The sequence below is a fragment of the Balaenoptera ricei genome, chromosome 1 (genome assembly GCF_028023285.1).
Source record: "Balaenoptera ricei isolate mBalRic1 chromosome 1, mBalRic1.hap2, whole genome shotgun sequence".
Lineage (NCBI taxonomy): Eukaryota > Metazoa > Chordata > Mammalia > Artiodactyla > Balaenopteridae > Balaenoptera > Balaenoptera ricei.
This window is the reverse complement of record NC_082639.1, coordinates 173,418,162-173,490,250: the sequence shown is the minus strand read 5'-3', so window position 1 is coordinate 173,490,250 and position 72,089 is coordinate 173,418,162. Positions and strand designations below refer to the sequence as shown.

General features: G+C 42.9%; 1 protein-coding gene across 1 annotated transcript; it reads right to left on the bottom strand.

The window, feature by feature from the left end:
- Positions 1–15,408: 15,408 nt before the first annotated feature.
- DUSP10 (dual specificity phosphatase 10) lies at positions 15,409–54,010 on the bottom strand. The gene is made up of 4 exons (XM_059942150.1): positions 53,086–54,010; positions 50,011–50,879; positions 19,962–20,333; positions 15,409–16,607 (listed from the first exon to the last, which is right to left on the bottom strand). Exons 2-4 carry the CDS (start codon positions 50,834–50,836, stop codon positions 16,342–16,344), a joined length of 1,464 nt encoding a protein of 487 aa, XP_059798133.1. The 5' UTR covers positions 50,837–50,879; positions 53,086–54,010; the 3' UTR covers positions 15,409–16,341.
- Positions 54,011–72,089: the final 18,079 nt, after the last annotated feature.

Sequence of the window (72,089 nt, the reverse complement as noted above, 5' to 3'; positions counted from 1 at the left end):
TCATGAGATTCTAGCCACTCATGTCCAGATTAGAAAAAAGGAAATGTCTCTGATGACCATTTTGGAACTGACAGATATAAGGGGCAAGAGCTAAAAGGAAAAACACTTGTGTTCTATTCTTTTGGCCTTTGCCTTTACCTCTCTAGATTTTTCTCTTGATTTGGTAGAACATAAGCCATGCAAAATATTGCTCAGCAGATCCCACATGATTTAGTGGACCTGAAAATATTGAAATCATTCTCTCACAAAAACAGAAGATGCTGGAGAGGGTGTGGAGAAAAGGGAACCCTCTTGCACTGTTGGTAGGAATGTAAATTGATACAGCCTCTATGGAGAACAGTATGGAGGTTCCTTAAAAAACTAAAAATAGAACTACCATATGACCCAGCAATCCCACTACTGGGCATACACCCTGAGAAAACCATAATTCAAAAAGAGTCATGTACCACAATGTTCATTGCAGCTCTATTTACAATAGCCAGGACATGGAAGCAACCTAAGTGTCCACTGACAGATGACTGGATAAAGAAGATGTGGCACATATATACAATGGAATATTACTCAGCCATAAAAGGAATGAAACTGAGTTATTTGTAGTGAGGTGGGTGGAGTTAGAGTCTGTCATACAGAGTGAAGTAAGTCAGAAAGAGAAAAACAAATACTGTATACTAACACATATATATGGAATCTAAAAAAGAAAAAAAAAAAGAAAAGAAAATGGTCAGATGAACCTAGGGGCAAGACGGGAATAAAGACCCAGACCTACGAGAGAATGGACTTGAGGACACGGGGAGGGGGAAGGGTAAGCTGGGACAAAGTGAGAGAGTGGCGTGGACATATATACACTACCAAACGTAAAATAGATAGCTAGTGGGAAGCAGCCGCATAGCACAGGGAGATCAGCTCGGTGCTTTGTCACCACCTAGAGGGGTGGGATGCGAGGGTGGGAGGGAGGGAGATGCAAGAGGGAAGAGATATGGGGACATATGTATATGTATAACTGATTCACTTTGTTATAAAGCAGAAACTGACACACCATTGTAAAGCAATTATACTCTAATAAAGATGTTTAAAAAAAAAAAAGATACTTAACAGTCATAGTAAAAAAAAAAAAAAAAAAAAAACCGGAAGAAACATTTGTCAGTATCCTAGTGTTGTGTTACTCAATATGCTAGGTGCTTTGCCCACATTCACTCATTTAATCCTCTCAACCATGTGAAGTAGGAAATGAAGACTCAGAGATGTTAAATAACTTGGTCTATGTCACACGGGACTTATGACTCCTAGACCTAAGTATTTTTAATGCATTTTTTAATTGAAGTATAGCTGCTGTACAATATTATACAAGTTACAGGTGTACAATATAGTTATTCACAAATTTAAAGGTTATACTCCATTTATAGTTATTATAAAATATTGGCTATATTCCTTGTGTTGTACAGTATATCCTTGCAGCTTATTTTACACATATAGTTTGTACCTCTTGATCCTCTAACCCTATTTTTCCCCTCCCCCTTCTCTCTCCCCACTGGTAACCAGTAGTTTGTTCTCCATATCTGTGAGATTACATCTTTATTCATTCATCTGTTGATGAACACTTAGGTTGCCTCCACATCTTGTAAATTGCAAATAATGCTGCTATGAACATTGGGGTGTGTATATCTTTTTGAATTATTTATTTATTTTTTTTCAGATATATACCCAGGAGTGGAAATTCTGGGTCATATAGTTGTTCTATTGTTTGTTTTTCAAGAAAACTCCATGCTGTTTTCCACAGTGGCTGCACAAATTTATATTCCCACCAACAGCATACAAGTGTTCCCTTTTCTCCACATCCTTGCCAACATGTATTATTTGTGGTCTTTTTGATAAAAGCCATTCTAACAGGTGTGAAAATATATCTCATTGTAGTTTTGATGTGCATTTCTCTGATGATTAGTGATGTTGAGCATATTTTCATGTGCCTGTTAGACATCTGCATGTCCTTTTTGGAAAAATGTCTATTCAGGTCTTCTGTGCATTTTTTAATTGAGTTGCTGGGTTTTATTTTTATTTTTTTGATGTTGAGCTGTTTATATATTTTGGGTGTTAACCCCTTATTTCCTCCCATTCAGTAGGTTGTCTTTTTGTTTTGTTGATGGTTTCCTTTGCTGTGCAAAGGCTTTTAAGTTTAATTAGGTTCCATTTGTTTATTTTTGCTTTTATTTCCTTTGCTTTAGGAGACAGATCCAAAAAACTATTGCTACAATTTATGTCAAAGAGTGTTCTGCCTATGTTATTTTAAGGAGTTTTATGGTTTCCAGTCTTACATTTAGGTCTTAATCCATTTTGAGCTTATTTTTGTATATGGTGTTAGAGAATGCTATAATTTCATTCTTTTACATGTAGCTGTCCAGTTTTCCCAGCATGACTTATTGAAGACACTCTCTTTTCTCCATTGTATTTTCTTGCTTCTTTTGTCATAGATTAATTGACCATACATGTATGGGTTGATTTCTGGTCTCTCTATTCTGTTCCATTAATCTGTGTCTGTTTTTGTGCCAGTACCGTACTATTTTGATTACTGTAACTTTGTAGTATAGTCTAAAGTCAGAGAGCCTGATTCCTCCAGCTCTGTTCTTGTCTCTCAAGATTGTTTTTGTTATTTGGAGTATTTTGTGTTTCCATACAAATTTTTAAATTATTTGTTTTAGTTCTTTGAAAACTGCCATTGGTATTTTGATAAAGATTGTATTGAATCTGTAGATTGCCTTGGGTAGTTTTAACAATATTAAATATTCCAATGCAAGAACATGGTATATTTTTCCATCTACTTGTGTCATCTTCAATTTCTTTCATCAATGTCTTATAGTTTTCTGAGTATAGGTCTTTTACCTCCTTAGTTAGGTTTGTTCTTTGGTATCTGATTCTTTTTGATGTGATGGTAAATGGGATTGTTTCCTTAATTTCTCTTTTTGATACTTTGTTGTTAGTGTATAAAAATGCAATAGATTTCTGAATATTGATTTTGTATCGTGAAACTTTACCAAATTCATTAATGAGCTCTAGTAGTTTTCTGGTGGTGTCTTTAGAATCTTCTATGTATAGTATCATGTTATCTGCAAACAGTGACAGTTTCACTTCTTTCTTTCCAATTTGGATTCCTTTCATTTCTTTTTCTTGTCTCATTGCTGTGCCTAGTACTTTCAATACTATGTTGAATAAAAATGACAAGAGTGGGCATCCTTGTCTCGTTCCTAATATAAGAGGGAAAGTTTTCAGCTTTTCACCATTGAGTACAATGTTAGCTGTGGGTTTGTTATATATGGCTTTTATTATGTTGAGGTATGTTACTTCTATGCCCACTTTCTGGAGAGTTTTTTATTATAAATGGATGTTGAATTTGTCAAAATATTTTTCTGTATCTATTGAGAAGATCATATGATTTTTATTTGTTAATGTAGTGTGTCACACTGATAGATTTGTGGACATTGAACCATCATCCTTGTACCCCTCGGAGAACTCTCACTTGATCATGGTGTATGATACTTGCAATGTATTGTTGGATTTGGTTGGCAATATTTTGTTGAGGAGTTTTATATCTATGTTCATCAGTGATATTGGCCTGTAATTTTCTTTATTTGTGATATCTTTGTCTGTTTTTGGTATCAGGGTGATGCTGGCCTCATAGAATGAGTTCGGGAGTGTCCTTCATCTGCAAGTTTTTGGAATAGTTTGAGAAGGGTAAGTGTTAACTCTTCTCTAAATGTTTGCTAGAATCTACCTGTGAAGCCATCTGATCCTGGACTTTTGTTTTGTTGAGAGTTTTTAAATAACTGATTAAATTTCATTACTGGTAATTGGTCTGTTCATATTTTCTATTTCTTCCTGGTTCAGTCTTGGGAGATTGTACATTTCTAAGAAATTTTCCATTTCTTCTAGGTCATCCATTTTATTGGCATATAGTTGTTCCTAGTAATATTTTATGATCTTTTGTATTTCTGTGGTATCAATTGTAACTTCTCCTTTCTTATTTCTGATTTTATTGATTTGGGCCCTCTCCCTTTTTTTTCTTGATGAGTATATCTAAGTGTTTATCAATTTCGTTTATCTTTTGTTTTCTTTTTGGCCGTGTGGCTTGTGGGATTTTAGTTTCCCGACCAGGGATCAAACCCCAGCCCTCAGCAGTGAGAGCATAGAGTCCTAAACACTGGACCATCAGAGAATTCCCTTGTTTATCTTTTCAAAGAATTAGTTTTAGTTTCATTAATATTTTCTATTGCTTTTTTTTAGTCTCTATTTTATTTATGTCTGTTCTGATCTTTATCATTTCTTTCTTTTTACTAACTTTCTGTTTTGTTTGTTCTTCTTTCTCTAGTTCCTTTAGATGTAAGGTTAGGTTGTTTATTTGATATTTTTCTTGTTTCCTGAGATATGTTTGTATCACTATAAACGTCCCTCTTAGAACTGATTTTGCTGTGTCCCATAGGTTTTGGATCATCATCCTCTTTGATTTCTTCAGTGATCCACTGGTTTTTTAGTAGCATATTGTTTAGCCTCCACTTGTTTGTGTTTTTTGCAGGTTTTTTTTTTGGAGTTGATTTCTAGTCTCATGGCATTGTGGTCTGAAAATATGCTTGATATGATTTCACTTTTCTTAAATTTACTGATGCTTATTTTGTGACCTAGCATGTGATCTATTCTGAAGAATAGTCCATGTGCTCTTGAAAAGAGTGTGTATTCAGCTGTTTTCGGATGGAATGCTCTCTATATATATCAGTTAGGTTTATCTGGTCTAATGTGTTATTTAAGGCCATTCCCTTATTGATTTTCTGTCTGGTTGATTTGCCTATTGATGTAAGTGAGTTGTTTAAGTACCTTACTATTAATGTGTTACTGTTGATTTCTACCTTTATATCCATTAATATTTGCTTTATGTATTTAGATGCTCCTCTGTTGGGTGCATATATATTTACAATTGTTACATTTTCTTCTTGGATTGATCCCTTGATCCTTATGTAGTGTCCTCTTTGTCTCTTGTAATTGTCTTTATTTTAAAGTCCATTTTGTCTTATATAAGTATTGCTACCTCGGCTTTCCTTTGATTTCCATTTGCATGGAATAAGTTTTTCCATCCCCTCACTTTAGATCTAAAGTGAGTCTCTTGTAGGCAGCATAAATGCAGGTCTTAGTTTTGTACATTAAGCCAATCTATGTCTTTTGATTAGAGAATTTAGTCTATTTACATTTAAGGTGATTATTGATATGTATGTTCTTATTGCCAGTTTGTAATTGTTTTAGGGTTGCTTTTGTATGGTTTTTTTTTTCCTTTCTTCTTCTTTTGTTCTCTTCTCCTGTGATTTGATGACTGTCTTTAGTGCTATGTTTGGATTCCTTTTTCTTGTTTGTTTGTGTATTTATTATAGATTTTACATTTATGGTTACCATGAGGTTTGTATATAGCAATCTATATATATGATTGTTTTAAGTTGCTGGTCTCTTAATTTCAAGTGCATCTTAACAACCCTCCATTTGTACTCTCCTCCCTCAAGATTACTGGTTTTGACAACATATTTTACATCTAATTGTTTTGTGTATCCCTTAACTGCTTATTGTGGATACAGACTACTTTTGTCTTTTAACCTTTCTACTATCTTTGTGCATGGATGATTTCCTACATTTACTGTATGTTTGCCTTTACTGGTGAGTTTTTCATTTTGTAATTTTCATGTTTTTACTTGTGGCCTTTCTTTTTCACTTAGAGAAGTCCCTTTAACATTTCCTGTAAAGCTGATTTGGTGGTGCTGAACTCTTTTAGCTTTTGCTTGTCTGCAAAGCTTTTGATCTCTCCATCAAATCTGGATGAGAGCCTCGCTGGGTAGAGTATTCTTGGTTGTAAGTTTTTCCCTTTCTTCACTTCAAATGTATCATGCCACTACCTTCTGGCCTGCAGCTGAAAAATCAGCTGATAGTCATATGGGAGTTCTCTTGTGTGTTATTTGTTGCTTTTCCCTTGCTGCTAATATTCTTTACCTTTAATTTTTGTCATTTTAATTTCAATGTGTCTTGGTGTGTTCCTTTTTGGGTTAATTCTGTATGGGACTCTCTGTACGTTCTGGACTTGGATGTCTGTTTCTTTTCCCAGGTTAGGGAAGTTTTCAGGTATTATTATTCAGGTCTTCAGATATGTTCTCTACCCCTTTCTCTCTCTCTTCTCTTTCTGGGAACCCTATAGTGTGAATGTTAGTGTGCTTGATGTTGTCCCACAGGTCTCTTAAACTGTCCTCATTTCTTTTAATTTTTGTATTTTCTGTTCAGCGTCACTGATTTCCAGTACTCTTTCTTCTAGCTTGCTGATCCATTCCTCTATATTATTTAGTCTACTGTTGATTCCTTCTAGTACATTTTTATTTCAGTTATTATGTTCTTCAACTCTGTTTGGTTGTTCTTTTTATTTTCTAATTCTCTGTTAAAAACGTCTAACTTCTTGCTCTGTGCATGCATTCTTCTCCTGAGATTTTTGATCATCTTTACAGTCACTACCCTGAACTCCTTTCTCATATAGATTGTCTCCACTTCACTTAATTCTTCTTCTGGGGTTTTATTTTGCTCCTTTGTCTGGAACATGTTCCTCCTGGAGCTGGTGCCTGCCCACTGGTGGGTGGAGCTGGGTTCTGGGCCCTTTGGTAGGCAAGGCCATTAGACCTAAGTTTTTTTTTTACTATACAAGAGGAATCCTTAAGAATAGAATGTAGTGGGGCTTCCCTAGTGATCCAGTGGTAAAGAATCCTCCTTCCAATGCAGGGGACATGGGTTCGATCTCTGATCAGGGAACTAAGATCCCACATGCTGCAGAGCAACTAAGCCCACACGCCACAACTACTAAGCTCACGCACCTCAATGAGCGAGCCCACGTGACACAAACTACAGAGCCCACGTGCCCTGGAGCCCATGCACCACAACTAGAGTGAGAAAAAAACCCACAAGCCACAACTAGATAGAAGTCTGCTAGAGAGAAGCCCACACGTCACAACTAGAGAGAGAAAACCCACCAGAACTAGAGAAAAGCCTGCACACTGCAACGAAGAGCCCGTGCGCCGCAACTAAGACCTGACACAGCCAGAAAAATAAAGAAAAAATTAAAAAAATAAAAGAATAGTATGTAGTGTTTGATGTTCTAGGACATTTCAGTTGACATTTGTCCTGAGGAGAAAACATACTTAACCCCTAAGATGAAAAGAGTTGTAACTATGAACAAAAAGTTGACTTAAGTGCTTACTTCCTCCTTTGAACTTCAGGTTTATTCACTCAAGAAATGATTCAGAAGGAAATAATTATAATTTAAACATGCCATAAAAGGATTATATAATCATATATGTTTGTAGAAGGCTCAGTAACCTCATGATAAAGACTTCAACTTTATCCTGGCACCAAAGACAACTGGCTTTTAGGGAATTCTCTTCAAGGAAAAGGATAAGTTGTTATTCTGACCCTTCCTACTACTAAGAAGGAGGCACAATGTCTAACAGGCCTTATTGGATTTTGGAGAAAATATATACCACATTGGGTGTGTTAATCCAGTCTATTTACCAAGTAACATGAAAGGTTATTAATTTAAGTAGGGTCCTGTTATATTGTGATTTACAATAAGAAATAAATATTTGATCTTTGTTTCCACTTCTGACAGAGAGCTCCTAAAACCCTTGGAATTTCCCATGGATGAGAGTGATAAAGGTGTATTTTGTTACATTACTGAGATAACTTTTGGAAAGCACCTAAGTATGGTGGCTAGATGCCAGGGAAACCAACCATGTAACTAAATGGTTGGAACTTTCAGCCCCACCCAGGACCTCTGGGGAGGGGAAAGAGGCTGGACATTGAGTTCAATCACCAATGGCTGATGATTTCATCAATCGTGCCTACGTAATGAAACCTCTATAAAAACCCAACAGGACAGGATTTGGAGAGCTTCTGGGTTGGTGAACATGTGGAGATTTGGGGAGTGTGGTGTGCTCTGAGAAGACGTTGAAGCTCTGTGCCCTTTCCCCATATCTTTCTCTATGAATTTCTTCCATCTGGTTGTTCCTAATAAACTTTTATAATATACTGTTAAACTTGTAAGTAAAATGTTTCTCAGAGTCCTGTTAGCCACTCTAGCAAATTAATCAAATCCAAGGAAGAGTTGTTATTGGAACCCACAATCTATAGCTGGTCAGTCAGAAACACTGGTAATAACATAGAATTTGATTGGTGTCTGGAGTGGAGGGGGGTGGTTAGTCTTGTAGGACTAAGCCCTTAACCTGTGGGATCTGGTGCTATCTCCAGGTAGTGTCAGAATTGAGTTGAATTGTAGGACACCCATCTGGTGTCCAATAATAGCTTGGTATGGTGGGGAAAAAAAAACCCCACACATTGGAATTGGGTGCAGAAACTTAGCTCCAGAACAAGAGAAGTCTCTACAATATTTCAAAGCTGTCATGCAGCTGCTCTTGCATCTAAATCCAGTACATTCCATGGTGCTAGAAGGGTCTGTATTACGTAGGGATCCTGTATGAACCCATTCACCTGATAGGTGAATCATGGAGCAGACATTTAGGATTTTGGAACAAAACTATGACAGCTTCTTTAGAAGAGAAGAAGAAGAGCTCTTTTTCTGAGTAACAGTTTGAAACTGGAAGCTTATTCATAGACCATCTTGTTATAATGCAACATGAATTGTTCATGAAGAACTAAGAGTTATTGACCCAATAAGCCTCTAAGTTAGGCATGAATAATATTATTCCATTATCAAGTGGAATTGGAATATGTGAAATCAGATACAAGTAAGTTGAGTAAACAAGTGACCCAAATACCCATGGTCTCTATTCTTGAACTCACACTTATGGCTTCATGAGACGTTCTCTGTGACCAGTGGACTGAAAGAAAAATATTTGACCTTGATTGCAGGTTTTGTGTGATATCTCAGTATCATCCTAAAATGAATGGCTACATCTCTATAGCCCCACTTGGGGGTAGCTAAGGATGATAGTGGTGAAGGAAAAATTGCCCTGTGGGCAGAATTTGCAGCAGTGCACGTGGTTGTTCATTTTGTCTGAGAGATAGAGATATAGATCTACGTTGCTTCATGGTCAGTAGCTAATGGTTTACATGGATAATCAGGGACTTAGAAAAAACATGATTGGAAAATTGGTGACAGAAAAGTCTGGGAAAGAAGTCAATGGATAGAACTCCCTGAATGGGCACAGAATGTACCATGTTAATGTTCAAAAAAGCTCAACCTCAGCATAGAAGGATCTTAATAATGGTCAAGATGACACATTCTGTGAACTTCTGTCAAGTCCCTTTCTCTAGTCACACCTACCATTGACAATGGGCTCATGCACAAAATAGCCATGATGGCAGAGATGGAGGTTATGCTTGAGCTCAGCAACATGAATTTCCACTCACCATGGCTACCTTGGCTACAGAAACTGCTGAGGATCCGACTCCAACCCACCCAAAGCAGAGACTAATACCAAGCCCCTGAAATAGAACCATTCCTAGAATAATCAGCCAGCTGTCTGATAGCAGGTTCATTATATTGGACCTCTTCTATTGTGGAAGGGACAGTGTTTTGTTCTCACTCCACAGAAACCTACTCTTCATGTGGATTTGCCTTCTCTGCTTGCAATACTTTTGCCAAAATTAGTGTCTGTGGGCTTATAGAATTCTAATGTCTAATTCACTGAGATGTTATTCCACAATGCTTTGCTTCTGACCGAGGAACTTATTTTGCAGCACATAAGTGTGGCAACAGGATCACACTCATGGAATTTACTAGCCTTACTATGTTGTCCATCACTCTGAAGCAGTAAAATAGTTCTTTTAACAATTCAGTTACTGAGTTAGATGAATGGAAAACTTTTCAGGGCTAGGGTAATGTCCTGCAAGATGCAGTAAATTCTCTAATTTGTCAACCAATATATGTTGCTGTTTCTCCCTTATCCAAGATTCACAGGTCCAGAAAGAGCTGTAAATGAAAAAACACCTCTTGCTGTTACTCCAGGTGATCTACTTGCAAAATTTGTTTTACCTACTCTGCAACTTTTGGCTCTACTGGTCTAGAAGTCTTAGTTCCCAAGGGATAGATGCTTCTGCTAGGAGATCCAGCAATGGCTCCATTAAACTGGAAGTTGATACTGTCTGCTGGCTACTTTGGTCCCCTCATGCTAAAGAAACAACAAGCAAAGAAAGAGGTTACTGTATTTCTGGGATGACTTGCGACTACCAAGGGGAAATTGGATTACTACAGGATTATGGGAGTAGGAAGAACTACGTCTAGACAAAGGGCACCTCCTACACTCTCATGTCCTGTAACAAAAGGATCCAATGCAGACAGGACTGCCAAAGGCTCAGATCCTTCAAAAATGAAGATTTAGGTTACCCTAACAGGCAAGGAACCATGACCAGGTGAGAGGCTTGCTGAGGACAAAGGGTAAATGGAATGGGTAGTAAAAGAAGGAAGTTATAAACATCAGCTGTGACTACATGATCATTTGTAGAAATTAGGACAGTAAGAGTTATAAACATTTCTTACTTTGATATAAATATATTTGTTTATATATTAACCAATTCTTTCTTTCTCCTCTATCTACCATCTAATATTAAATGTGGTAAATGTAGTTATCCATTGTATTAGTCTCTTTGGGCTGCCATAACAAAGTCCCAAAAACTGGGTGACTTAAAACAATAGAAATTTATTCCCCTACAGTCTGGAGGCTAGGAGTCCAAAATCAAGGTGTCATCAGGGTTAGTTCTTTTGGAGGCTCTGAGAATCTGTCTCATGTCTCTCTCCTACTTTCTGGTGATATCCAGCAATCTTTGGTGTTCCTTGCCTCTTAGATGAATCACTCCAATTTCCACCTCCCTAGTTATATGCCATTGGTTCCTTTGTGTGTGTCCAAATTTCCCTCTTTATAAGAGGGATTGGTCCAATTACACCAGTAATTGTATTAGCCCCCATCTTAATCCAATATGACCCTTTTAAAACTTGATTACATCTGCAACTATGCTATTTCCAAATAAGATCACATTTACAAGGACTGGGATTTAAACTTCAAAAACATCTTTTTGGCAAACACAATTCAATCTGTAATATCCTTATATCTCAGTATTTAAATTTCAGAATTTCAAAGGGAGAGTAGACCTCAAGTATAAGAGGAATGAACATCACCCCCAAAATGGATAAAGTAACACATGAGACTATGCATTTTCATTTTGAGAGAGGATTGGTATCTTTTCAACTGTGGAAGAGATAGTTGCATCTTCTTAGGTAGAAACATCGTTTTCTAAAGTCTTTGTTTGGAAGTTATATGTACAGTTAAAAGAAGTGTAAATGGATGGCAAGTTGGCAAGGGATAGACTGGGGTGGCTTTGTACAATATCAACTTAGCTGAATCAGAAACTGCATTTCCCAGAATTCCTTTTCCTATTTAATGCTGGGTTAAGGTTCGCCTTGAAAGAACTCTACATGAGACTTGGAAGGCAGAAGTGAAGCAGTGGCCATTATACTATGAAGAGGGCAACAGGCACTATTGCCACCAGCGCACATTTTCACCGACCTGGAATCTCACCTTGACTTAGGGCCACAGCTGTGATCTCAGCTCCTGAAGCTCTCTCTAGATCTCCTCCTTTGCTTCACAAGTCCTGCACCAGGTACATGGTCAGCAACGTGGGAAAGGGCACTGGATCCTTCTCCAAAGTCACCTACATCATGGAAGTTGGTAAAAGGCAAATGTGCGTTCTAGTTTTTCCTCCTAATTCCAGTTCTTCCTTGTTCTCCTGTACTTAATCTTACCTTTTCTCGCTGGTAGCTCTGCTGACGCACAGAGACTTCAGCCCATCATCAGACACAGAGGCAACAGACTCCCACTGACTTCTTCACTAGATCCCACAGTTGTCTAACCCCATGTATCTGCCACCAAACACTGGCAAAGGTTGTCACACAGGAGGACATCAGGAATGATGGAAAGAACTGGCATTCATAGTCTACTGCCTTCATAAAGTCAGAAAATCTTCTACAGATAGGTTTAATTTCGGACAATTATTTCTAACTACCTTCTTGTTGCCCATCCTTCTGGAGGCCAGAACTTGCTAGTCATTTTTGACCTCTCTTCCACCCACATCCATATATTATGATTCTCTCCAATTAGAGCATAAAACCAAACATCAACCCATATTTCCTGAGATTGGACGTTACAGGCTTGGGGAATAAAACATAAATATGTGTTGTAGCTTATTTACAAGAGCCTACTCACAAACAAGGCGATGACCACATCATCTCTATTCAGTTTGGCTTGCCAGACTTCTTATCTTCCAGAAGAACTGGTTGGAGCAATTTACTAGCATTCTATCTTAATCAACTTCTGAAGTGTGATTCAGTTTTCTTAGTTCTATACTCTGATATAGTTTTTGTTTGTTTGTTTTACTATAAAAACTCCCATTTTCTCCTGTTCGCCATATTTTATCACTCTTTTGGAAAGTCATCTTTCCTCATTTACTATCAACAGGTGATTTTGGGGTTATGTACACTTCTTCTTTCATATCTCCCCTTGTACATGTCCTCCATTTGTTAGCGTCCCTGCCTCACATCCTGCCTTACCTGTCCTTTTCCAAAAGTTGTGGACACAAGCTCTTCCATGAAATGTGGACTCTACACCTTGGTTAATATCCATTGATTGGAAATGTATTAACTGTGGAAAAACATGTTTATAGAGGAGCTAAAGCTGCTATTCTGTTTAATGTGAAGTAACAATGCCTGTTGTATCTTTTTTTTTTTATTAGATGTGTTATAGATTCATTCTATTAAATTGTTAAGTTCATCCAGCATGCAACAACACTTGTTGGACTCTGAGAATGATACACGCCATCAGTCAGTCAGAGACTGCTTCTCAAGAAGATAACAATGGATTTCCCAGCTCAGCGCCAAGGCTCCCAGGTATCAAGTGAGGCCCAGATGCTGTAATGGAGCAGGAGCAGGACCCTGTGGGGCCTTCCCAGGGCAGACCACTCCCTCATGTCCTCAGCTCTAAGCCTTCTTTGAAGTACCTAGATAATAATATCTAAAGCACATTTCCTGAGTTGTTTTACAGATGCTAAAACACCCAGGGCTTCCTTGGTGGTGCAGTGGTCGAGAATCCACGTGTCAATGCAGGGGACATGGGTTCTAGCCCTGGTCCGAGAAGATCCCACATGCCGCAGAGCAACTAAGCCCGTGTGCCACAACTACTGAGCCTGCGCTCTAGAGCCCGTGAGCCACAATTACTGAGCCCGCGTGCTGCAACTACTGAAGCCCTCGCGCCTAGAGCCTATGCTCCGCAGCAAGAGAAGCCACCGCCATGAGAAGCCCACACACTGTGACAAAGTGTAGCCCCCACTCTCCACAACTAGAGAAAGCCTGCACACAGCAATGAAGACCCAACACAGCCAAAAATAGATAAATAAATTAAATAAATTAATAAAAAAATAAATAAATAAAATAAAATAAAACCCCCATCAAGTGGAAGAAATTAACTACTTGATGACCATGAGCACATAGCCCCCAGACCTACTGGCACCTAAGCACTGATAACGTTAAGCTCTGTGACACTGCCCTGTTACCTCACCATCAACCAATCAGAGAATCGTGCACAAGCTGATCACACACCCTGGAACAAACCTCCCTCACCTTACCTTTAAAAATGCTTTGCTGAAACCCATCAGGGAGTTGGGGTGTTTTGAGCAACAGCTGCCCTGGACTCCTTGCTTGGCACCCTGCAATAAATGCTGCACTTTCCTTCACCGCAACCTGGTGTCAATAGATTGACTTCACTGCTTGAGGGTGAGCAGATGCAAGTTTGGTTCAGTAACAAAACCTGGGGAGTCTGGTTTCTAGAGCAATGGCTTGGTTAATCCATGTAGTTTTCATGAAGTGGTTAACATTCCTCATGAAGAAATAGAGGCTAAATGACTCAAAACAGATTAGCAAAAAGACCTGAGTCTCTCTCAGAATTCTTGGTATGCTGGTTGGCAGGGTTTCTATCTGCCCCAGGACAGTCTTGTTCTCAAAATCATGAAGTTCAAAAAACATAAATTATTTCCATGTAGCTAAAGAAGGGAAACTATGTTCACTGTTCATCTTGTTTGTTTGTTTGTTTGTTAAAAAAAAATGAAAAAAAAGAAAGAAAAGAAACGGAATAAAACTTACACTATTAGAACTTTAACATTTGGATTTAGAATAAAGAAAAAGAAATATCTAGTAAATCATTATGTATTTTAAATCACTAATTATATATCAACCCCTCTCCTTAAATATGTTCTAGCACCAAGAAAATTGTTAGTTTGCAGAGTAGAAATCACCATAAGAGAAATTTACTTTTCATCCTAACACTTTGTAGTAAACCGAAATCATTCAAGACAGCTCTCAGTTAATTCCCGCTAACGTCAGTCTCTACTTTTCTAATAAAAGAAAAAGTTAAATCCCTTCTAATAGAAAAGCTATTTTTAAAATGTCAAAAATATTTCATTTTAACACTTGTCAGCAAATATTCACAGGAATAGTATGTCCAAATGTAGTCATATAGAATTGAAAATGCCAGAATTCTCCTACTTTCTCACCCCAGGCAAATCTTAATTTGCTGTGAATCTTCCCTATGGCCAAATCCCTGGAGGCATCTATTTTAATAAAGCATAGAAAACATTTGAATCATGTTCTTCCCCTACCCCACTCTTACTCTGCTGTGGACTGGGAACCCATGGAACGCTAGCTGTGTATTAGCCAAGTGTGATGGGGAAGCTGAACTTAGGAATCTGAGTTCAGTTTGCTAGCAAAAAAGTAGGAAGTAGCAACGTGTTGCAGTGTACACTATGTGGTTAATGTTACCAAAGATGTCGAGTGAGCAAATGACAGTGGGGGAGGGAGGCGTCAAGACCCCTACCTGTCAGATTGTCATACATATTTATCAGAGAGCCACTGGGGAGATCACAGAATCGTAACCAATCTATCTGGCAGTGACCTGATCACCAAGGCTCAAAGGCTGATATAGAACCTTCTCACGCCTTGAAGGAGGTTACCTGAGGCTTCCGCTTTGTAAGAGGAATTACATTGGCAGAAGTGGATGGCAGGGCTGTGGCAATAGAGGACATCATGACTAGGCAGACTGGAGCCTTTTTTACTCCCTTGTTAATTCTCTCTGCTTCGCACTAAGAGACTATTTTCTCTCCCTCATCTCTCTTTCCCTTTATAAAAATGTGTGTTTATTTCCAATTATGTTACACGTACAAGTTACTGGAGCTATGAGATGCTTGAACCTGAACTGAGGAAAAGGGGAGGAAAAAAGACACATCTCCAAATGAGTTTCATTTATATAATGAAAATAAATTTTTACACAATCAACAGAAACACACCAAGTTTTTTTTTGAGAAAAATATTTTTAAATAAATTTTTGTCTTTTTTTTTTTTACATTCTGATATACATATGTAACAAGGTTTATGACACTGTAACCAGAATCAAATCAAAAAAAACGTTACACAAAGGAAAAAGGTGGGAAAGAAAGTAATTGGTTTTGTTGAATTCCTTTCTAGCTCCAAGCTGGCAACTTTGCACTATTTGTCTATCATTCAGCTGCCAGCTCTAACTCACTTGCACACTCAAAACACCATATTATTGCACAAGAAGCCAGTGAAGGCATATGGTATAATGGTCAGTTCCTTGCTATTTCAAAATATCTCTTAAACCCAGAGAGGGGGAAAAAAGTAATCCAGAGTACGAAACACACAAAATCAACAGTATCCTTTGTCTCTTTAAAGAATGGGAAGGGTTCTTAGACCACTTAAGCTGCCCTGATCTTCTCTTTGCACCAGTGAGCACAGCAGGGCTTGGTTTGGTTGGGTTTTTTGTTTTCGTAAGGACAGCCCAGGCAGATCCTAGGTCTTCATGATTCAATGTCTTTTCTACGTACTTTGGGTTCTTTTTAATTGGTTTAAAGTGTAGTATCTTCGGTCTATGAACCTGCACAGACTAGTTAATCGTAAACTCTACAAATAGCTTAAAAGGAAAAGGGGAAGAAACAAAGTTTGTTATATTTTTATTGTTGACTTAAAAAAATTACGTCTTTAGCCTCCCTGCTTTGTCAGTTGGCGGGAAGTAAATCTCAACGGCATCAAAAGTTAAATTCTTCTCACACTTGTTAAAAATAAAAAGTTTTAAACAAGTTTGTTTCCATTCACAAACTTTACCCCATCTAAAAAAAAAAAAAAGAAAGAAAAAAAGAAAAGAAAGAATCCATCCTCCTTCCTCTTCGTCTCCTAATGGAGAACAGTCATCATTTCCAGCCAGACTATTGTCACACAACCGTCTCCACACCCATCAGCTTTGGTGTAAGGATTCGTGGTGTCACACCATTGTTTAGGTCTTCCTCAAACTCCAGCAACTGCCCCATGAAGTTAAGGTTTGGGGAAATAATTGGTCGTTTGCCTTTGACAAATTTATAAGCATCAGTCATGGTCATCCGCGTGTGCTTCATCAGGTAAGCGATGACGATGGTGGCAGAGCGGGACACCCCAGCCTGGCAGTGGATGAGCAGCCCCTTCCCACACTGGTGAGCTTCCTCTGGAACAAGGGAGAAAGGCAAGAGGTGCAGGGAAGGAGAAAGAGAGATGGAGGGAGAGAGGTTAACGTTTATCTAGACTTGACAATGCCATATTCTGTAGAGAGAGAAGACATTAAAATGGCTTTGAAACTAAGTATAGTTTACTAGTTAATCGTGTATGTTTATGTCACAACCTCCAGAACTGGCTAAAAGCAATATTAGTGTGAATAAGAAGCTACATTTCTACGTTTAAAGAGGAGACTAGGTAAAGGAGTCATTCACAATAATAGTTGACTTCACAGGTGACGGTGGCCAACTGAGGATGGAGCCACAACACAATTAGCCTAAATGTTAAACAAGCTACTGGTTAAGTAGACCTCTCTGATTCAGGATGTTAATTTCCATCGCCATGTTGTGTCACTTGTCAAAACTAGTGTTATTAACAGTGTCTCTCCCACCTGTGATAGAGAAAAAGCATTCCTTTTTTTTATACTATAGAACTGCTGTGTGCAGAAACTGGTACTAAATGGATAAGAGTTTCAGTCTTAGGAAACTCTGAAGGGGGTTAAAGGAACAAAACTCAACTAGAAAGTTACTACGTTCAGCTTCTCACTAGCAAACCCTATTGTTGCAAAGTTAAAGACTTGCAGTTCTCAGGCATAGGGTGTCACCTACATGTGAACTGTCCAACCCCCTCTGCATCTACACATGCCTTTCCAACATGGCAATGATGCAGAAGATGAAGGAATTAACAGCAATGGCTCAGAATGCAGAGCAATTGAAAAAGGCAATACTTTAAAGGTTTTCAGGTATATTAAAAGCCCAGGAGAATAGCTCTCGGGCACTGCCTGAATGGATTCTTAATGACACTTCTAAACTAAAAGGCATCCCAAAGAAAGCATCCCTGGAAAATATACCAGTTAGATGAAGGGTAGGAAAGGAGAGCGTAAGGAGAGTCCCATTCTAACAAAAACTACTTCTATTGGCTACCCACTAGTAGATTAAGAAAAGAAACATTGTGCAAATTTTCATCTTAAAAACCCAGCAATTTAGCTTGCTTCTTATAGATAACAGTATTTTAGGAAAGTATCTTCTGTTTTCAATGTCTTCTCTTCAGCACACACTATTTAAGGACCTCCACCCCAAGACGGGGAAGCATGGGGTCAAGAAGATGAACCACAAAGGGCTAAGTCTGACCATGGTTCCACCTTGTGGTGGACCTTGTGTGAATCATGTAACTCCCCAGAGCCTCAATCCTCCTATCTGAATAATGGGAATAACTGTAACTAACCAGGCTCAGGAGATATGGGAATAATATCACCCGACGCAGGAATAACTAAACTGGCATAGTTAAACCCTAAACCTAGACTCTGCTTAGTTTATATTAGACTCTCTGTGAATGCTATTATGTTTCTAAAACCAGCTGTGTTTTCCTTAAAGCTAGACTATCAGATTTCAGTTTATCCAATGATATATAACAGTGAGAATAAAATATTGTGCCTGTGCAGGGTGTGATGCGGAATTGTTTTCAAGGTTAAATGCTACTTATTACTCGTTTTGTTTTCTTTCTAAAACACCAGGTGAGCCTGAATAATCTATAAGGAATGTGGGTGCTTTGACTAAAAAAATCCTCTTAGAACCTAAGCATATCTTATGCTACCCATTAAATGGAAAACAATTTCTTAACTTCCCCCAACTGGAATTAACTCAGATAAAATTGCACTCATAACATCATATATCAACCAGGAAGTTCCTCATCTACTTGGTGACAAACTTTCTTCCTTGGGACTCAAGGTTTGATTCACATATCACTGATAAAAAATCTAAGGTATCTTTGCCTCCACAAGCATTGCCCATTGAGAACCAATAGAGCCTTGTAAACACTGCCCCAGTGTGTTCCCAAAGGGCTCCTGGCCTCGCAGTCAAGAGCATTAGGCTCTGGTCCCTTTAGTGACCACTCAGAATTTCCTTCCAGACTGAACATTCTATGGTCCTGCAATAAATAAAGGCACGATTAGCAAGGAAATGCCTGGGCTAAGTGACCAGAGCTGCCAGTTCTAGAGCAAATCCACCCACCCTAATGGTTGTTAAATCCAAGGGGTTTTTTTTGTTTGTTTTTTGTTTTTCTTTTTTTTCTGACAAAGGAGCACTGAACATGAGTGCATTCTTCCTGGGACAGAGGCCAGTAACAATCTGCTACAATATTTAGGAAAAGTACCGGGTTACCCTTTTGTGGTAAGAAAGATTGGAATCGCTTGAAAAAAAAAAAAAAAAAATTGTTGAGTACCTGCTGGGTGCCAGGTATTCCCCAAGTGATAATTTGAGCCTTGCAATAGTTTGAGGCTTAGAAGCAGCAAAAGTTAAAGTTTAGGATTAGGGTTAGGCTGGCCGTTACTTCCTTCTAGAGATTAACGCCTGCTGTTGCTAGAATTTTCTCTCCTTGGGAACTACATGGGCTATACAATTTGATCTTTCCTACTTCAATGAGTCTGGGGTAAACTAAGGGAATCTAGTACCATCTCATGAGCACTCAACTTCAAGGCTTTTTGCTACCCAATGTTTAAAAACGGAGACAAAGCAAACAGAAGGGAAAAACTACTCCCCCCCCCCCTCACGCTCTCTCTCCTCTGTGCTGAGTAATGTGTAAAGATGTTCACTACAGCATTATGTTTCTGAAAAAGATCCTTCAGAAACAATCCTTCAGCAAACACTACCTTTGCTTCAAGCAGTGGCAAATTAATTTAACTCAAGGTAAGGGAGATATGGGTGAGTTTGGAGTGGTGTCATATTAACAATACAGCTGGCCCCGGGTACCCGCAGGGGATTAGTTCCTGGATAAAATGCACAGATGTTCAAGTCCCTTATATAAAATGGCGTAGGACAGTCAGCCCTCCGTACCCGCGAGTTCGATCCGCGGTTGGTTGAATCCGCAGATGTGGAACCCGCGGATACGGAGGGCCGGCTGTATTTTACTCCCTGCAAAGCGCCTAGGGACGCCAGTAGACTACATACATACCCACGGTGCCTGCTCTGGCCGCCAATTTCTTACTATCTACCAGTTCTTTTGAGACGGTGTTATAGAACATCTCAGTGCTAACCCCTGCCACTTTTTCATTGAGAACTTGAGGGATGTGGAGGTCTAGTTGAACGGATCCCAACCCAGTTGAATTACCGTTCTTTTATAACCATGGTTCCAATACACTTGATGGGTTATGACTTAGGAGAATACTTTGGCTGCACCGGGTGGCAGAGGCCGAAACCACCACGGTGGAGCTTTTTTGCCACACAGGCGTAAATCTTGGACTTGATATCAAAGCCCGAGCCAGAGAGGAAAGGGAGGCGGAAGATGAGACTTCCCCGTAGGAGATAGTTACCAATGAACTCAAAAGCCTCTTCAAAGTACTGCCTCAGGTTCTGCTTGTTGCTGTCGGTCGCCGGCAGCCGCTTGTAGCTGAACAGGCCTTTCTCGTAGTGGTAGAGCGGCAGGTGGGTGGTGACGTTGATGACGTAGCCGATGTTCAGCCGCTGCATCGTATCCAGGTCCTGAGCGTCCTGCTCGTTGCCGAGGAACAGGAAGGGCAAGATGGGCGTCAGCTCTGCATTCTCGATGTCGGGGGTGCTGGGGGTGGACTGAGGTAGCATGCTCGAGGCCGCAGACGCGCCGCCCCCCACTTCCCGGCACTCTTGGAGCTGGAGGGAGTTGTCACAGAGGTTTTCATGGTTCTGCTTAAAACTGCTAAGTCCACCTGGAACAAAAACACAGAAAGCGAGAATGACTGCCCCTAGAACTTCAGAGCTGGCGGAAGATACCACTTTCCCCTTAGGAATGAGTGTGTTTCGTTGCTTATCACATTTTTTAAGATAAAATCAAAATACAAATGAAAGTCCATTTGGAGACGGAGGACACACTTTGGAGGATATCACTGCATGCAGTACTTTGGAAATGTGCTTTTTATACAAACTGGGGCATGTTCCCCTGGAAAGCGTTCCACGAAGCATCAGGCAATTTCATTAGGAGCAAATTTGTTCTGCCCCCAAAGAGCCATACGCTCAGTGGCCTATATAGAACCTTGCACTTGGGGAGCCCAGGAAGGCACAGATGACTTCCTTGGGTGTAGAATTTTTGCCTGTACCTGGGCAGTGTAGGTGTGTGTCTTGCACTCTTTGTAAGCTCACCTTACCCAGAAGGCCAAGTTTGCTCCCAATACAGCAGAGCGGTTACAAGCAGGGACACTGGAAGAACCGGGTTATCTTGGCTATAATCCCAGTTCCACCACTTGCTGCATCTGTGACCTGGATAAATTAATTTCTCTCTCTGGGCCTCAATTTCCCCGTCTGTAAAATGAGGGTAATGGCATATACCTCTTAGTGTGATTGGGAGTCTGGAATGAATGGATACATATATAAAGTATGCAAACCTCCCCCTCATCAAATGCAGTGTCACTTATGAGAACTGTATCTTAAGGAAATCATCGGACCAAAGATAGCCAGCAAGCTGCATAAAGATGTTCGCTAGAGCAGTTTTCTAGAAAGGTCAAAAACATTTTTTTAAAAGGGAAAAGTTGACATGTGCACCCAACGGACTATTATGTAGCCATTAAAAGTTGTGAAAGGAATATGAAAAGTGTTTCTGTTTAATATTAAATGAAAAAAGCCAGTTTAAAAACATTCACCTTGGGCTTCCCTGGTGGTGCAGTGGTTGAGAATCTGCCTGCCAATGCAGGGGACACGGGTTCGAGCCCTGGTCTGGGAAGATCCCACATGCCGCGGAGCAACTAGGCCCGTGAGCCACAACTACTGAGCCTGCGCGTCTGGAGCCTGTGCTCCTCAACAAGAGAGGCCGCGACAGTGAGAGGCCCGCGCACCGCGATGAAGAGTGGCCCCCACTCGCCGCAACTAGAGAAAGCCCACGCACAGAAGCGAAGACCCAACACAGCCAAAAATAGATAAATAAATAAAAAGTGTAAAAACATTCACTTTACATGTGATCAAAAGTTGAAAAACCATGCAAAAAAGAACACTTAAGTCAGGAAATTTATAGATCATAGTTTATTGTTTAAACTTTTCCTTGAATATTTGTCAGATACGTTTGTGGATAAGCCCAAAGGATTATCACAGAGGTCAAATTCTACAATATACATGTAAGGGCTATGAAATCAGAGTTGACATTATTAACTACCAAATGAGCTCTAATTCTTACCAACTAGATACACTCTGGCCTTCCCTTTGAACAGAGGGGGAAGTTGGAGATCTCCTAGAAGCTGAAAGCCACCAGAAGCCAACATTTACCCACCGCACCCTCCCCAAGATAGATGCCTTACTTCCGTCTTGATAGTTTCAAGAGATAAGGGAGGAAACATAACAGGTGAACAGGATATGGTTGTGTTGAAATAAATACAGGAAGTCTATCTGTCTACCAGTTTCTGAACCTATGTCCTTCTCCGTTTCAACTTTCATCTTTGGCAACCACAGCAGGAAGCTCCAGGCTGTAACCCACACCAAGTCTCAGGGCTGTTCACAGCCAATGCACACTAGTCGTATAAACTGGGGAAGTCATATTTTCATTAGGATCCGTCATGACTCAAAGATCATTCGAAGGGGGTAATATCATGACCACCTGTGAGTATCAAAACCTATCTTCGCTTTTGGAAAAGAAAAACAACAGCTATAAATTCATTTTAATTGATTTCTAGAATTAACGTCTGCCCTTACATCTTATTATTCTGCTATGAAACAATGATTAAAATAAAAAGTTTGTCTGGACTCAAAGAGATCATTTTTCAAGTAGATAGAAGAAATGGAAACCACCAGAAAAAACTTCATTAGTGAATGAATACCTAAACAAAAATTTGAAATCGCCCGCTGTCACCATCACAAGCACCACGAAAGAGACTAAAGAGTTATTTTAAAATCTGCTCAGCTTTGGCTCCATAAAGTCCAAGTAAACAGTTCCACACTGGTTCTGTAATGGGAACCTAATTCACTTTTTGTTTTTTAAAGAAAAAGACAGTTGTTACACTTTTCCGTATAAGATGAGAGGACAGAACAACAAAACAGACTCAAAAGAAGTCTTTAACAGGGTGGATTGGAGGGGGGGGGGGGGAACTTCTCTCTGTTCTTATTTAGTGTACTCAAGCTGTAATTTGTCTTAAAAGCAGCTAGTCTAAAAAAAAAAATGCATGCCAGAAAACCACACACACAGAAAAAAGCAGCATACAGCTTTTTAAAATTCTGTCTCTACACCTCCTTTCCCAATGACATCAGCTGGAGGCTCCCCACCTGCCCAGTTGCCATAGCAGTTACACAAAGACATACAATGACATCAGTTGGCATGATATCAGCTCTTTGAGTGCAAACAATGCAAGAAGAACTACTTTGTTTAAGGCCTTTGGTGCAACTGTGTTCTGGGGAGCCAATGATGTAATGCTAACAGGTGGCATGGGCCTTCCATTTGCCTAATGGGGGGAAAAAACCCATGGGGGAGGGGAGGGGAGGGGAAGGAATTGGAGACAGACAGACACAAAATACTCCGAGAATCCCAGGGGGTGCCCACGTGCAAAATTGTGTGTCTATTGTATGTTTAAGCCATGTGGGAACTCTGTTCATCGAATCTTTGGAGGCGGAGTGGATAGAAAAGGAAATATTCTAATTCACACGTATTAACTAGACGAGGAAACCCTCATTGAGGGATATGAACAAACAGTCTGTTCAGTTGCCAGTCTGCTGACCAGTGTCGGCATCAGTTCTCATTAAGGGTTGTGCACAGCTAGATACTGCAGTTAAAGAACTCTCTCTGGGGATGGCGCTGTTCTCATTAAGGGTTGGGCACAGCTAGATACTGCAGTTAAAGAACTCTCTCTGGGGATGGCGCTTACAGCAAAATGAACCGGTAGACTCTCACAGTGGTGGTTTTGAGAGAAATGTCTGTAGGGAGGATTGTTTTCTTCCCTTAGAGGCTTGGAATTGGAAGCCAGGGAGGGGTGAAGGGAAGATGAGGGCTAATATGGTTCTCCCTTCCAACTACTTTCCCTCCACCCTACCCCATCACGTATCATAGAAGCCAAACGGACTGATCACTTAATGAGGAGTTTTGATTATTTCATATTTGTTATTACTACGTAGGAACATTGCAAGCTGATAACTAACAATTGAAGCGGAAGCAGTGTAGCATGGTGGTTAAGAGAGGGGTTAGAGGCAGGCAGACCCAGGTTGCAACTGTGATTCTGTCTCATGAGAGTTTGTAAGACCTGGTATAAATCCCTTTTCCTCATTAAGCCTCAGTTTACTGATCTGTAAAGTGGACTTACTATCACCTACCCATAGAGTTGTGGTACAGGAAGCCTATGTAAACATATAATCAGGCGTTTGATAAATAACATCTTATTACCCCAATGTCATCACTGTTATTGCTCTCACCTCCAGCTGATCTGCTGACTCTGAAGTTCGTGAGAACCCTGAATGCAGTACAAGTGATTCTGAGGCCAGGCTGCTCAGGCCTGAATCCCAACACTGCCAAATACTGGCTCTGAGACCCTGCACAAGGTCCTTACCTCTTGGCTTCTCCGTTTCCCCACATATACAACAGGAACACCTACCTCACACTACAGTCTTGAGGATTAAACTGATTTATAAAAATAAAGTACTTTGAAATGATATCTAGCACATATTAAGCACTTTTTTTCATTACTGTGGAAAACTACCATTTTAAAGATCTAAAAAGAATTCTAAGACAAATACCATATGATATCACCTATATGTGGAATCTAAACTATGACACAAATGAACCTATCTAGAAAACAGAAACGGACATAGAGAACAGACTTGTGGTTGCCAAGGGGAAGGGGGTTGGGGGAGGGATGGAGTGGGAGGTTGGCATTAGCAGATGTAAGCGATTATATACAGAATGGATAAACAACAAGGTCCTACTGTATCACACTGGGAACTATATTCAGTATCCTGTGATAAACCATAATGGAAAAGAATATAAAAAAGAATGTACGTATATATATGTATAACTGAATCACTTTGCTGTACATCAGTAATTAACACAACATATCTCAAAAAAAAAAAAAAAACAATTCAAAAGAAGGCAGAAAAGGAGGGAAAAATAAGGTACAAATTGAAGGAATAAAAGAGCTTCGAGATATGAGGTTATCATCCAGAAAAAATAAATTCTGCTTAATAATGTAAAGACTCTCAATGATAATAGGCTAACGTTTCCAGAGTTTTTATTTGTAAAAGGTTATTGAAAAAGAACTAGGAACCAAGGTATCTGAAGCAGTTTTAAAGTTTAAATAATACACTTTTATCATAAAGAAAGCAACAGCTCCCTATCCTTCTTAAACAAATACATCTGATTTCAGTTTTTCTTTCTCCTAGCTTTCCCAATAAAGCCTGTATGTCTTTGGATTCCTGGGTTTGCCAGAGGAGAATTGAGTGTTTTCAATAAAATCACTCTTCTCTCCTCCCTCCCCTCCTCTCCCCCATGTCCCCAAGTCCCCACCAGGCTGAGTGATCTCTGTAGACACACAACTGCCCCAGTTATCAGTGCAAATATTTCCCAGGCATGAGCAACAGGGCTGGGGGCAAATATTTCAGACCTGATCTCAAAACCAGGTTCTCTGCCAAAATGAGTATCATCAGCATGTGGATGCTGAATGGCAACAACAAAGAACACCCAGCACCCCTACAAAATATGTAGAAATGCATCTGGTGAGTCTCCTCCAACGGGAGGTCAGGGAGGTGACAGTCCCACTGGAGCAACGGATTCTAGCTGTAGTGGGAAACCTCTCTTTGTAGATGTATTTCACCTCCTGTAGCTGTGTTGGCTATTGCAGCCCTAGAAGCACAAGAGCCCTCTGTAATGTGATTCAGAAGCAGTGCTCTGGGTGGCAAATGAAAGAAACCCCATCCAAACGCAGAATCTATAAGCAAGAGATTTTCATCATCCAAAGGTGGCCAGCACTTTGGCACACCAGCTTTTTGGCTTCATGCTAAGTTGAAAAGTGAGCATTTTTTCAGAAATCTAGGGAAAACTCTCACTGAAGGTCAGCAAATGACATTAACACCCAAAGAAAAGTGGAAGGGAACTCAAGTTGGACTTTTCTAGAAGCTTGCTGCGAGCATATTCATTGCCCCTTTTTGTTGTTTAGAGTTTCTTATTGGGTGATTAGTTTTTTAAAGTAAAATGGTACTTGATGATAGTGGTTAAGAATGTAGACTCTGGAGACAGACTGCTTGAGTTGAGAATCTTGGCTTCCATCACTAACTAGCTGTGTTACCTTGGTAAGTTAGTTAACATCTCTGCACCTCAATCTCCACACCTATAACGTGGAGTTAACAGTAGTATTAATCTCACAGGGCCCTTAATATGGATAAAATGCTGCATGAGTTAGATATTATCACTATAAATGGGAAAGATATTGGTATAAAAGGGGTCCTGATGGATACTATTTCGTGGGCCCTCCATGGAAACTGGAGCCCATCTAAGCAGACTCCCAAGATTCTATTCTCACAAGGATCCTTGTGGAAGAAACAAAGCCTGAATAAATTGGAGCTGACGTCAGGCTTCCAGAGTCCCAAAGATGGGGGCGGTCAGAGTTGTTTCATACTTTTCAGGGAAGAAAATCATCCATCTTAACAGGAGAAATATTAGAGATACAAACTAGAACCACGAAGATTACTTCTAACTCTTGTTTTCTATGAAATTGTCTTCATAGGTCACTGACACGACTAGGGATTTTAAAGTAGGAAGGATTTCAAGTTTAATACCAGATTGTATCACCTAAACTGTCCTATGATCATGTCCCCAGGGAACATGTATTCTTTCCTAAGGGGAATGAAGGGAGGCTGTATCAAAGAGGGAGAATGAGTCAAAAGTGCTGTGTCACCAGGTGTAAGGTAAGAAAAAAAGGGATAAAGAAACAACTTTGTTACCAGGGGAAGAGAGAGACTTAGGAGGCTGAGTCCAACCTCAGCCTGTGTTGCTGGTGGGGACCGTGGGTCAGAGAGGGGTATCCCTATGATCCCTAAAATCACATCATTTTATTGCTTACATGTGAAAAGTCCAATGTGTGAAAAAACATAGACAAGGAGTTACCATAAAGCTTAAAACTCTTTAAAAAAAAATTAGGATCTTGAATTCCATTGAGCACATTTTGATTATCTGGGCAAATATTGTTAAGTGTTCCAGGAAGATATATCTGCTCATATGTTAGTCCCTTGCCTCATGGATTTTTTTTTTTTACTGTCTGTTCTCTCTTAGGAGATACAAGTTCTCTACAGATACACTTTAAAAGCCAACTACAGAAGGCAGTTTATTATATATAAGGCAGCAGGGAAAGAGTGCAGGAATAACCTTATTTAAATCCCTTTGTACACAGGACTTCGCTATATGCCACAGGAAGATAGGTGATTTGTTGATATGTTTGATACCAATAGCTGTAGGGAAGATATCAATCTCTTGGTCATGGATGGGTGATCAATCTATTTTTGGAAATAATTTATAAAAATTAAAAGATAAGTTAAAGGACCTCTCTGGTGTCTGTTTGACCTAGTGACAAACCATAGGTAGAAATTACTTCAAGAATGCCCCTCCCCAAACTGTCCTTCCAAAATAGACTAAAGATTAGTCCTGTCCTTATACTTAATAGTAATCTAACAAAGTTGTATTTAGTGATGTTTTGAGAGAGAAAAAAGAAAATTCCTAAAAGGTTTATACCAGAATATTCTCAAATTTTGAGTTAATAATACAGAAAAAGAAGTTGAGGAAGGAATGAATTGGGAGTTTGGGATTAGCCTATGCAAACTATTATACAAACAGTAAATAAACAACAAGGTCCTACTGTATAGCACAGGGAACTATATTCAATATCCCGTGATAAACTATAATGGAAAAGAATACGAAAAAGAATGTATATATATGTATAACTGAATCACTTTGCTGTACAGCAGAAATTAACAAAACATTGTAAATCAACTACACTTCAATAAAATCAATTTAAAAAAACAAAGTTGCCTGCGGTACACAGAAGTCCCCTCACTACAGAATTGGTGGAGAAAAGGGCTGGGGATTAAATTTCAGCCTGCTGAAGTAGCTCTCAATTGCACACAAAAAAGGCAGATTCCTGTTACTACCCTTGAAGGGGGGGTGCACTTGTGTCGCCCCCTTCTTAACATTCCTACTTTAAGGCTTTAATGGGTAACCAGTGTTTAGGATACCACCAGTTTAATTTGTGTGTATTTGAATAACACAGGCAGATTGTTTGAGAGGATACTTCGCAAGTATGTAAATACAGCCTGTTTCTTTAAATCTGTTACCTCATTTATTTACATTAGAACAGAAAGCACAGCCAGAAGGAACAGCTGATGACAGTCATGTAATTTTCCACAAAGACAACAATTAAATAGCTTTGTGTTCTTTTAATGAGCAGATGACTTCTCTGAGAGCAGGCTTCAAACTTAAGACTGCAGAGTTCCCACAGCCAGGAAGGAACACCTCAGGTTCGGCAGAAGTCACTGTGACTTTAAGGAAAAGCACCCTCTGGGCCCCTGTCCTCTAGAGCCAGCCGGCCTGTGTTTGCTCCTCTTCCTCCCTCCCTCCCGGCCTCCCCCTCCCTCTCTCAAAAACACTTCGGGAAGAAAACCAGAGGGAGATTCTACCTGGAATATATTTGACTTGATGCTTAAATGTCCAATGAATCCACAGAATATTTTTAAACCTATTTTTAAAGAGTTGATGGTGTGGGTGGGAAAAGTGGTCAAGCCTCACCCCCTGCCCTCCCACACACGCTGTGAGCCCCCCTTGGTGCACAAAACCCCATCTTTACACCCACCCTCCCCATTCTGTCTCTAAAAGGTTTCAGGAGGCACCACCTGGAAAGCAGGGGGTGGGCATAAATGACTTCTCCAAGTCGCTCCCTCAGCCTGAGGGGCTGAAGAAGCCTTTCACACTCCCTTAGGCTGAGGCTGGACTGGTCAGAGTGGACATTTCTGGGGGTCCAGCTGCCCCCTTCCTCCTCCCAGTCTGCCTTGTGGAGCCTCATATTCACGGGGACTTCATCGGCCCCAAGACTGAGCTTCACTCCCACTCACAAAAATGCCACTTAAAGAGAGCAAATTTAATAGTTTTTTCTTTTCAAGACAGGGCTTTGGGATTCAGTCAAGGGAATGGTTTTCCGCTAAGAAGTGTGCCTATCAAATCACTGGCTGGGTATATATGGAGGGAAAAGAGGGGCTGATAGAAAGACGGCCAAGTTCGAGCCTCAGGTTCCTGAAAACCTGCAAGTTCAGATTTCCTTCTGGTCCCTCCACGTCTAACCTTTACCTATGTCAGCCCACGCCAACCAGCTCCCAGGGAGAAAGGCACATCCTAAACACGTAGCTCTGGTCTCTGGGTTTTCTTAACAGACACACCAGTTATAGGAACACAAGCTTCACTTTTAAAATCTCTTTTATCAGAGAGCAAGCCCGCCCAGACATTTTGAGACTCGAGTGACAGGCTGAAGATGTCCCTTCCCTCTCCTCTCTCCCTCTCTCCCCACCAGTCAGGGTCCAATGGGATGAGATGGATGATCAACATACAAACACACAAATAAAAAGGTAATGATTAACGATGATAAGGGCCATGAGGTGCCCTCCAGCTCCTGGGTGCTGTGAGAGGGTAGTGATTAGATCAGGGTTTAGGGCAGGCCTCTCTGGGGATGAGAAGGGATTGACTAGTTTGGAAAAGGGGTGGAGGGGAGGGGGTCCAGGAGAACAGTGGAAGCAGAGAATCACACTAGGGGCAAAGGCAGGACACTCGTGAGGCCTGTGATGACTCAAAGGGACAGAATGCGGTGAAGCAGAATGAGGGGGAGGGAGTGACCAGAGGAGGGCAAAGGAGTCTACAGAGGGCCTCTTAGGGCCATTAAGCAGTTGGGATTTTATTCTAAGTTCAGTGGGAAGCTCCTGAATGTTCAGAAGTCCATAATACATGATCAATATGAGTTTGAAAGGAAAAGAGAAAGTGAGAGCCAGAAAAAAGTTAATCTAGCAGATGGTGCAATTTACCTATATTCCAAAAGCTGGGCAAAATCCATACCCTTTCTTTCTCAGAATACATGTTTTGTACCTGCTATGGATTGAATTGTGTCTCCCCCACCCAAATTCACATGCTGAAGCCCTAACCCCTAACGTGATGGCATTTGGAGATGGGGCCTTTGAGAGATAATTAGGTTTCGATGAGGTCATGAGGGTGGGGTCCTCTTAATGGAGGTTAGTGCCCTTATAAGAAGAGACATCAGAGAGCTTGCTCTCTCTCTCTCTGTCTCTCTCTCTGTGTCCATCGCTCTCTCTCTCTCTGTCTCTCTCTCTGTGTCCATCGCTCTCTCTCTCTCCCATTGAGGACACAGCAAGAAGGTACCCATCTGCAAGCCAGGAAGACCTCACCAGAACCTGACCATCCTAGCATCCTGATCTTGAACTTCCAGCCTCCAGAACTGTGAGAAAATAAATGTCTGTTGTTGAAGCCACCCAGTCTATGGCATTTGGTCATGGCAGCCCAAGCAGACTAACACAGTACTACTTTTAACTCCCAGTATAAATATATTTCTTAAAAAGATAAATTATAATTCTTACTTTTGAAGAACCACACCCAAAGCTGTGGACTGCCTGAGAACCTGGTCCCTGGGAGCCAACCCAAGTGGGTACCATATCTCAAAGTCAAGCCAGAAGTCGTCCAAGGTCAAGATAGGGATGCTGCCTAAGGGACAGCATGCTCATAAGAAGCAAGCCCATGGAATCTTCCAGAACCTTCGTTCCACAAGCCAGCTGCAAGCAGAGGAGCCCACTTCTTCCCAAAGACACATGCCTCCTCATTAGTTATACTCTCCGGGTTGAAAAACAGTTTAGCTGGAGACCTTCTGTGTATTTGGGAGGCTACTCGATACCATGTTAGGGCTTCACCTCCTCTGTTCACTAAATAGCTCAATACTGGTTAATCCATCAAGACGGATTAAGGGAAGGGAAAAAAATCCATGAGATCATACTGGAAGGTTAGAGAGGGAAGAATGTTAACAGGAGGAGAGAGCTATAAAACACAAAGCCATATTTTCCCCAAGAGCTCAAGCAGATAGTCCCCATTATTGTTTAATTCTCTGAAGAGAGGGAAAACATTCTTTGCTTTGCAGTGCCGGAGTTTAAGTAATGAAGCATTGCTAAACAAACAAACAGAAGAAAGCCCAGTAAAGCTATTCATTAAACAAGCCCACTGTACAAAAGGAAAACTGTTGCTTAACAATCCACCTCCCCTGAGGACCAACATTTATCTTAGACCCCAGATTAAACACATTACAACTTCACAGCAAAAGTATGTTTCCCAGTGGGATTTAAGTAGAGTCCAATTAAATAAATCTCTAGAAATATCAAGAACAAGCCTCAAGAGAGAGCATATTTCTACTGTGAAACATTCCCATTGGAAATTACATTCGTAAAAGGTCATCTACAAACGTCTATGACAAGAGGAGGGGAAGCGAGGCAGGAAGCAAGGCAAGGTCACACAAGTGAAGCCCGGGTGGGTTCCATCCCTACAATCGCGTATGGAAGTGCCTAGTCAAAAATGGCGTGTGCATCTCCACTCGCTGTGAATGAAACCCCCATGTCCAAACAAACAGCTTTTATGACCATGTGTTTTCATATGATCTGGAGGTCAAAGGGCTGTGGCGTAGGGAATTCAGGAAGTGGTAGGGGAAAGGATCAAGTGTCAACATCAAACTGTGAGTTGTTTTACTGAACCAGTGTTTTCAGTTCACAAAAGGCATAGCAACAACTTCCTCAAGTCACTGAGCTGAATTCTATATTTGGCAAGAATACTAAGCAAGTCTGAGCATTAAGGATAAACTGCCAGAAAGAGCAGGCGTGAGCTTTCCCAGCTCAGGGATTCACCCAGACAGCTGTGCCCAATGGTCCAACCCCTGCATGAGGGCTGAGCTGGGAAAGGTCAGCCTAAAGCCAGGTGAGGCTTCTGTGTGCTGAGAGATACACCAGTTTGCATCAGGTCAAAAGCTAGCGTGTCCCCATGTAGTGGACCACCTTCTGGGATGAAGGGGAAGATAAAACAACCAGGAGGCCAGTACCTCTCTGAGAAGGTGCGCTGGGATTATATACTGTCAACGTAGACTTAAGGCTAAGTGGAAGGCCAGCCAAGTAATGGTCGGTTCAACCTGGGACATGTGAAACAGAGAGGTGACCTGGTATGCACCCCACATCTGGCACCGTCTGACTTCCCAGCCACATCCCTTGAAGCCATGACTAACATTGCTCAGGGGGACAGAAGTCCTGACAGCAAGGACTTGGAACACAGCCCTTCTTTCCACGCTGAAGTTATACTGGGTGCTAGCGACCCCTCTTGCCACTTCTAGAAAATCAGAGGTTTGGATCGTCTTTAAGTTTCTCCCAGTTCCAACATTCTATAACTTCAGCACGGTGTGGATAAACTGGACATTGATGAACAATGGCAAGAATGAGAGCAGCTATCGTAGGGTATGTGAGGCCTGGATGACCTGCCTCCCACCTCAGGGCCTTTGCACCTGCTGTTCCCTCTTCCTGGAACTCCCTTTTCCTAGGTCCTCAAGTAGGTGATTCAGACCTCAGATCAAACGGGATCGCCTCATAAAGGTCTTCCCTTTATCTACCCTCCCATAGATCTCTATCATTATATCATGAAGTTTTAAAGTTTTGTGGTCTTCACTGATCACTTATCTGAAATCATTTGTTAATTTCTTCGCTTGTTTATTGCTATTATTAAAATGTGGAGCCCAAGAAAGCCGAGCTGTTGTCTGTCTTGGACAAAATACAGCACCACTGCCCTGTGGCTCAGGCGGCCTCCACACTTTTCCAGCAGTATGATCTCAGCAAAGCTCCTTGCCTTCTTGCACCCAAGGTTCCTCATTTGCAAAATACGGCTAATAATAGTACCAACAGGCAACAATAAGAGTCATTGCAAGGATTTAATGAGCTAATACTGGCAGCTATTAATAGAAATTGTAAGGATTCACTACTGTTTAGACCTACAGCTGTACCTGATTTGTATAGTAAGCCTCATTAAATGTTTCTAGATTAAATGAGCTTTGGAACGAGAAGAGAAAGGGCCAGTTCATCGTAAACCATGTATTATGTGTTGCTCAGCAAAATGCCAGGAATTTGGAAGATTAAAAATTTTTTTAAATAATATATAGTTTCTGAAGATAGATCAAATGGGGGAAAGAAGGAGAGATGAAGCAACAATAGAGGAAAGTTAGCAAAAGGCCTGGTAGAAGACACATTTTAGGAATCCCTGAATATCCTGTGATAAACCATAATGGAAAAGAATATGAAAAGGAATATACGTATATGTATAACTGAATCGTTTTCCTGTACAGCAGAAATTAACACATGGTGAATCAACTATATTTGAATAAAATAAATTAAAAAAAAATAGAACACCTGAAATGATGCCATCCCGCTGTGACTTGTGTAGGACAGGTGCAGGGCCAGCCAGGTGAGTTTAGCATGAGGACACAGAAATCCTGTCACTCCCAAGGCTGGGGAGGAGGGCCGGAAAGGCTCATGGAGAAGAGGCAGCCTGCGGGACTGACAAACAGCCATGCCCGAGGATGACTGGGGTGTAAGACAATTCACACCTGGTGGGCTTTTAACCTCTTGTCCCCTCTCCATGTCTCCTCCTTGGACATTCTATATAAGCGATGAATGGATGGAAAGAGCCATGAACAAGAAAAGGAGCCTTAGTAGGGAGAAATCAGTCTGCGAGATGTCAGGGAACAGTGGGAGGGACCCCCAGTCCATTTCCACATGCATTTATTAAGCATTAAATGTGGGCTGGGGTGACAGCACTGAGAGTACACAATGCAAGATCTGGTTGGGCCCCCTCCCAGCTAGCTGGTTGACCCACTGAGACAAGGTGAGCGGTAACAGATAGATGATTCACACAGTGTGAATTCACCACCCCCAGGTCCATTTCTTCTGCCTCCTGTTGAAGGGACACAAGGCCGGTTCTAAAATCAGGAATTCTGGGTTCCTCCTAATCCCTCCCTCTAACCCTGCACCTTCGGGCAGGTTACTTAACTTGAAGTCCATTTTAAAACACAATTGCATCTTAAGAGCTTTTTCTTCAGACGCAGGAGTTTCCCCCTTCTCTAAAAAAGACGGTTACAGCCCTTGCTCTCCCACAGGGGTAACATTATGGGTGTTCTTGAAAGACAGACAAGGGGCATCAGAGCCTCTGGTCCTCCGGAAGGTGAGATGCTCAGAGACACAGCGTGAGAAGAGAATGCCCAGTTTTCTGTTCCTCTTTGGTTGGTTCTGATAAACCCATTCTATCCTTCTTAGAAACTGACACTTACCTCCCACAGGTACTGAGAGTGGCAGTTACCTAAGACGTAACTGAGCCCAACCTTAAAGCCGAACAGTTCTGGAGAGTGAGAAATGGAATATTGCCTGCCATATCAGTAAACAAAGGATGTCACAGTCATCAGTGATTGCAGCCCTCCAACATGAGCCGGTGAGCCCTGAGGGAACTTAGGATGTGAAAACACAGGATCCTGGCCCCAGATAGCTGAGGTGCCTATGAAAGGACTGATTTCAGTGAGCCCAGACTCTTGCACCTTCCCATACATAGAAAGGCGCTAAATTCCTTAACCTGGGATAGCTGGTTTTCCTTAACTTACAATAATCTTTTGACGTTTGGACTACCGGCCCTTTGTTGCAAAACTTCTACATAACCTGGCTCCCCCACCTATGCCCACACACACTTCCTAGGAGCAGTTCTCTCGGGGTTACTTGAGATACTGCCTCCCGGGCTCGAAGTCCTAAAAATTCCCACCGAATAAAACATAACTCTCCACTTTTAGGTTGTCAATAATTTTTTAGTGGAAAAGAGCAAGCCTGGCACGATGGCAGTATGCAAAGTGCCCAGAGCTGGCCCAAGTAGGTAGAAATCAAGTCATCTTGGGCATTTCAAAAGACCTCTTTTCCAACTCTAGAATGCTTTTTGTTTTATCCCTGGTTTTCATTGGTAAAGGAATCTCCCTTTGCAATAACTACACCGCTTAAGTTTGTCTTTTCTTAGAAATGTGCCTTCCCGGGCAGCCCCAAGATGCCCTCGTAGGAGTCCACTTTCTAGGAGCTGGTGACCTAAGAGGGCCTGGCAGGAAAAGAGCCAGGCCGAGCAGGAACGGAAGGGTAATGGCTACTGGACCACAGGGAAGACAGAGTGTCTGTTTTAAGTGGGAAGGAGAAAAACCAAAAAAGAAAAACACATGGGATTATGGTTTAAAAATCCAAACAAAAGCCCCCAAAGGAGAGAAAACAGTTGCTCTGAACAGTGTTTAGCAGATGTAACAGGACATGTACGACAAAAGTGCGATTCTAGACATTGCAAACTACTTAAAAAAACAACCACTCCTTACCCGTATTATCACCCTACAACAGTTTCCTATAAGGAACTTAATCCCAACACCAATATTTAAGAATCTCTGGTATCAAAGCAGTATGTAACATATGTATGTCATCACCTCTCATGTGGTGTCGTCTGGGAGATGAAGAAGCAGAGAGGACCCCAAGAGTTGCAGGCTGGAAGGTTCTGGGCGTGGTGGTGTCAGAGGCTACCCTGTCTCCGGGCTAAGCCTAGTGGGCAAAAGCAGTTGCTGGAAGACTGAGTCACTTTACAAGTCTAGAGCATAACTGGCCATCGTCACGCAGGATGTGGGGTTAGAGAAACAAGCAAGATAAGCTACATACAGTACTTTGCTTTCCCAAACACTGTGCCCCTAAAACAAACCTCTCGATGGAAGGCAGTCTATTCGTGCAAAACTGCAGTGCAACTCTGACCCTAAAAACACAGAGTCAGCACAGACCCCACAAGTTAAGGGCAAGGTCCCCAGCAAGACTGTCCTCACTTCTGACGCCAGCCACAAGTCCAGGGGTTCCCAGGCGACCCGCACTTCTGACCAATTGGCTAAAAATTCTGGGATTCCCACGCCCCCCTCAGGTTGGATAGCTCACTAGAATGACTTGCAGAGCTCTCCTCGCTATTACGGTTTTATTATAAAGGATACAAATCAGGACCAGGCAAATGAAGAGACACACAGAGCAAGATCTGAGAGGGTCCTGAACCAGGAGCTTCTGTGTCCTACGGACTCATCACCCTTTCAGCTCACCGTTGTGTTCATTAATCAGAAAGCTGAACCCAGCCCTAGTGTTAAGTTTTTTGTTTGTTTGTTTTTAATTTATTTTTGGCTGCGTTGGATCTTCGTTGCTGCGCGCGGGTTTTCTCTAGTTGTGGCGAGCGGGGGCTACTCTTCTTTGCGGTGCGCGGGCTTCTCGTTGCAGTGGCTTCTTTTGTTGCGGAGCACGGGCTCTAGGCGCATGGGCTTCAGTAGTTGCGGCACGTGGACTTCAGTAGTTGTGGCTCGTGGCCCAGGCTCAGTAGTTGTGGTGCACAGGCTTAGTTGTTCCGCAGCATGTGGGATCTTCCCGGACCAGGGCTCGAACCCGTGTCCCCTGCATTGGCAGGCAGATTCTTAACCACTGTGCCACTAAGGAAGTCCTGGTGTTGAGTTTTTATTGCAGCTTCATTACGTAGATATGATTGAACCACTGGTCACGTGACTGAACTCAATCTCCAGCTCCCTTTTCTTCCTAGGAGGAGCTCAGACTAATACAAAGCCCCCACCCTCTAATCACATTGTCGGTCTTTCTGATGACCTAACCCTGTTCTAAATCATCCCACAGTAGCATAAGCTCAGGTGTAACTAGAGGTTACCTCCCAGGAACCACCAAGGGCAAAAGCCAGACAAATTCTGCATCACACAACAGTTCTGTCCTGGGGGAGAACATTGGCTCTGCAGTGAGACTGGTCTGAGTTTGACTTTCTGCTGTGTGACTTTGGGAATTTACTTAACCTCTCTGAGCCTCAGTTTCCTCATCTAAAAAGTAGAGATAATAATACTGTTATTAGTATATAGAGATCAGCACCATTCAAGAGAAGTATGATGCCAGTTACGACGTAACAAATCTTTTTCTCATAGCTGCACTTTAAAAAGGAAAAAGAGGGCTTCCCTGGTGGCACAGTGGTTGAGAGTCTGCCTGCCGATGCAGGGGACACGGGTTCGAGCCCTGGTCTGGGAAGATCCCACATGCCGCGGAGCGACTGGGCCCGTGAGCCACAACTACTGAGCCTGCGCGTCTGGAGCCTGTGCTCCGCAACAAGAGAGGCCGCGGTAGTGGGAGGCCCGCACACCGCGATGAGGAGTGGCCCCCGCTCGCCGCAACTAGAGGAAGCCCTCGCATAGAAACGAAGACCCAACACAGCCATAAATAAATAAATAAATAATAAAAAAAAAGAAAAAAAAAGAAAGAAAAAGAAACTGGTAGAATTAACATTAGTTATATATTTTACTTAGCTCAACCTTTCTAGAATAGCATCATTCCAATATGTAATCAATAGTAAAACAATTATCAATGCAATATCTTACGTTCTTTTTTGTACAAAGTCTTTGAAATCCAGTATGTATCTTACACATATAGCACACCTCAGTTTGGACTCGTCTCATCTCAAGCCCCATGTTGACTCACGGCTACTATATTGGGTAGCGGCTGCAGATAGAGGTGACTCCTGTTATCTTCATTAAATGAGTTAATGCTCAGTGCCCATTTTACAAATGTTCCCTATAATGTGTGTGCGAGCACATGCGCACACACGTGTAGAGGCAGTGACCGAGGCCTAAACTCTAAGGTGCTCTAAGCCGTCTGTCAGGCAGCTGCCACAGAATATCAAATAGCCATTCTCTTCTCCGGAAAAGAAACACTTCAACTTGGAGGAGAGAGGCTCTTGGATGAATTATCCACAGTGTGCTCTTTTATTCTCAAACTCCATCTCCCCAATGCACATCTTGATACTGGCAAAATCAAGTAACCATGGACAATAGTTTTCAATGGGAAAAGAAGCCCTGAAAGCAGCCAGCGGGGAGAGTCTCAAGGAACTCTGAATGGCTGGGGAGTGGGGAGGAAGAAGAACTGCAGGGCGGAGCTTTGACTCTTAGCCCCTCTGCTCCCCCTCAGGCCACCTCCCAGCGTCACCGCCCAGACACCAGCAAGTGTACCTGCCCATCACCCAACTCATCACTTCCTGGAAAATGCTCCACATTGTAAATCCAGAAGAACATCATGAGCAGGAGATTGATTTCAAGGTAATTCTTTAGGTAGCTTTGTAGCATCTGATTCTCAGGACCCAAAACATAATCAAAGTGTTTTTTTTCTTTTAAAGATGCAGATATTAATAGGCAAGCTCTGTCTCTTCGAATAGTGGTGCCCCACCTTCAGCTTCTCCCAACCTTTATAACCAAGAGCTGCCCATCACCCTGCCATTCATCTAATTCAGTCAATTCTCAACGGAGCGAGGGTGAAGGTTCCAAGCCACCCTTAAGGTAGGAATGAAGAGATTCACCTAATAAGGGCAGACAAATGCATTTTTACATAATATGCAAGATTAATTATAATAAACTCAACCCAATTCACATACTTCATCAAGAAAGACAAGCTAATTATCTGTCAGAGAATTAGCTCCTATTTAAAGGGCATTTTACCTTAATTTGGCAAAAAGAACTAATGGGAATAGTCTCTCCATCCTGATGTATTCTTTTGACTGCTTAAGCACTCAGAAGACTTCAGCACTGCACTAAAACCCCAGGGTTCAAAAAAAGGGGGGAAAGGGGTAGGGGCACAAACACCTATTAACACCTCACAAAATCTAACTCTCTCTGTTGTTATTCACAAGGATGTCCCTTTCAAAGCATCTTATCAACAGCATCAAACTGGGAGTGGCTCAGATTTATGAAACAAGGAGGTGGCAATGGCCCTGCCAGATCGTTCACTTCCACAATAGCTTCTGGAGGCCCCAATAGTGGAGGCCCCAAACTTCCTCACTCTGCCCACCAATGCAGAAGCCAGAGATTTACAGCACACGCCTCAGGGAATGTGTGTTGCACACACAATCGGAATTTGTGCAAAGATCTGTGATGAAAGATAAAGACTTTCGTACAAACCAATAACTTTAATAGGGAGTTGGAGCTTGTTTTCTGAAGGGAAAAGCAGGAATGAAAAAATGAAGGGGGATTAGGGGGGGTGGAAATAAACCCCAGGTGGCTGGCCCCGAGCTTCCATTCCTCAGAGGAAAAGTAGAGAAGCTCCCAAACAAGGGATTCCCTCCAGAGGTTTCTCTTACAACATCAAAAACTTGGAAACAATCTTAACTTCATGAATAGGCAAACGTGGTAAGCAAAATGTGATACATCCCATAAAATAAGACACGTTATAACATTCAAAGAGAACCTATGATGACTAAACAGGAAGCAAAAGTACTTGCAATATAAAGTGAAAATGAATTTCAGTTTCTGTATGAAAAACTCTGCAAAATATGCACAAATATGGGTAAAGAATGCAGAGAATATGTAAAAGTGAAACTAAGCCAGTCAGGGAGATTAGTATGTCATCTAATTTTTCTTTCTAAAATTTTCTTAATAGTCCAACAATGGGTATATAATTGAGTCTTTGCTAAGACTTAATTTTATAAGATTTCCTTACATAGAAATAGTATTATTTTCCAGTATGGTGTTGATTCAGAAAAAAGTCCTGATGTAGTTATCTATCCACCCCACTAGAAACACCGGGTTTTTCCAAACCTTTAAACAAAAAATAATCTACCAAGCATCAAAGAGTTGTTTCTACTTAACATTGCACCAGTGGCGATATCAATTCATTTGACTGTATTTATTACTCATTTATCCCTTGGAGATAAATATATGGTGATGAATTTTTATGGCAGATATATGACATAATTATGGTACATTTGTAATATATGTTAGCTATTATGTGTCTGGCATTGTATACGAATTATCTAATTTAATCCTCAATCCCATGAGAAAATTGTCATTACCCTCCCTATTTTATGGATAGGAAAACTGAGGCACACCAAACTTATTTCGCTCAACTTCATGCTATTAATAAGTGATGAAGTTAGGATTCAAACTCAGCAGTCTGGTTCTAGAATCTGTGCTGTTAATTTACTATATTCCCTCTGCTAGAAAAGAGCTTCAAGCACAGGGTTCCCAGGGGTCCATCCTGCTATCCTTCAAGGGTGTTAATCATGCTTTCTCTACGGTCTGTCCCTGCCACACTCCCAGATTACCTGAGCTGTATTTGGAGGCTTAGACTATAGAGAGGAAGAAGAAGGATAAGGAGAGGAAAGCAGAAGAGGAAAGCAACAGTTAGTAAATAGTTTGATAACATTCTTTTTCACTTATCCCGGAGAATTCACTTTCCCAAAGGTAATGATAACCAGCTAGAAATTCTTTCTTCACACACTTGAGGGGGAAAAGAAACCCCATAGTTAATATATTACCCACACTAATAGAACGGATAATGACTATAAAACATAAGCAATCAAATACCATTGGATCTTAGAGTCTTTGGGATGTAGTCATACATACCCATCAAACATTCCTTCTTATTCACTAAATATAATTTCATACCTGTCTTCCTTCCCACTTATCTACTTCCCACTCTAGAAAGGAAGTATATTAATATGGGCAAAAGAAGGAAGCATCATTCTCATATCCACAGGCTACTAGGAGAAAGCATTCTAAAGTTCTCCACATTGAAAATACATGGAGCAGAAACCGCAGGGCACTATGCCCGGTCGCTACCAGGCACCAGCTGAGTGACCTTGACAAGTGCCTGCACCTCTCTGAGTCTCAGTCACTCATATGTAGACTGGAACGTTATCATGAGACATAATGCTCTGAGCACAGAGTCTGCTAAGACAGCAAACATTTCATAAATGCTAGAAATAATCGTTGCGGGTTTCAAACATTTGTTTCATTGATTGGTTGCTCTAGTTGAAAGTCTCTGCCATGACCAAAGTTTGAAGTTTCCAAAAGCCGTGATATAATTCAGGGTGAGGTCATTGGAAAGCCAGCTCTTCCTTGAGGACACAGTCAGCCACTCTTAGCACTGGAACTTTCAGTTGAGGACATACAAGAAAATGGGCAGGGGGGGAAGTATCGTAACCAAGGACACTTCATAGATGAAGCGCAAAGTGACCCTAAGGAATGAGATATACGGTGCACTTGTAAATAAACATGTGGCCAGCCTGGAAAGAACTTGGTCTTTGAGATCCTTAGAACAGGGTTTTAATACTTGTTCTGCAACTCACTGGTTAATAATCTGGGGGGAGAAATATTGAATCTCCTCCTCCGATTCCTCTTCTGTAAAACTGGGAATCTAAAACCTCTCTCAAGGAGTTGTGCTGAGAGCTAAGGAAGACATGTATGTGACAGCCCAATGCCCAGCACATAGAAAGCAGTCAATCGCTTTTATTTTTTTTTTCCCCCAAACTATCTGGAAAATAATTTTCTAATTTTGAGGATGATAGGTTGGTCAGACCCAGAGTAGTTATATGTGATTAAATGGTGTTCCACGGTCAGAGTAAAATATCACTTCATGAGAACCATCAGAGCATTCTTATAAATCTTATCATAAAAATATGCTATTTAATAAGACTAGAAATACAAGACCCAAGAAAATGTCCTCTATCCCTTCAAGGAAGCTCCCCTCAGAAGTCTGTCTCATCTTATTATTTTAAGAGGGACGCAGACACGCTGTAGTAACTAATGACAGTAATTCACAGTCTTGAAAACTGGAACCCGGGACTCCAGTGTAGGAGCAGGAAGATCCTGTCTCTGACTCTGAGAGGACCCTCTGCCCTCACACCGTTCTGTTCCCTCTATATCCCTGTTCCTCCTTCCTCTCCTCCCAATCTGTTTTCTCTTCCCACTTGCCAGTGGCAACAGCTGGTGATATTTAGCCCAGGAGTAGTGGACCCCGGGGCCATGATGCAAAGAATGTGGGATTCTTTCTCCCATAGAATAAGCAGCAAGTAGTAAAGCACTGGACAGTAAGGTTCTGCCACACAGTGGTGACAACCTCCTTACCCAGGGACACAAAATAAAATCACTTGAGCTCACATCATAACGGGAGAAGCTTACGCTCCTCAAAGGGAGGACAGTCTGACACTGCCCCCTGAATCAGGCAGCTTCATCTATTTGCTTGATTGAGAATTGGGCAACAGATGCCTGACGGGGGTCCACCGGGTGGGAAGACAAAGAAAACCAAACCCTCTGTCCAAGCACTCGGGAAGAGTTTAGCTTTGTTTTGCTTTCCATGAAATTCCAGTCTTAGGGGGGCAAAACACACGATGAGTAGGCCCTCACCACAAATAAAACATCAAGGCGAGACGGATAATGTGATGAATCTGCAAACCTTTTCTTCCTGATAGTGATCTTGCCCTTTGCCAGAGGCAGAGCACGGGGTAATAGCCTTTATCCTATATGAAAATACCAGGCTGTACGGCTCATTTCTTTATCCAAAAGCATAGGCTCAAGTTACCTTTTCCTTTAAGTTCCATAAAATATGGGTTTTGTTGGGGGGGGTATATATATATATATATTACCCCCCAACTTTTAAGTAATAATAGATGATGCAGACAATAGGCTGAGCAAAAAAGGATGCTAAGACCTTCCTCTTAGCTTATGGATGAAAACATCTCGAGTAAAAGACTTCATAATTAGAAAGGACACTACATCAACATGAATATAAAATGTATATTTTGAAATGTTCTACAGTGAAATTCAGGCTGTGGTTCATACTTATTCTTTTCTCTTCCCTCCCATTTTTCTGAATTAGTAAGGTTATATGATATTAATATAGAGTATATAGTACACGGATACATAGCCACAGAAAATTTGCCCAAGAGGAACCCACATGGTTTAGGGGAAATAGCACAGGCTTCAGAATGACAGACACTTGTGTTTTCATTCCAGCCCTTTCCCTTAGAGTGGTTTTTAATTGTACTCGCAAACTCTTTTTTTTTCCCTAAGCGAGCCAAAACCTTGTCTTTGAAATACCATTTACAGTATTTGTTTGCTTAGCATGTCCTCTTTTCATAGAGAGCATGCAGGAAAAAATAAACACAGGGCTTGTCCCTATCAGCAGCATGTCCCAAATTAGTGAGGTTCAAATTACAAAGTTCCACTCCAATGCACAGAGGCGGCCTGTCAGCCCTGAGCTTCTTGAGGCAGAGAGAGAATGTATGTTTCCTTTTCCATTAAAAAACTGACAAATAAAAAGAAAAAAAAATTCTTTTCGGATCAAGACTTCAGAAAGAAATTCTGTTGGCCCACAAAGATGTGCTTAGAAAAGGCCAGACTCTATCTTGAAAGGGAAAAAGAAAGGAGAAAAAAGCCAAAGGCCACACAAACATGTACTTCCCAGGAGAATGATATTTCCTAAAGATAAACTGCTCCCTAAACAAGATTGTGTAGCAATAGAAGATGAAGAATCCGAACAGGTACATGCTTTTCAAGGTGGAAAGGATGTGGAATACTAGCCTGGTCCATATATGCTCTCATTCTGATATTTGGAGTATCAGAGTTATGATGGCAGATACCTCAGCCTGAAGACCAGTGTCTAGCACATAGAAGGCATTCAGTAATATTTGTTGAAAAAAATGAATGAATCTCCTGTACCCACAAGGCTGTACATCCGTGGAACCCAACTGACCCAAAAGTCCCTAGAAACCTGAAACACTTGGGTACGGGGGCGCATTTTGATAAATGTTTTCCAGCTCTTCCTGAAACCATTAAATTCCCTAGAAGATGGGATTAACATCATTAACATTTGTCCTATATTTCTATGATCCAGGTAAATATCAGGACCATGAGTCTGCTGGTTTCAAAAGACTTAGGTCCTTATACTTCTGGACTGAAATCTCAAAATTCAAGAAAAAAGTTATCAGTACTCAAAATGATTGATTAAATATATTATCTTACTTTATATTTGTATGCTATACAATAGATACTGTTATCATTAGATAATAATACACACACACGCACACACACACAATCAACATATCAACCTGGCAAGACCTATTTTTTGCACTAAGGCTCTGAAATTAATCATGCATGTGACACTGGATGAGCAATAGACCTCTCTAGGCCCCAATTCTGTAACTGCATAATGAGAAGACTGGACGAGATGGATGGTTCCCAAAGTTCGCTGCATGTTAGAACCACTTGGGAGCTTTTAAAAGTCTTGATGTTCCAGCTGGACCCCAGACCAATTTAATGAGAATCTCTGGAAGTGGGAACTGAGCATCCCAGGTTTTAAATTGCCCCAGGTGATTCCAAGGAACAGCCTTCAGTGAAGACTCTTGGACTAGGTGACCTCTAAGGCCCCTTCCTATTCTAAAACCTGAGGTACTTGAGTTCAGAAGAGGGGACATGACCTCTCCTGGGATTAGAATTTCTGCCCCTTGTGTGTCGTGTACTTTTATCTACCTACTAGAATTAAATTGCCTAGGGACGGGACTTCCCTGGTGGTCCAGTGGTTAAGACTTCACCTTCCAGTGCAGGGGGTGCAGGTTCAACATCTGGTTGGGGAGCTAAGATCCCACATGCCTTGTGGCCAAAAAACCAAAACATAAAACAGAAGCAACACTGTGACAAATTCAATAAAGACTTTAAAAGTGGTCCACATCAAAAAAAAAAAAAAAATCTTTAAAAAACTGATTTAAAAAAACAATTGCCTAGGGACTACAACACATTTCCATGCCCATACTCCTCCCCAGCAACGCTGAGCCAGGGAGTCTGGTTGCCGATAACACTGGGATGAAGGAAGCAGGGGCGGCTCCTGGTCAGAGGCGCACGCCAGCTCCTGAGAACACAGGCACCACCAGGCTGTATGGTAGAGAGCGTTTCTGCTCCTGTGATTTTGCCAAATCTCCCTTCCTCTACCCTGCTTTTTCTCATCTAAAAGCATTATCTACCACTGCTAGGAGAGGAGTTTCTTGAACTTGTCCTTGAGGGGCCAGATGGTTAACTTAACTGATCTGAATGGTTGAGGACAAGTGGTTCCTACTTAACATGCGCCCTAGTGCTGTGCTCAGAACAAGGGCCCATTCCCCTCCCGCCCACCCCCCCCCCCCCAGTCTTATGGAAGAGGTTCTGAAAGGCCATGGGGGGTAGGGGAGCAGAGCCCAGGGACCTGATCTACTGAGAGCGATCTACGTGCCAGACACTCTATTTACATTGTCTGAGTTCATCCTTGATGTTGGAATTATCCCTGTTGTACAGTGAAGAGAAACGGGCTCGGAGGGGTAACCTGAGTTGCCTAAGGACACCCCTAGCTGGTCAGCAGAAAAGCCTCGGTTGGAGCTCAGGTGTAAGCGAGCTAAACGCCACTCTGCTGAACACACAGTGAACAGGGAACAGCTTTTCACTTTCAATTAGGAAGCAGAATAGTACATCCAAAAGCTTAGAGAGGGTATAGGTAAATGTGAACCAGTTCAGGGGAGGGTTCAAGACTCGCTTAAAGACATGAGAGGGTCTTTCAGTGAATTTCCTCCTTTTCCCTCCACCGTCCATCTCATCACAACTCAAAGCTTCGAGATCTTCTCAAGATGAAGCACATTGCCCCTCCTTCCACCTCCCCTTTTATAGTCAGACTACAATCCTTACTCCAAAAATAAATCAGCCTGATGAGAGGCCAGAAAAAGCAAAGCTTAATAGTTTTATACTTTCATTATTTAGTTATGGGACATTCGTTGGACAGGTTTATCATCACGTTTTTACAAACTCCCCTACAAATAAATAATTCTAGGATATGCCCAAATTACTCTGGCCTCCTGACCCAACATGTCTTTGTAATTACTTGGCACTCCAACTATATGCTACTTAAATTAGGTAACAGTCACCAAGTTATTTTTAAGCCCTAGCAACACACACACACACACACACACACACACACACTGCTATACCTAGCTTGTTATCTGCACTCCTTTGGAAGAGGAGCCAAAATTGCACTTTTACTGATACCATCATTTCTGTTCGACCAACAGTAATAATATGAAGCTACGTGTCCTAAGTGTTCACCCTGTATGAGGAACTGTTCAGGACACTTTGTACCCATTAATTCATTTAATATCTAAACTACCACCATGAGACAGCTACTGTTATATCCTTTTTGGTAAATGAGGAAAGCAAGGAAGTAAGCGAAGTAGCCATCAGTCAAGGGCACGGAGCTAGTAAGGGGCGAGCCAAGACCAGAGCCCAGACACGCTGGATACCCAGTCCTGCCTGAATCTCCCCACCATTCGCTGTAAGGCTAATATTCAGCATGTTTGGATGTTCAACAGAAGCTCAGAATAACAAACTTGTGGATATATATTATGCCCTTATTTCACCTGTTTAAAAAAAAAAAAAAAAAAATCCTCCTAACATCCCTGACAGACACGAGGAAGACTTTTGTTCCCCTCACAAAACAAAGCAGGAAAGAGAAAGAATATTTCCCCAGGGTCTCTGACTTCTGAGCACAGACCTTCACTTTGTTATCAGACTCAGCACTGCCTACAAGTGTTTACTTCAGAGCCCTTTTTGACTATGGGAAAATGCGCCATCTATGTTGTTCATCTCAGGAGTTTCGAAGGAAAGTTTTCTAGCGTAAGAAACTAACTCTCTCTGTCATCGAATCTTCCCTACGCATCAGTCTCCTGAACTGATGCTCTCTCTTCCCCCTCCCTCCCCCCCAGTAAATGTCTCTGATACTGAGGCAGGCCTGTTGGAGGATGAAGCAATCAGTCACTCTTTTGTTTTGTGACAGCACAGAGCAAGTACAGGCACGGGCCCTGACAGACCCTCGTGGAAGGGGAGCATGATAGACCCCCAAGGAGGTGCCTGGAAACCTCCCACTCTGAGGGCGGGACGCTTCTCCAGAGACCTGATAGCCAGTTACTCAGAGTGGAATTTCAAGCTTGAAAGTCTCTCAACAACGGGCACATGACACCAGTGTTTAGGAGTGAAAATGTTGTCCATACTATACTATACAATATTCCCAGCCTTCTTAATTTGAAAACATTAAGTTTCAACATGAAACATATTGAAATACATTTCAAATATTGTCTATACTCTAAAATCTTTCAACAACCAAGAAAAGAAGAGACAGCAAATAGGGAAAGTGTTAATAATTGTTTAATCTGGGTACTAGGTATATGGGTGCCCATGATACTCTTTTCTATGTTTCTCTATATTTGAAATACTTCATAATAAAAATGTTAAAGGCATAGACTGTCTTTAAAGAGGAGGTGATAGTAGACTATCCTTTCCTACTTAGGTAAATGACAAATTATTTCCCTGAACACAGCCTTGCTAAAAAGAAAGGGAGCCTTATAAACATCAGAGCAAAGATGGTAGCTCTCATTATGAAAAATCCAGAACTGTCTAGCCTCCTTATTGAGTTGGGTGAGAAATCACATTAAACATCAACTTTGGGTAAAACAGCTTGTAATTCTTTCAAAGACTTTGCAGGTCTCTAAATATTTATTCATTTGGATCATTTTTTGCCAGGTTGAATAGAAGCACAGGTCTGATGCCATTTATTCTTCGGAAGATGAGAATAAAACACAGATTCAGACATAGGTCACAACAGGGACGGGACTGTAAATTAGAATAGTAACTTAATCCCAGGGGCTTCTGCGCCTCTGATCAGTTTCTTACCAACCTGACACAGCATTACTAAAATGGTATCTGAGCAGCCGCTCTACTTGACAGGCAGCACCAAAAATGGAGAACATGGCATTGAAACAGGGGGACATAAAACTTGGACAGGGAGGGTAGCAACCGGTGTTTACAAACATAAACCAGAGAATCAGATGGGTCAGCCATAAATTACCCGAGATTATACTGAAATCTCTGAAGATAAATTAATGAAGCCTTAGAGGTGTCGACCTTAGATTCTAACTACCCCCCACCCCATATCTACCCTACAAAAGTCACTCATTCCAAAATGGTACCACCACCACTCTTGCTAAAATAAAATCTTACATCACTAATGGAGGGGGTTACTAAAATAAACCTCAGCAGAGAAGCCAGACCAGAATGGTCTGCTTGACCCACTCAAGAACCTAGGAGAAGTTGCTGGCTATGCCTTCTGAGAGATGCCGACCCCACTTTTCACCTCAGTGGTGCTATGGTATTAACCTTTGGTTTACCCAGATGAAAGGGTAGCTAGGGGCATTCTAATATCAATCTCTTTCCCTTCCCTCCCATCGTGGTCCCAATTTTAGGCCATTCCCCCAAAAGAGACCAAAATAATAATGACAAAAATAATGAAGTAGATTACTGACCCTTTTGCTCCTGAACTACATATATTCAACCAAATTCCCAGATATTTGAAGAAAGAGCCCCCCAGACTACAAATAATCCAACCTCTACCACCAGTGTGTCTTCCAGGTCGACCGCCGCTGTGTCTCACCAACCGAAAATGATGAGCCCTAACAGCGGCCTCCCAGGCACCCAGTGGTGAGGTCAACAGCATGTCCGGCCCCGCCCCATTGAGGTAATTTTCCTCACTGACACTGAGGAACAAGCGCAGGCTGCCCAGGCTCTCAGCTGCATCCACCGGAAAGGGGGAAAGGAACCCCACTTTGATCAGTAACACCTAGGAGATTCATTGCCCAGCGACTGACAAGCCACACTCAAACACAACAATGCCCACGGCAAAGTAGAGGGTAGAATCTGCAACTCCTCCTAATCACCCTATGTTCATGTCCAGGGTCATCTCCATGTGGATTATTTGATGCCTGGCTTCAGATCATACAGACACAAAGGGTCTGCTTTCCCTCAATGACATCTACTCTACATGAGCAAGAGACCACCCTCAAGATCATTGCATTGGTTCTCCCCTTCTTGGCTCCCCAAGACAAACTATTACAAATGGGAAGTTTGTAGACTGTATTTTCTCATCCAAAAAAGATGAGACAAGCCAAGATCACGGGGACAGAACGCTAGCTGGGTAAACCTACTGGGAATCACTCAAAGTCAGCCAAACAAGAATACAAAACAATAAAATACAGGGGTACACAGAGGAAATCTGAGCATATTTGTAACCCCAAGAAAACCCATCAGCAACAACAAAAAAATACCTGGGAGCTGCTGGGAACTCTCTGGATGCAATGTCCATGACGTTCTCCTTCTCCTGAGAGCCCACCAGCCCAAGGAAAGCCATACGTTTGTGCTAGCTGAGCCCAACAAGAGCAGGTTCGAGGGCAGTAAGGGTGGGCAGAGGGAATGATGTCAAAGACATTCAGAACTGTATTTCTAAGAACACTGCTTAACAAAAGGCAGAATGCACCATTGGGAAGACAAGAAGAAGAATGGCAGAGCTGGCCCACAAAGGCAAAACTACTAACTTGCTCACCCCAATGGCCTGTTGCAATTTAAATATGCAAGGTGTTCAAAGGAACCCAGCAATGTCGTTGGTCTACACACTGCATGAGACTGGCTGGTGATGTGGCCCAGACTGTATGCCTTAACTCAACACACAAGGGAAGAGAAGAAATAAGATGCCTGTCTCTCACTACCACCACTACCCCCTGACAGAAGACACCAAAGGTGAAGCGTGGTGTGCAGTGCCCCAAAGGATGGCATCCGAGGGCAAAGAGGCACACCTGGGTTGGATATGGGACGCGGGCTCCACTGCTAGGTTAGGCAGTGCTGTGTGGAAGGAGCCCAGAGACCAGGGAGCAATTAATTTCTGCTGCCAGGGCTCAGCGACACTGACCTGCCAGTTATCCTGTGTTCAGTGGGGCAAGTGACCCACCACCCCATCTTGGGAGGAGCCATGATGCCAACGGTTGTCAGGTGATGCCAGAAGGAACAATGGGTTGGGGAGTACTTCATAAAAATGACTCTGTCCCTTGAAGCTCTGGCAGAGGAACGGATGTTTGGGGTGAACTTATACTTTCTGGGGGGACCTTAGAATTAGGCTCACTGCCCTTCCTGAAGGTCACTTTCAGAGAGGTGAGAAAGAGGAAGAATTTCCCACAAAAAAACTGGTACCTGGAGGTTTACTTGTAGTTCACCACAGTTGCGGTTTCCTCTGTTCCATCAACTTTGATTAAGTCTGAGAGACAAGAACTTTCCAGCTAGTTTGACTGGAATAGAACTACCAGACCAGGCATGACTGGAGATGCCATCTGGTGTCATAAAGCCCCTTTACAGAAAGATGAGAAAACGGTCTCCAAGAGGGGAAATGACTTGCACAATGCAAATGAGAAGGTGAATCAAGACTAGAGCCCAGATCTTCTGGCTTTCAGTTCAAGGCTGCTGGGTTTCTCTCCCAACCCCAAAATAATTAAGAGAGGGCACGGAAGGGGAGACAAGAAGAAGAAAGGCCATTCTGGTTTTTTTGCAGGAGGATGCTGGTACTTCTAAGAGAAAACCCAGAGTGACCCCAGGCTTACCAGGACTGCGCTCGGGGAGGGGGTGGGGGCATTACCTTTCAACACCAGAGGTTCTTTGCCTTCTCTCTTCAGGGACTCGAGGACTATGTGGAGGGGCTGGGAGGGCATCACTCGGCTCGGCTCATTGGTATTCTCATCATAAACTATAATTTCTTTGGAAAAGATCCTCTTGAAAGAGTCCTTGCCTTCCCTACAGGAAATCAAGTCTAAGACAGTGATCTTGCCCTGCTGCAGTCTCCGCCGGCTGATCTTATCGGCACAGTTAATGTGGACAGCTCCTTGGATGTGACTCTTGTTGTACTCCATGAAGGGCCGGCAGTCAATGATGACAGGGCCCTGGCTCGGCAGGTGACTCTTGCTGCATTTGGTCATCTTCTTTGCCAAGTCATTGGGGTAGATTATTTTGATGCTGGCTAGCTGCTTGGGGGTCCCTGACACAGGGCTGCCCACCCCACCTGATGGACTTAGAGAGCCTGCATTCTCACTGTTGTTGACCATCTGGTTGGCCGGGCAGGTGGTAGAGCTTCCAATGGAGGTGGTGGTGGTGGTGGTGGTGGTGGTGCCGGCGGCAACGGCTTGGGTTGGGGCCTGATTGTCCTTGTCGTAGGTTGCCACAGTGCAGCAGCTGGCACTGCTGCATCCACAATTCAGGGAGCGGGCAGAGCCGCTAGATGAGGGCATATACGTCAGATTCGCAGCCTTTAGGGACACAACGGTGGTGGCGATGACAGGAGGGTGGCTGGTACTGCCAGGGGTGGCAGAGCCAAGGTAGCTAGAGTCTAAACAAAGGTTGAGATCCTGAGGTCGCACAGGCCTAGACAGTGCCACCACTACCCTGTCGTCTAAAGGAGACGGAGGCATGAGGAGGCTGAAAACTGGCAATTCAAGAAGAACTCAAGACAGTCTGTAAAGAAGGGGAGGGGGGAAAGAAAGAATAAAGTCACGTGACACAAAAGGCAGTCGAATCCAATCCCTGGGAAAAGGCTTTGCATCCCTCTGAGCAAAGTCGTCCTAAGTGCCCTTTATCCTGTCACTCTCAAAGCCTGAAGCTCATTGCTATGGATTCAAAGAGGATGCAAACCTGAGGACCCCCCAGTCCCCCCAAGAAGGACTTCTTGCTAAGTCTAAGGTTAGATGTAAAGTCTATGCAAATGTTGATGAACAACCTTTCACGGACCCACATCAAAGTTCAGCCTGAGAAAAGGTAAAAGCACAAAGAATTAGAAAAGCTGAAGACAGAAGGGAAGGCTCTTAAGAGGCATCTCTTCTGGGCCTCATCTCCTGGGCAGAAGTATAATGCAACCGTCTGAGAAAGACCCGTGCATTCACCCGTGCATACTTTCCATGTAATTCCTTCACCCACTGCAAAGGCAAAGGAATGACCAAGAGTGCTGGCATGGTTCACGGGAATATACGGCAGCTAAACGTACATCAGGGGCGGATGTCAACTTTCTGCACATCAAAATGAAAACATCCCCCTAGGTGAATCTCTTTAACTGCCAGCTATTCTTACTTTCCATTCTACTGAGTCCTTTGAAAAGCACAACAAAGTCATATTAAAACCTCCGATGTTTCCAATTAGCCTCTTATAAATTAATCTGCATTTCCTCTTTCATTACAAACTAGTCTCCTAGAATGAAGCCTCAAGCCAAGGAGCCAGGTCTGGAAACCCCAACTCTGGCAGATCCATCCCTTGGATTGCTCCCTCCACTTCTGCCTTTAAGGAAAGGACCACTTCAACTCTCCTCCCTCCTTCTTTCCCCACAGGCACATCCTAGAGATCCTCTCAATGGGAGGCAGCCGCTATGCATAATCTTTCAATCCCACACAGATATCCCCCCTCTTCAAGAGGATGGATTCATTAAGAAGACTTCCCAATGAGCCCATCCCTGTGGGAAGTAAAGAGTTGCTCAGGGGTCTACCTCCTGTCTCATGAGAGGGCGCGTGCAAAGGGACAGTTCCTTCCTCCCCGTAGGCACAGGGGCACTCCACACCCGGGCCCTGATGGCTCCTGTCCTATTAGACATACACACAGAAAAGAACCCAAACCCCATGCAAGGGTAGCTCATCTAAACGAACTTTAAGAGATGTCTGGAAAAATGTCATCGAACATCCCTCTACACAGGACTGTCACCACTTCCTGACACAGAGCCAAAGTGTCACAGGCAGAATCCACACATACACACACACAGGGGCACGCATCTATCACATCCACAGATCCCCACCGACTCAGCTTTCTCTTACCACCTTTGGATGGGCAAGAAGGATCCAACCTCTTTTCTCCCTCCCTTCCTCTTTTCTTCCCTCCCTTCTTTCCTCCCTTGCCCTCCCTCCCTCCCTCCTTCCCTCCCTCCCTCCCTCCCTTGCGTAGTATTTTTTGAAGAGCAAGTACTATTCCAGAAGCTATAACTGTTTCCCAGCTGGACCAAGCAGTGAAAGTCTTTGCTATTGTGTTACCTGGTAGGGTACGTCCCAGGATCAACAGTCCATTTCCCTTGAAAGGCACGCGTAAGCGTGTTCACGGAGACACAAGCTGGGACCCCCACCTCCACACGGAGTGCGTGGCGCACACACACACTCTCTCTCACACACACGCGCGGAGTGTATAAAGAGATCTGCATCCCTGCAGCAGAGGGTCGGGCGTAAATATATATTGCCCGTGAAACCATCCAGACTAGCCTAGGAAACCTCCCAGAGAAATACTGAGCTATCCCCTCTCCCTCGCTAGTCGTCCTTCCACCTCTAGTCAGGGGCTGGAAAGAAAATTAAGTGGTTAGAGAATGCTCCTTCCCCACTCCAGGGGCACTTAACATCCCCCTTCGCAACATAGCGCACTAACAAGTCCCTGGCATTTAAAACTGCCGCAAAGCGTCCCAACAAACCTCATTTTTTCCTCGCCCCCAATCCAAGTAGACTGCAGATGAGAGTAAACGCACAGGGCAGCGTGAGCCAACAGCCGGAACCCTTTAACCTCACCTGCTGTGGCTCTTCTGTGAGCATCGCAACCCACACACACACACGCACGCACGCACGCACACACTCACTCACTCACACTCACACCGCCTTACACTCCCGGGCTCTCAGGAGTAGCCACGGTGACTTCCACTTACTTCATAAATAAGTGTAACCCTCCACCATCTGGCGCTCCGCTTCGGCTGTGGATTCGCACATTCAGCCCTCATTCACTTGGCTTCATTGATCTCCAGCAGCAACATAGTTACTTTCTCTTTTGCTACACTGTAAATGTAAGGTTCTGAGGGGGCGGGCCGGCTGCCGACCGACGGCGCTTTGGACCAATAGAAATCCAGAGAAAGCTAACCGCTACTTCGAAGCAGCCCGCGGCCAATGGGTGGCTGGAGAGGGCGGAGCCAGGGCGTGGCCTTGCCTCTTTAAGGAGGGTTTATCCGACGCCGCTTTGGGTCCACAGTGTTATAACACGGGCGGTGATGTCATTGGCAACCAATCAAAAACTTAAAAGGGCCAACTGGGGCCCGCGCGGAGCAGCTGCTCTCTATTTACATGTAAACCGAACCGGCAGGATGCAGTTAACCCTTTCCGGAGCTGGATTGTCAATGGGCTGGACTCGCCGCTCCAGCTAAAACTGGCTCTGCCCACTTGGCGGGATCCCCCTACGTCCCCTCACCCCGGGAGAGACCACGCTATTTCTTTTCCCTTCTTACTCTGGACGGATGATCAAACGTGTTGGAGTAACTTTCTACAGGCAAGTGGCAACGAGAATGATCACTCTCCCCAGCGGGAAAAACAGGTTCTCCGAGTCGCTCGACGTGACTTGATAAACCCGATTCACAGACGTCGCCGAGCCACCCGCGCGGGGGCATGCATGTGAGCCCGCGGCCAGGGGCGTCGCTTCTTCTCCAGTCCGCGGCTCGGGGCCACGCGCTGGGGCCCTGGGCTCTGGGGCGTCTGGCGAGCCGGCCGTCCGCCCACGGGCAGTGAGGCCCTCCAGCCTCGCCGCGGCCCGAGTCCGCCGGGCCACCCCCTCGGCCCCGCGCCGCCAGGAAGCGTCGGCCGCCCGCCCGCAGATGTCGCTGCCCCTCCGGCTGCCCTACTGCTAGCCGGCGCGGAGGTGGCGCGGCGCCCTCTGGCTCTCCTACATCTGCGCCCTGGTCACGCCCCCGCTTTCCCCGCCTGCCTACCGGGGCTCCACCCTTAGCACGAAGGCAGCGTTGCGGAGGGCTGCTTGGAGGCGGCGGCCTGGACCCGGGCCAGAAGCTACGGGGGGGGCGCGCCCCGAGGGGCGGCACAGGCGCCACCCGCTAGGCCGGGCGTCCCGGGGCCTGCCGTGCGTCTGCCCCGCCACCCAGGCCTGGCCCTCTGCCCGCCCTCGCCCCCTCTCCCACGCCGCCCGCAGGGTCCCCGCGCCCCGCTCCTCAGAACCGCGCACCACCGGCCCGCAGCCCGCCTTCCCCGCGCGCCTCGGCGGTTGCCGGCCACCCCGTAGGACCCCAGCGAGCCGAGGACCGCCTGCCCGGAGCTTCTGGAACAGCAGCGGCTGGCGGAAAGGAGCCGGAGCTGAGTAAATAACCGATTGAGTGTGGCCGGCGGAGCGTCGTGAAGGCGGCGCTCTCCTCTTGGTTCTCGCGACTTTCGCCGGAGTGGTCGCCGGCTAAGGCGCGCGGCAGAAGAGGGGATTGGATTGGGGGGAGAGGGGGTGGGAGGATGGCGAGCCTGCCTGTGCATCATCAGGGAAATATCAGGGAAACTGCGGGAAAGTCTTGGGGTACGAAAAGAAGTGGAGACGAGGAGATGAACTGCAGAGAGTTTGCATCAGGGAACCCTAAAGAAATAGAGCTTTTTTCCTTTTCCTCCCTCTCCTGTCTCAGAGAGCGCTAGACAATATTTGACTATGATTTTTTCTTACCAGATTGAAGGTGTTTGGAGACATACTTCAGTATCCAAGCCTAATAAGCAAGCTAAGTGGCAGCGACATATTCATGTCATTGGCTTTAAGTGCAGATCTGAAATCTGAAGATGCCAAACCTTGGCCGGCTGACCAGCTATGCTCAATGAGCTGAGAGATCCCTTTGGGTACCTCTGGGGATATATATATTCTCATATTCCCGTATATGCATAGACACACAGCCCGAGTTTCACGACAGTGTTTCAGACTGAAGTAAATGCATGCAATCATCTTAAACAGGAAAGCATTTTTGTTGCCCCACGCCCCCCGACTCACACACCAACACATATAGACATTACCCCTTAATGATAACTAATGAGTGGTTAGGGTACGCCATTTGATCCTTACACCTTTGGCATCAGCAGATCCTGGCCAAGAAAGGTGGGTTCTGGATAATTTCCAGAGAAATCAGAAAAGAACTTCCCAGAGGCTCTAACCCTGGATCTGTTTGGAACTTTAATAGCTTGCCTTTTCCTATCCATAGATAAGTATTGAAAAAAATATTCACTAACTCAAGGTTGGAGAGTTCTGGTTATAAGTCCTGATTCTGACTCTCTTCTCTTGTATCTGTTCATCCAGAGTCACTGTATTTATTTACCTGCAAAATAACAAGACCCCAGCTCAGAAGAAAAAGGAAAAAGTTCTGGTGCAAGCACTCAGGGGGGAAAAAAAGGATCCTCTGCAGATAAAGGGCATTCAGTAAAAAAAAAAAAAAAGCATTGTCTTTGCTTTAGGAAATAGGGTCCCTCTATTTAAAAGTACTTATGATCTATAAGTTATGAATTCAATGCTAATACCTCAGTATCTAAGTCCAAACAAAGTAGGAATTCATACAATTGCAGATTAGTTCTTAACAGCCTTTCTACAAGGCCCAGAAGGGGAAAGTAACTTTAAAAAGAAATGTAATTCATTGAATGAGATGATTATTTTATTAGAGTTTCAAACTGGTGGATTATTATAATTTAGTTGGCTAAGAATCTAAGCCATCCAGAAAGAAAAATTGGGAAAGATGGCAAAATTCCTCATCATTTATCAAGCCTGAAACATGGAATAAACATGTCATTAACATATACAAAGATGTAATTATTTTTTAAATTAAGCATCTCTAAGTGTATAGTTCATACTCAAATTACGGTGGTAGAAAAAAAACAGATTACAGATGGATTTTTTTAGTCACTACTCTTCTAAGCTTCTTTTGTACAAAAAGAGGTGATTTTGTTCCATTTTTTGAGTCATAAATGTGGAAATAGTATCTGAAGTACTACCCTTAGATTTAAATTTGTCATACCAACCAGCCAATGGCTATGAACCTGATCTGTGTACAAATAACCGGCAAAGCCTTAGTGTTCAGTTTCAGTCCCAAAGAAACAGTGAAGCATCTTCTCTGCATTTGAGTGTTCTAACATGATTGCACTGAGCCATATATTTGTTCCTACAAACAAACATCATACGAAAAATATTTATTGTGTTTTTCAGGGCAAAACATCTTTTTGTTAAAGCAAAAAGATGAAGCTAACGTAAGCCAGCATATAAGACATAATGTGGATAATGTCAAACAAATGTATTAACTAAATGACTGCCTTTATGTTCACGCAAATGGTTAAGTATGTGGGAAATGATGGCAGCAGGTCTGGACTGGGTGAGAGCCAAGTTTTTAAAATAATACTCCAGGTCAAAGTGGATTCCTGGAGGTACTAGAATTAAGGCAGAGAAAGGCTTGGAGAAAATTTAGGAAGAAGAAATTGCAGGATAAAGGTGATATTAAATCAGCAAGAAGTGGGGAATGAGCTGAGGGATAGAAAAGTGAGGGGGCAAGCAGTTGAGGTCACTGAGACCAGCCTGTTGAAATATCCTATGACATTTCTAGGCCTAGAGGAAGGCTAAGGAGAAGGGTTCCCTGCAAGAGGAGACCACTGCAGTACCTGTGGGTGAAGGAAACAGAAGCGGACCCATCTGCCTGTCTCACTGTCCGTGAGTTTGAACACAGGAGGCCTATACAGATCTTTCCCTTTACATTCATGGGTAAAGTGCACTTGGGACTCAGGAAGAGGCTCTGAGGCATTTAAGGTTCTTTACCTGTGTGTTCCGGTGAGGTAGCCACTTGCCACATGTGGCTGTTTAATGCTTGAAATGTGATACGTCTGATTTGAGATGTGCTGTAGGTTTAAAATGCACACTGGATTTTGAAAACGTCATATAAAAAATGTAAAATATCTCCATTACTTTTAAATTCATTACATATTGAATTGTTTACAGTTTGGATACTTCGGGTTAAATAAAATATGTCAATAAAATGAATTTTACCCGTTTCGTTTTTACTTCTTAGACTATGACTATTAGAAAATGTCTAGTGACTTATGCAGTTTACATATTTCTGTTAGCCAGTGCTGTTCTAGAACCTGTAATTGCTCCTTTGATTTGAGGTCACTTTGGTGCCGAAGGCACCAGAACCACAGAATGCTAGACCTGGAGGGGACTTTAGAGCTTATCTAGGCCAGTGGTTTTCAAACTGTGTTAGGATGAGCCAGAGGGAGAAGGGATGCAATGCACGTGGGCATGAGTGAATCCAGGCAGCAGTGAGCTGGTGGAGCTCTGAGACCCCGTCCCACCCCACCACTCCTCCACACTTGAGATGTATATGAATATATTATTCCTGAAACTCCAAAGTCAGATTTCATTTGAAGGAAAGATCTGGTACTTTTGTATGTTCTATTTTTTTTTTTAATCCTGGTCCACTGTTTTACCATGAAGCCAATCTGAGACCCAGAGAATGGAGAGGGCATGGCCCAACACCATGCTTGACCTCAGGACTTGACCTCAGCCCTCATTTCAAAGTCCAGCCTGACAGTAGAGTTGGTGACTGACCAGTTGGCTTGAGGGAGTTACGAAGCTCTCTGTCTCAACTGCATTGAGAAATCCCCTTTTCAGGCAGTTTTTCCTCCCCTTCCACTCACTTGCCGTTTGTGACCTCACAAATGTCTACTGCTCTTTGTCAAGAGAATTCTGGCTCAACCCAAGTGTGTGGATCATTGACACCAACTTATTTCCTTGGGAGAATAACAAACAAAAACTAACTCACTGGCCCTTGGTTTCTGGCAATGCATTGCTCTGCAGTGGATGGCCTATTATTATCACGTGTTGCTACATCAAAGACAACATTTTCCTCTTTGCCAAACTGAGCAATCATTTTCTCACTAGGAAATGCCATCAGATCCAGAGTCCCCCAGCCCCAGGAGGCTGTGTCAGACTGTGTTGTGTGTTGTGGGATGCAAAGATAGAAGATAAACACGCACCCTTAGCATTCCTAAACCCCCTTAGGATTTGTTGCAGGTCTAACACGAGGGAATTAATCTAACCTTCTCAGCATCTCCTAGCAAGTTAAGATGGTACCTTTTCCGGATATTACAAGTTCCCTTTAGATCACCGAGTGTGTCATAATGAGCCTCATTTCCTTTACAATTAAACATTGACTGAACTGATTCTAAAGATCTGGCATTTGGGAAAAAAAAAAAATAACAGGTAACATTTCTTAGTGTTTTGCTTTGTGCCAAGCACTGTTGAAAGACATCCACAGGCATTAACTCATTTCAATCTTCACATCTGCATGGATGCTGTAAGTAGGTACTTTTATTAGCCTTATTTTAAAGATGAGGAAACAGAAGTACAGACGGATTAAGTAATCTGCCCCAAGTCACACAGCTGGAAAGCAGCAGAGGCAACATTTGAACCCTGACAATCTGGCACCAGAGCATCTGCTTTTAACCATTCTGTGTTATTTAATTCATGGTCTCTGTGATTTTATAAAATTTTATCATATCCCCTTCAGCCTCCAGACTGCCAGGATATTTTTAATTGCCTCCTTGTAAGAATTTGCTGTTTTTTCTCTACTTTCTCCCGAACTTCTGAGTCCATTATGTCTTCGTGTGGTCTCTCTCACCACTGCATCCTCTATGCTTGGGACCGAATCAATCTTCCACTTGGTTTCCAGAATTCTCCCAAATAGTGCTCTAAACTTTGTCAGTGTTTCGATTTTACTGCAGGCTCGACTGACAGATTCAATGAAGGGCCTATGACATCTCTTTTGCCAACCATGCCTTGTCATGTTGCTGTCCCCTCCCTAACAGGAGCTAGCACACAGTGTGAGCTCAGTAGGTTCTGTTGAATGAATGAATGAGTCAGTGAATGAATGAATGAATGAATAGCATTTTTCTTATATGTGCCCTTGAATTGTTGGATTTTTTTAGATGCATACCCTGGTTCATCTGACGCTTTTCTAGCTACTGATTTGGTCTCCTCTGAAGTCCCTAAATTCAATCCTCTTCTGAATTGTTTATGCAGATGTTAAGTGTCTGTCTCTGGGGGCTCCCACTGTTTACACATCACTTGTTTGTTTGTTAGCATATTTAGAGTTTAACTCCAATTTAGAGCTGCAGTCCCCCCACTTTGGTAACCATAAGTTTGTTTTCTATGTCTGTGAGTCTATTTCTGTTTTGTAAATAAGTTCATTTGTATCATTTTCTGAGATTCCACATGTAAGTGATCCCATAGGATTGTCCTTCTCTGTTTGACTTACTTCACTAAGTATGATAATCTCTAGGCCCATCCGTGTTGCTGCAAATGGCATTATTTCATTCTTTTTTATGGCTGAGTAGTAATCCATTGTATATATGTACAACATCTTCTTTATCCAATCATCTGTCAATAGACTTTTAGGTTGCTTCCATGTCTTGGCTATTGTAAATTGTGCTGCAGTGAACATTGGGGTACATGTATCTTTTCAAATTAGAGTTTTCTCTGGCTATATCCCCGGAGTAATTTCGTTTTGTTCATAAATTATTTCCTTGAAGTTTTGATTACAGGGCTGGGAAAGGTATGTTTGGGCAGAGAGTGGGCAAGGACTGGTCAAGCGAAGGAAATGTTGCCAATTCCAGACATTTTGTTTTCATGAGCTAAGGAGACTAGAACAGAATCTGGCCACAGAAAGGAGTTGTTGAAGTCTTTGCAGTCAAAAAATGAGGTAGTCCTGAGGCTCAGTATGGTTGTGCCCAGCAGATGCTGGCCCTACACTCCTGGGACGGGATGGAAGCAGGAAGGCTGCTCATCTTGGTGCGTGTCTGTGAGAGGCAGCTCTGACCCAGACACCATCTGACTGTTTTTATGCCAGGCCAGGGGGCTTTAAGTAGGAAAAAAGCTAGTACCAGCCCTTGCGGAAGCTAGGTGAGTTCAAATGCGTGCCCAGAGACGCTCTATTCAACCCTAGAACCCCAAAGACAAGTTTCTCTGATCCCATAGTGTGAGGAACAGATTGTGCCTCGTTCTCTCGTGAGGATGCAGAGCTTTCCCCCTGTGTTTTTAAGCTGCCGTGATCTTCATCTGTGATGGGTAATTTCATGTGTCAACTTGGCTGGGCCCCGGTGCCCAGAGAGTTGATCAAACATTATCCTGGATGTCTCTGTGAGGCTGAAACCGATGTTTAAATCAGTGGATTTTGCGTAAAGCAGAATTGTCCTCCATAATCTGCTTGGATGTCCTCATCCAATCAGTTGAAGGCCTCAGTAGAACAAAGACTAATCTCCCCCAAACAGGAAAGAATTCTACCAGCAGATGGCCTTTGAACTTCAACTGCAACATTAGCTCTTCTTAGGTCTCCAGCCTGCCAGCCCATCCTGCAGATTTTGGACTTGCCAGCCTCTATAATCCCATGAGCCATTTTCTTTAAAAAAATCTCTCTCTCTCACTTTCTTTCCTAGTATGTGTATACATCCCATTGGTTCTTTTTCTCTGGAGAACCCTGACTAATACACTAGTACATCCTTCTTCCCCTTTGTGGACAGAGCAAAACAAAGCCTGGGAGATATGCACTGTATCAAGTGTCAACACAGCTGCATTCCTGTCCTGCCTTAACTAAAGACACACTGAATTGAGTGCGTCTTCATCTTTGAGTGCCTTCATTTCCAAGAGTTTAAAACCACTCTGAAGGGGTGGTGACTATCCATTTAATAAACCTAGGATAGAAAAAATTTAATTAAAAAATATAAGCAATGATTATTGATAAAGAAGGAAAACAAAGTGCCCCTCCCTGCCCCCACTATAATTTATTAGGAGAAAGTCGAAAAATACAGTGAGGCTTCTGGCTTTAGAATTCTAAAGCAATCTAGAGATTGGAAAGATAAAATTAACCTGAGATCAGTTTCTGAGCCTCTCATTTGTGTCCATCTAGCCTGAAGGAAGAAAGATGAATATTATTGCTTTCCCCCCAAATGCATATTTAATATTTATCTAAACATCCTGAATTTGGAGCCCATCAGGAGCTTCCACAGTTGGTACAGATTGCTTTCCCAGTTTTCTATCATGTATCAAGAAAGCCATTTTAAATCCCAGAATTAAGGTTGACATCTTGTTGCAGTTATTTATTCCTTGTTTTGCTTTCCCAAGTTAATTGACCTACAGTTGAATGATTATAAGGTCTCAGCATAAGGGCCTAAGGAGCGGATTTGGCAAACTGAAGAGGTCACACAGTTCACAAAACCACATTGGACACAAAAACGTACTGTATTTTTGCAGCTGCCTAATGTTTTTGGTTTCCCTGGCTCTTTATCAGGAATGTGTGAAGTGCTTGACCATGAATATACAACTCCCTGCTTCATCTTCCCTGGTTTCTAGCAGACTGGAAGTTCCCTGCCAGTTCTCTAGACCAGAGCTTCTCTAGCTCCAAGTATACACAGACCCCCAGGGTATCTTGTTAAAATGTTGATTCTGATTTGGAGACTCTTCATTGCCTAACATGCTTTCTGGAGACTGTCGCAGCTGGTCCAGAAACCACACTTTGCTTGTCTAGACCCACACCGTCTAATACGGCAGCCGCTAGCCACACAAGTCTATCTGAGCACTTGAATTATGGCTAGCCTGAATAAACCTCTACTGTAAGTATAAAATACATGTCAGATTTAGAAGATTCAATAGGAAAAAAAAGACAAAATATCTCATTAATAATTTCACATAGATTACATGTTGGAATAGCATTTTAGAAATATGTGATTAAATAAAACATATTACAAAGACTTCCACCTGTTTCTTGTTACATTTTTTACATGGAGTTCCTAGAAAATTTAAAATTACATCTATTGTTTGCATGTGTGACTTGCGTTATATTTCTATTGGATAATGCTGTTCCAGATCAACAGAGCTGGCCCTAGAGGCATTTGCAAGGGAGAGTGAATTTCCTGTTCCTTTAATCACTTCTCACCAGGCACTGAATTAGAACTTTTTCTGTAGTGTGTGTCTCACCCCCTGCCCACACATTCTAAAGTCACGCCCAACACTGCTTGGCCATCTTGGGTCCTGTCTGTCAGAGTGTATACTCTCTAGCCAGCCCTAGCCAAAAATGACATGGAAACCCTCCAAAAATTCATTAATGGAACTCTCTTTTGTGTTCCCAAAAAAGTTTGTGACACTTACATAACATTCATAAAGGACCAAGTCTCTTAGCACAAAGGGCATGGGCTTTAGAGTCAAGAGACCCTGGAGTTTAATTTGATCAGTTTATTAGTTAATCCAATAGCCTACTCTGTGCCTCTCTTTCAGAAGCTAGGGATTCAGGGGTGAACAAAATTAACGTATTCTCTGCCCTAAAGAGCTTACAGTTTAGAAGAGAAAATAGACATTAAACCAGAATCGGCATGAAGAAACAGATTACAAAATACCATCCCAACTTCTCTTTTTTTACTTCTGTGAATGTTCCTTTCCCTTTCTGAGCCTCAGTTTAATTTTTGGAATGGGAGTAAGAACACTGCTTCCAAGGCTTTGTGAGGATTAGAAATAGTGATTGTATTTGTATAGCTAGCATAATGTCTGGCACAGGGTCGGTGCTCAATGAACAGTTGCTGGCTGGCTAAATAAAAGTGAGCTGATCATATTTATTTGTTCGCTTATTTCTATGCTGCCTGTTTCTGTGTTAAGGGAACAGCTGGTAAAGCGTTATTTCTGGGTGAGGTCTATGAGGGTGTTTCTGGAGAGATGAGCATCTGAATCAGCCCAGTGAGGAAGACAACCTCACCAACGTGCATCGACGTGACCCAATCCCTTGAAGGCCCAAAAGAACAAAAAAGGTGAAAGCAGGGAAAATTCTCTTTCTCTTCTCCTGCCCTTTGGACATAGAAGTTCCTCGTTCTCTGGGCTTCAGACTCTGGGACTTATGCCTTAGAACTTTGGCCTTGAACCAGGAGTTACATGATCAGCTTCTCTCGTTCCCAGGCCTTTGGACTCAGACTGAATTACTGGCTCTCCTGGTTCTCTAGTTTGCAGTCTGTGGAGCTTTGGGGCCTCCATAACTGCATGAGCCAATTCAAATAACACGTCTCCTCTTATATATATATCTATACACATCCTGTTAGTTCTGTTCTTCTGGAGAACCCTGGCTAATACTGCCTCATTCCACAAACTGTCTGCAGTAGCTGGTTAGGCCGTTGTCACATTGCAGATTGTAGGCGAACTTTGACTCCTGATGTCATTCAGACTTCCTGAGTACATTTCCCAAATCGATTCTTTGCACATAAGAAGCACTCAATAAATGTTTCTTGAATCAAACTATTCCTGAAATAGACATTGCAAGTGTCCTGGTACAAAGCTCCTCATTTGCAGAAAAAAGTAGTAGCCAGCATGGAAGTGACTTAGCCAGGAATATACTTTCAATAATAGTTCCAGAAAAGAATACACTGGTCCTATCTGCTAGGCACTTGTGGAAGGAAAAGAATTTGTGAAAAAGCAGTCAGAGAAATGAGGGAAGACCAGGAGAAAGAGGAGCTTAGAAAGGAATTTCAAGAAAAGAGGATTTCAAAGTGTCTGATGTTGTAGGGAATTTTAATAGGTTGAGGTCAGAGAAGACACTTGGGCATGACAGTTGGGACCAGGCTGCAGAGAGGCAGGGAGGTGGGAGCCAGGTGACAGTGGAGGCGACAGTGTCAAGGACACCCTTTCAGGAAGTGCTGCGATTAAGAAAGGGTAGGAGTTCAAAAGCTGGATGGAGGAAGGGGAAGCACCAGGGGACGTCGTTTGTTTCAGAAAGGAGGATCTAGGTGCTTGGAGGCTGAGTTGAGTTGCTGGTTGACATGAGAGGCAGAAGGTCCAAGAGAGGAAGAGAGCAGTTGTCAGCAAGAACTGGAGGAGGGAGGATAGATGAATGGGTCAGCAGGACAGGGTCAGTTGCTAGCCAGGGGGAAACTTTCCTTCGGATATGAAAAGGAAATGTGAGTAAAGATTCAGTTAAGCGTTGAGGGGAGAGAAGGACAGTTTAAGAAGTGAAGAAAGAGGCAGGACAATCTAGGGAGTGAGGAGGACATCACATGCTGATGTTGTACCTGTGCGTCCAGCCCAGACCCTCCCGACCCAGGCTTTTCAGTGTGGTCCGTGGACCAGTGCGGGACCACGTGCTGCTTGTCGCGGGTTTAAATTCAGAGAAGCAGCATGTGTCAGAACGCAAAAAAAAATTACTAAGCACACTGTTCAGTGCAGCTGAATTGTTTCCCCTCTTTGAAAGTAGCAGAGTATTCATTTACCTTCTGGCTGGGCTCCCTTTCTCATCACGGTTTACAGAGCAGGTACTTCTGGGTAACACTGATACGTACCATCTCCTACTGACAGTTCTGCCTCAATAACCCCGTAGGCTTCTCTCACCAAACTGAACTCATCACCTCACCTCCTAAACCAACTCCTGCTATTTATTGTCTTCCTCAGGGAGTTGCTTCCTCCAGCCACCAGGTCTCCAAGCCAGAAACATGGGGAAGGGCAGTTTATCCGACACCTCTTGCATCTTCCTTGATCGATCATTGATCAGCCTCCCTGATACTCTCCCTACATCGCTTTCAGATTCACCCTGTTCTCTCCATCCTCATGGTCACCAATCTAGCCCAGACTGCCAAAATTTGGCTTGGATATTATCACAAGTCATGGGCAAGCCATCCTCCACCCCACTGCCCCAGTGAGCTCTCATAGCCCAAATCTAAACACCTCACTCCCTTCAATGGTCCCTCCTCGTCCACATAAACACCCTGGAATGGCTCCCAGAGCCCTCCTCCCAAGCCAGACATTCTGAACTACTGGCATCTGCCTTTTATCTGACCTCTGAGTATTCAAGCACATTGCTCACTTCAAGTGTGATGTTTGGTTTCCATGTCTGTCTGTCACCTCAGTTCCTTACCCCTAGGAATAGAATCTTTGTCACATCAACACTGAGCACAGCGCCTGGGAAAGAGTAGGCTCTCGGTACACGTTTGTTGAATGAATAAATGAAGTCAAGACCGAAAGGGATAACTTAGTTGACCTCATACTGAGCAGAGATGATGAAAGGGGGGTTCATGAAATGCTGCCTGACTGTGGCTAAGGTGTTCTCGGAGCCTGGACTGCACAGAACTCTAGCCACAGAGGTGGGAGGCTATAGAGGCTAGAAGTCAGGTGGGCCACTGCTGACATGTTTCCACTGGCTGTGGCTTCTCTCTCTGCATCTGGTACATTGGCAACAGCTCTCCTGGATCACATCAAAAGCAGCCGTGGCTGAGATCACCTTTCAAAATGAGAGTCCTACCACTTGTGCACTTTGTCAGCTACTCTTCATGTCTAGACATCCCTGGTTTCTCTCTCTTTCAACTGAATATTACTATTCTCCCAACAATCCCCCTGCCAGCACCACTACTGTTTTGACTTCTGCCCTTGACTTAGACCTTATTACTTACCATCTCATTTTTGCCTTCACATTCCTTTAAGGTATGACTTGCAGAGTCTGGCCCCAGACACCAACATAGCAGTAAATGGTAAGACAGACCCAATTCTGACATTCTACCCTGGCCTTTAGGAGTCCATTTGCTACATTGTCACTTTATGCCAAAGAATGACAGGTAGGACAGAGAAGGAAGTCTGGGGGTGGGCTGGGGGTAGAGGAAAACTAGCACAACTCTTTAGAGCCAAATAATAGATTATGGCTGGAAACTCCCGCCTTGATTTGGCTTAAGGGCCACAGCTATATTTGGCTGGCCCCTGATTGACATAATTATTATTGCCAGAAATTTTAGAAAGAACTTAAAAGGAGGACATGGGTGATTAAAGTTCTAATAATAACATTTCTAAAAAGTCTGGGTTAATGAATCTATAACTCAGGTAAAAGAAAAGAGGCTTCAGGTGTTCAGGGATTAGTACCTAGAACTGAACTTGGAAAAAGATATTCTGTGGGGAAGTCAAGTAGGGCAGGGATAGATCACATGCCCCTAAGAAATCTTGGGGAAATAAAAAGAGAGAGATGGAGTTCATTTTTTTACACTGAAAGTTCCTCTAAAAATTTTGTGAGTAATGTTTTACAAAGCAGATAATGTTTTCAATTCATTCGCTGAGCATCCCTTATGTGCAAGGCACTGTACTAGTTCCTTTGGAAGATTCCCATGAGTGTGAGCAGGGCTGGTGTGAGAGCTGGCTTAAGCATTCTGGTTGTTTATAGCCGGCATCTGCTTTGATTAGGCCAGTGTCCAACCTGATTGGCTGATGCCCTGCCAGTTGTTAAATATTTTGAATGTCACCCTTGGATATAAGGCAAACGTTCTGTCCTAAAATAGCTTACAGTTTAGAGGATGAGATAGGCCCGCAAATAACTACAGTGCAATGCTGTGTCAAAATAGTGGTTACCGTTTTATTCCACGTTGTTCTTTACAAAGTGGTTTCATACACTTTATCACATTTGAACTTCACAACAGCTCTGCGGTGTGTGTTCTTATTCTCATTTTGCAAATAAGAGAGCATGAAGTTCAACAGGAAGTGGTCTTTCACATTTCATAGAGCAAAACCCTGTCCTGACTGAACAACATCTGATTTTTCCACAATGCCCATACCCTCCCTATTTAAAACAGGAGATTAATGAAAGCAAATAATTGTTTATTTCATGAATTAATTCTTGATTTCTAAATACAGGTTTTCACACCCAAGTAACTAATGAAGATCAGACTTGTAGCTCTGTCACCCCGATAGAAAGTTACAAAAGCCTCATTCTGAGAAAGGAGCTGTCAGGAACCTCAGGCAAGATACACAGGGGAAACATCCGTCCCCCTCAGGCCCTCTGCTAGGCAGTTGTGTGTGAAACAAACAACTGCACATCAAAACAAAAAAGCTAGGGCAATGAGAGTGTGGATTGCAGAGGCAAGAACAAAAACGAACAAAAAGCAAGGAAGCAAACAAACAAAACCTTTAAAGGTAAAGAGTAGCCGCATCCTATCACCATAGCACAGAACAATAGCGGGTGTTCCTCACACCAGCCCCGAGATAAGTAGGTTAGACCTAGTGAAAGAAGCCTTGATGCCTGCAGAAATAAGCTCGGGTTTTTTTTGGGAATTCACTCATACAGAGCGTCTCATTCTCCAAGGAGCCACCTACAAATACTGCTGCTCTTAAAGCACCTCAAGTCTTTATAAACAAAGTCACAACAACATGTCCTTAAGCCACAGGGAGGAAAACAAAATACCTCCCGAGTGAGCGATGCCTAAAGTCTGTATCGTCATTTGTCCAGTGCTCCTGATATAAGAGGATGCCTAGATCCAGGCTCTCAGAGCTGGGACTCTCTGGCTGATTTGATGTCTTCTCTTCTGCATCTGGCATGCATCTTAGCCATGTCCCATTCATACTAATCCCCTGGAATGATTACCTTCATGGAACCTTGCAGAAATACGATGTCAGGATAGGAAGGGAACTTAGGAATGGTTTAAGGCACTCTCTCTTTTTCCAGGAAAAGAGCACGGAATTTACAAAAGTGAAATGACTTGTTCAAGGTCACAAGAGAGGTTAGTTACACAATTAATATTAGAGACTCTAATTTTTTGGTTGTTGCTACTAAGCATTTGTTCATTTCAATGTTTGGAATAGCTTCACTATCACACAACTTGTGGAACTAGTAACTCCACCTGGTATTGTAGTGCCAGACACAGAAATTAGGCCACCTTATTAGTAACTGCTCACTAGGACATCCTGTTCTCTATCTGAGGTGAATTTCTGAAAAGTTGGGTATAAATACACTTTTGATTATTTAGATTCCATTTTGCACATATTCAGGGATCTCTCTCTGGTGTATACTTGAAAGGGCTCCAGAGTAAACTTTTTCTGTGAAGCAAAGAAGCTTGTGACAGTAAATATTTGCTGCCTGATTAATTCTTTTTTGTTTTCAATAAAAATTTAAAAATCCACTGGAGCTCCTGGCCTTTAATTCCCCTGGGCCAGAACTGCAGCCCCCTCTCCAGCCCTCAACTCCAGGACTCCTGAGGCAGAGTCCCTGGCCCTTTGGCCAGGCTACCCCGCTAGCTTGGAGACTCAAGGAAAAGGGATCATTGACCTTGACCTGGGGCACAGCCCCAGATATTCATAAGCTGAAGAGGCTGCACCATCCGTGTTAAAGCTTGTCCTGAGCCCAGCTCAACAGAAGAAGCTCATTTCCTCAGTCAGCTGCAAATTCTTTGCGGAACTCCTAGGGGTTCCCAGCACCCCCTGTTGCTGCCCAACAGTTGCCCCTGTCCTCATCCACCCTCACCGCACCCCGCATCCTGGGTGACTCATTCTTTTGACAGCTCTAACTGTGTGTATCTTCAGGGCTGGCATATTCATATCACCATCATCATCTGGTGCAGTTTGGCCACTTTGCTACAAGAGTTGCACAAATTAAACATCCACGGGGCAGAGGTGTTGGTCAATTTTGTTCAGTCCTGAATGCCCGGTCCTGAGACTCAGGCCGGGAATACAAGAGGTGCACAACAAGTATTTGATGACTAAATAAATGAATCTATTTTCAAAAAGGGAATCCTTGGCTCACCTCTGTCATGATGTCTACTTTCAGACGTCCTTCCTGTCTGAGGCTGTTTTCCTGCCCCCCTGGCACCTAAGACAGCCTGGCTTCACCACTTCCTTCTCCCGGATGCTGAGTCACCAGCCCACCAGCCCAGTGGGTCTGATCCCTGCCTTCAATGTTCCATACCAGCTCCTGAGACCATCTTCCAGGTCTCCTTGGAGTGTTTTCTTCTTCCTGCCGTAAGCCACCCTGCTTAGGCCAGTCCTAATGGATGGGGGAGCTCTCTCTATCCCTCATCTTGGCGAGAACATTTCCATCCAATGCTGAGTCCAAGAGCCACTTCCACAGTGCATGGCAGTCCCCCTGGCCCTGTCCCACCCTCCAGGGAGCAGAACTGCCCTCTTTATGCGGAGGTGTAGCTCAGTTTCCCGTGACCCCTGTTACCTTGGACATGCCTCTCTCCTTGTGTGAAGGTCATCCAGAGGTTACGGGGTGTTTCGCTATCACTTGGTGACAAGATGGCATAATAGTTAAGAGCATGGCCTTGGGAATCAACCAACCCAAGGTCAAGTCTGGCAACTTCTACTTCCTGTGTAACCTTGGGCAAGTTACTTAATTTCCCTACCCTTCCGTATTCTTATTTGTAAAATCCGGAAAATACCAGAAGCTAGTTCGTAGGGTAGAAGTGAAACTTAAATGTGAAAAGTTGCTCAATGTGTGGTACATATTATAAATGCTCACTAAATTTTTATGTGTGTGAGAGTGGAAAAAATAGACGATGAGCTATTTTCAGAGGATGGCGATGCAAATTGGAGAAGTCGCGAGAGACTAAGATATGCCATGGGAGAAGCAAAGAAGCTCTGGGGAAAGATGAAGGAGAGGGTTGGACTCGAGGAGATTAGGCAAAGGGAGGACAGGGAGAGTTGGAGCAGGTTTGGAGGGCGGGACAATGAAGAAGTGAAGAAAGAGGAGGAGATGACGCAAGAGTAAGAGGAGGAATCTTCTAATATTCTAAGCTTCTCAGGAAAGAGAGTTTGGGGGAAGAATCTGGATGTTTTAAGCAAATTTCCTGACCAGCTCTCTTCATCCCCAGACAAAGGTATGGCCCCTAGACTATGAAAACGTACAGCCTTTCTCTGATTTTGTAATTTTATCATTTTCTACCAGTGACAGTAGCAACTCTGATTGGTGGATCCCCTATGTCTGGCAGAATCTCCCACCCACCCATATCCGGGCAGATACCTGCCAGATATAATGCAGCCTGGGGCTCTTGCTATCTTCTCACAAAGCTTGAGCTTCAAATGACTGACTTAAAAATGATTATTGAAGAGGTTCAAGGAGTTAGTTCCTTTCCTTGCTGCTCTTGCCATGAACACAAGAACAACAAAGTAAATAAAAGTTCAATTTATTCTCCTTAACTTCAGTTCAATTCCAGTGGTAGCCTCCTGTTCGTTTGTCCACTCAATACTGTGCCTTCCTCCATGACACTAGTCAGGGCTGAGACAGACCCTGACCCGTTCCAGAAATTTCCACCACTCTTCTGCCTCATAGGTGGTCTGTGTCTCAGCAGGGCACTCCAGGGGCTGAATAAGGGCAGGCCGAGGGCCCAGCTTCTCTCACCCCCAACTCTTAGCTGAGGCTAAGAGAGCTTACATAACTTACCCAAGGCCACCCAGTCTGGAAAGGGCAAAACCAGCTCTCCACCCAGATAACTGGTCTCCCAGCTTCTTTTATTACGTCCCCTCCCAATCTATCCCCCTTACAGAATTCTTCTTTAAAAGAGGAAAGTCTCCATCAGTCACTCCCTTGTTAAAGATAGTGTTTTCTCTGCCTTTGGAATAAAACTCTTTCTTTCCTGGGTCTGCGGGGAAGGTCCTGTAGGACCCAGCCTCCACCTCACTGTGCAGCCTCAATCAATCCCTTTTTCCTTCTCTCACCAAACTCCAGCCCATCAGATCCTGGAGGAGGCTGACCTCTTTCCAGCCTGAGCATATGTCAGCATGCCGTTTTGTTCCCAGAAGGCTCTTCCCCAGCTCTTTGCATACCTGACTCCTTTTCTTCCTTTTAAATATCAACTCACTTGTGATTTTTTAAAAATCATGTCTTCCTCTTATTCTGTATCAGAGCACCCTGTTTATTTCCTTCAAGGCAAATAAAACTTTGAACTTACTTGTTTACTTGTCAATAATCTGTACTGTTTCTTTCTACTGAAAGGGTTTTTGATGAGGGCATGAGGTCAGGGTCTTTGTCTCATTTTTCATTGAGCACACAACCCTTTACATACTAGGTGCTCAATAAATGTTTGTTGAATGAATGAATGAATGAATGGTCTGACTCAGAGGCAGGTTTACCACAAAACCAATAAATTTAATCCTCATGGGCCTTCAGTTTCTAGGGGACATAAGCTTGTGTCCACATGGTTGTGTATTTTTGAAAACTTGGCATAAATAAGATATTTGAGCTGTAGGGGTGTTTACTTCCATGTATAGTTAAGTCACTATACTTAACTATATTTCCATGTATAGTTAAGTCACTACTAGCTATTCCAAAGCAAGATTGGTTTCCAGGAATACTTCCACTGTCCCCTGGGAGGGCTCACTTGATGTTGCGGCACAAAGGCGCACAGCTATGGCATCAGAAATATGTGGATGTGGAGGAGAAACAAGCTTGAGATGCCCAGCACCAGACTGTAGTCTATGGAAAGTTCTTCCAACTCTTACAGCTCGTTCATGAAACTTCAGTAGAGTTTTTCCAACTCTGATAACAATCCTAAAAATGCATTTGACATTGCTAAGAATAAGTAACACATCTGAAAGAAACTTCTCTAAACTATCATTAGGGAAAAGCAAATTTCCTGCAATTATGGATCCCAGACACTAGGCATTTTGCAGCACAAAGAGTGAACTTTATTTAAAAATTTTTTTTATTGGCGTATAGTTGATTTACAATGTTGTGTTAGTTTCAGGTGTACAGCAAAGTGGATTTGTTATACATATACATATATCCACTCTCTTTTTTTTTTTTTTTTTAAGATATTTTCCCATATAAGCCATTACAGAGTACTGAGTAGAATTCCCTGTGCTATACAGTAGGTTCTTATTAGTTATCTATTTTACATATAGTAGTGTGTGTATGTCAGTCCCAATCTCCCAATTTATCCCTCCCCCTCCTTATCCCCTGGTAACCATAAGTTTGTTACAGGCCTGACACATAACAAGCGCTATAGAAGGGTAGGCAATTGGTAATTCACTGAAGATGTGGAGTGTTCATTAAGAATGAACTTTAATGTAAACAAATTTAAAAAAATCATTGAAGAGGTCAGGAGATCTTAGGATGGAATGCAGAAAGTGACAAAATAATCTAACTGTATCACTAATTTGTGAAAC

Coding starts and splice junctions, on each gene's coding strand:
- DUSP10 (XM_059942150.1), bottom strand. CDS start 50,836: ATGCCTCCGTCTCCTTTAGACGACAGGGTAGTGGTGGCACTGTCTAGG. Junction 20,334..50,010: donor AGAACCTCTGGTGTTGAAAG/GTAATGCCCCCA, acceptor TTTTTGTTCCAG/GTGGACTTAGCAGTTTTAAG. Junction 16,608..19,961: donor AGAGGCTTTTGAGTTCATTG/GTAACTATCTCC, acceptor CCCTTGTTCCAG/AGGAAGCTCACCAGTGTGGG.